This window comes from Apodemus sylvaticus, chromosome 4, assembly GCF_947179515.1.
Source record: "Apodemus sylvaticus chromosome 4, mApoSyl1.1, whole genome shotgun sequence".
NCBI lineage: Eukaryota > Metazoa > Chordata > Mammalia > Rodentia > Muridae > Apodemus > Apodemus sylvaticus.
The window spans coordinates 48,568,577-48,640,665 of NC_067475.1; the positions used below are offsets into that span (position 1 = coordinate 48,568,577).

The 72,089-nt window shown below is 38.6% G+C and overlaps 1 protein-coding gene and 1 pseudogene across 1 annotated transcript; both read left to right on the top strand.

The window, feature by feature from the left end:
• The first annotated feature begins 15,071 nt into the window (after positions 1–15,071).
• Positions 15,072–36,612, top strand: LOC127683565 (mesencephalic astrocyte-derived neurotrophic factor-like). Its single transcript, XM_052180909.1, has 3 exons — positions 15,072–15,175; positions 21,440–21,492; positions 36,224–36,612. Exons 1-3 carry the CDS (start codon positions 15,072–15,074, stop codon positions 36,610–36,612), a joined length of 546 nt encoding a protein of 181 aa, XP_052036869.1.
• Positions 36,613–36,877: 265 nt separating this feature from the next.
• On the top strand, positions 36,878–38,288 carry LOC127682115 (nuclear migration protein nudC-like; annotated as a pseudogene).
• Positions 38,289–72,089: the final 33,801 nt, after the last annotated feature.

Consider the following 72,089-nt stretch of genomic DNA (forward strand, 5'->3'; position numbering starts at 1 on the left):
CATTGTGTCCCTGTTTAGTTTCTGTTTTCCTGATCAGTCCATTGAGGAAAGTGCAGTGTTGAAGTCACCCACAATTATTGTGTTAGGTGCAATGTGTGCTTTGAGTTTTAATAAAGTTTCTTTTATGAAAGAGGGTGCCCTTGCATTTGGAGCATAGATGTTTAGGATTGACAGTTCTTCTTGTTGTATTTTTCTTTTGACCACCAAGAAGTGTCCCTCAGAGTCTCTTTTGATGACGTTGGGTTGAAAGTCAATTTTATCTGATATTAAAATGGCTACTCCAGCTTGTTTCTTGAGACCATTTGCTTGTAAAATTGACTTCCAGCCTTTTACTCTAACGTAGTGTTTGTGTTTGACCCTGAGGTGTGTTTCCTGTAAGCAGCAAAATGTAGGGTCCTGTTTAAGTATCCAGTCAGTTAGTCTGTGTCTTTTTATTGGGGCATTAAGTCCATTGATGTTAAGAGATATTAAGGAATAGTGATTCTTACTTCCTATCATTTTTGATGTTATATTTTAAATTTGATTGCTTAACTTCTTTTGGGTTTGATGAAAGGTTACTATCTTGCTTTTTCCAGGGTGAAGTTTCCCTCCTTGTATTGGTGTTGTCCTCCTATTATCCTTTGTAGGGCTGGGTTTGTGGATAGATATTGGGTAAACTTGGTTTTGTCATGAAATATATTAGTTTCTCCATCTATGGTGATTGAGAGTTTTGCTGGATATAGTAGTTTTAGTTGGCATTTGTATTTCTTAGAGTCTGCATGAGATCTGCCCAGGACCTTCTAGCCTTCATAGTCTCAGGTGAAAAGTCTGCTGTGATTCTGATAGGTCTTCCTTTATATGTTACTTGGCCTTTTTTCTCTTACTGCCTTTAATATTCTTTCTTTCTTTAGAACATTTGGTGTTTTGATTATTATGTGACGGGAAGTATTTATTTTCTGGTCCAGTCTGTTTGGAGTTTTGTAGGCTTCTTGTATATTCATGGGCATCTCTCTCTTTAGGTTAGGGAAGTTTTCTTCCACAATTTTATTGAAGATATTTGCTGGCCCTTTAAGTTGTAAATCTTCACTCTCATCTATGCCTATAATCCTTAGGTTTGGTCTTCTCATTGTGTCCTGGATTTCCTGGATATTTTGGGTTACAAGCTTTTTGCATTTTGCATTTTCTTTAACTGTTGAGTCCATGGTTTCTATGGAATCTTCAGCATCTGAGATTCTTTCTTCTATCTCTTATATTCTGTTGTTGATATTTGCATCTCTGTCCCCTGATTTCTTCCCAAGGCTTTCTATCTCCAAAGTTGTCTCCCTTTGAGTTTTCTTAGTTGTTTCTACTTCTGATTTTAGATCCTGCATGGTTTTGCTTAGCTCCTTTACTTGCTTGTTTGTGCTTTCCTGTAATTCTTTAAGAGATTTTTGTGTTTCCTCTTTCAAGACCTCAGCCTGTTGACCAAAGTTCTCCTGTATTTCTTTTAGTGTTTTTTGTGTTTCCTCCTTGTTGGCTTTTGTATTCTCCTGTATTTCTTTCAATAATTTTTGTGTTTCCCTTGCAAGGGCTTCTAACTTTTGATCCATTTTCTCCTGAATTTCTTTAAGTATGTCCTTCATGTGTTCCTGTACCAGCATCATGACAAGTGATTTTAAATCCAAATCTTGTTTTACTGGTGTGATGTGGTATCCAGGACATGCTGGTAGAGGAGAATTGGGTTCAGATATTGCCATATTGCCTTGATTGCTGTTAGTGACGTTCCTGTGTTTGCCTTTTGCCATCTAGTTCTCACTGGTGTTACATGGTCTTGTCAGTGCTGTACTCACCAGTGCAAGCTGCCCCTTCCCCGTTGGCCTCTGGTGCACAGCTTACCCCCTGCACTGCCTGTAGACAGGGTGCTGCTGCTCAGGCTGTTCAGATCCCGAAGCAGGCACCCGAAGGCTCCTGCTGGGGCCCGCTGGATTCACTGGAGCACACTGACTTCTCCCAGCTGGCCGCCCGGAAGCCCCGCTAGCCTCTTGCAGGACCTGGAGATCAATTCATGAAATTCTTAGACAAATGGATGGAGCTGGAAAACATCATACTATGTGAGGTAACCCAGTCTCAAAAGATTAATCATGGTATGCATTCCCTAATAAGTGGATATTATCACAGAAAATTGGAATACACAAAACATAATCCACACATCAAATGATGTACAAGAAGAACGGAGGAATGGCCTGGTTATGGAAAGACTCAGTGTAGCAGTATAGGGCAAAAACAGAACAGGGAAGTGGGAAGGGGTGGATGGGAGAACAGGGGGAGGGAAGAGGGTTTATTGGACTTTTGGGGAGTGGGGGGCCAGAAAAGGGCAAATCATTTGAAATGTAAATAAAAAATATATCGACTAAAAAAAAAAAAAGATCTAGGGGTTTCCTCTCCCACTGAAGTCTAATAAGGCAGCCCAGATAGTAGAACATATTTCATGTATAGGTAACAACTTTGGGGATTCTTCCTCCCATTCTTCCATAAGAGTCACCAAACTCGATCCACTATTTGGAAGATGTGGCTGGCTGTTTTTGTCTGAGCCATGTGCTGGGTGCACCCTCTCAGAGGTCAACATGCTCCTGTCTATAAGCATAACAGAATATCATTAATAATGTCAGGGATTGGTACTTCCTATGGGTCACAAGTTCAGATTGTTATTGGATAGCCATTCCTTCAATCTCTGCTCCCTTTCCTGTTCCTAAATTTTTTGTAAATAGGATAAATTTGGGGTTGAAAGTTTTGTGGACTTGTTGATGTCTCTATTGCTCCACTGGGCTTCCTTTCTGGCTAAAGGAGGTATCCACTTCAGGTTCTACATCCCCAATATTGAGAATCACAAATAAGGTCACTCCCACTGATTCTTGCAGACCTCCCTTATCACAGGTCTCTGCGTTATCCTGGAGATCACATATACAGATAAGTTAAAAATCAACAAAATTAAATTACCAAATACTGTGTAATTGTACAGTCCAGTTTCAAACTCTGAAGGATAACACTGAACACAGTGGGCTGTGCCCTCCCAGATTAGGTAAACAGCCCTGAAGACATGCCCAGAGATCAATCTGATGGAGAAAATTCCTCAATTTAGATTTTTCTCTTTTAAGGTTACTCTATTTGTATCAAGTTGACATTCTCAGCTAATATAATAGTTAGTGATCTTAAACTATGAAAAAATATCAACTTAAAATGGAATAAGGGTTTATGCAAAATAAAATAGGATGCTCTCTAATTATGGTAGAAAATATGGGGAATATTTGTGATGTTAGTCTTGGCATTGAGTTTGTGGATATTATAAAATTCTCAGGAAACACATATCAAATTAAATGAATGGTAATATACAGAATTAAAAAGGTTCTCACCAGGCAGTTGCAGCGCCAGCCTGTAATCCCAGCACTCTGGAAGGCAGAGGAAGCCAGATTTTTGAGTTTGAGGACAGCCTGGTCTACAGAGTGAGTTCCAGGACAGCCAGGGCTATACAGAGAAACCCTGTCTCGAAAAAAACAAAAAATCCAAAAAACAAAACAAAACAACAACAACAAAAAAAGGTTCTGATCCCTAACTCAAAAAACCCAACCCACCTGAAGATATACCTTATAAACAAGGATAAATAATTTACATTACATTTAAATATTGTCTATAAGGCATCAGTATTTTAAATATATAGATACCCTCTTATCCCTACATTGTGCAGAACTAACTTAAGTAAAACATGCAGAAGTACTTAATTGACATTTCAGGAGACAGAGGTGTAGTCACCAAAATACACACACAACACACACACACACACACAAACTATATATATATATATATATATGCCTTAAATAGATGTTACTCATATTTCTGTATGACCATATTACCACATTACCATATGGATAAACTAAGAACATCCTGTTAAAAGAAATAAGCCAATGAGCTAAGTACAACAGTGTATGAATATACTCACATGCTCTTAGATTAAATAGTTCAGATGAAAGATATTCTTCAAGATGATATACTGCTCAGATTTACTCAAAACCATTATTTTATCATTCATTGATGTCATAAACTTACTCTTAGAAATCATTTTAGTATCATGCATCTTACTAAAGGTTATTATTAGTTCTGTTTAATGAGTAAACCCTAAAGGGGAATCTAGAGCCATAGTTTTATGTGAATCTCCCTAACCTCTATTTGTCAAAAGTTAGAAACATTACCAGAAGATATGTACCAATATTTTTCTGATTAAACTAGTGCTGAAGGTATTCATTACCACCATTCTAAGATAAAGGACAACAATTCAAGCTTTAAAATTAAAAATGAAAAATATATTTACTATTATTTTCTTATATCATAATTGACAGTATGGGATTCAAAATTTTTCATGAGCAGACAGTGAAAACTTGTATAAATCCTAAAAATATTTTGAATATTAAAATTTGGAGCATTTAACAATGAATCACATTTAATGCACCAGTAATAAAAGTAGAACAATAATTTTAGTAACAATAATGTTTTGCTAGAAAAACAAAATAGAAATGTTTAGCAAATTATGTTAAAAACATTTTGAAACTATCAAAGGGTTACGTGGATTAGTGAATTCTTATGCTAGTTATTGTATTTTGATATCTGTATGTCTAGAGACCAGGAAAAAAGAATAGCTTTTCTCTTCCAGGTCTTATAGAAATATAACTTATTTAAAACCTATTCAACAAAAAAATTTCAAGTATCATGCTATAATTAGACCGTAAACAGGTAAGTAACATGTATTTTCAATTATAATTAGGGATTTCTTCAATTTTCTTTGTAAATTGGTATCATATTTAACTATTTACAAACAATTATTTTAAAATAATACACACTTTCCTAAGCAGTGCAAATAATTATGCATCTATAATATGCTTCCAAATTATGCATACATTTCGCAATCATAGCTAAATTTTTATGATTATAAGTGACAGATGTCTGTAGCTTGCAATCCTTTTAACATGACATTTTCAATTATTATAGCTATATTGATGAAAGAAGATGAAGGCACTCTCAGATGCCAAAGCCCATTATTTCAACTTTATATACAGCTGTCAAGTCCTAATAATTCCAAAGGGAGACAACTGTTCTAGAATAAAAATCCATAGGGAAGGTCCTCTTGGCGATGCAAAAGTGTGATCTTGTGAATGTAAATGATAAAAAGATGAGTCTAGATCTGGATTTTCACTTTTATTTCTCCTTGAAAATCATTTTTTAAACTTAAAGTTGAAGTAATAAGTCGGACCAGGTTGCTTAACAAAGCCTATTAATCTATTTGTCCAAAATTTCTTTTTTTTTAAGTTAATTGATTTATTTGTTTTACACTCCAGATTTTATTCCCCCTATCCCAGGTCGACCCTCAGACTGTTCCACATCCCATACCTCCTCCCCATCCCCTTTATCCACAAGGATGTTCCCACCCCACCTCAACTGACCTCTAAACTCCCTGGGCCTCCAGTCTCTTGAGGGTTAGGTGCATCTTCTCTGACTAACCCAGACCCATTATTCCTCTTCTTTATGTGTGTTGAGGGCCTCATATCAGCTGGTGTTTGCTGCCTGATGGATGGTCCAGTGTTTGAGAGATCTCGGGGATCCAGTTGAGACTGCTGGTCTCCTACAGGCTCACCTTCCTCCTAAGCTTCTTTCAGCCTTCCCTAGTTCAACAACAGGACTCAGCAGCTTCTTTCTGTTCATTGATGGGTGCAAATAAGCTCATTTGATTTTTTCATCTGCTTGTTTGATTTTTCAGAGGGCAGTCATGATAGGTCCATTTTGTGAGTGCTCCATAGCCTTGGTAGTTGTGTCAGGCCTTAGGACTTCCCCTTGAGCTGGATCCCACTTTGGACCTGTGACTGGACCTCCTTTCATCAAACTTCTCTCCATTTCCATCCCTGTAGTTCTCTCAGACAGGAACAATTTTGGGTCAGTTTTGACTGTGGTATGACAACTCCCTCCTTCATTTGATGACCTATCTTCCTCCCGAAAGTGGACTCTATAAGTTCCCTCTCCCTACTGTCAAGCATTTCATCTAAGAATTCTCTTTGGGTTCTGAGAATCTCTCACCTCCCAAGTCTATGATGCATTCTGGAGGATTCCATCAACCTCCTACTCCCAAGGTTGCCTGATTCTATTCTTTCTGCTAGCCTTCAGAGCTTTAGTACTTTTCCCTCACCCAATACCAGATCAGGTTTCCCCTTCCCCTACCCTCAGTCCACTTTCTTTCCCAGGTCCTTCATTCCCTCCCTCCCTCCCCACTTGTGATTTCTTTCTTCTCCCTCCCAAGTGAGAATGAGGTATCCTCACTTGGGCCCTTCAGCTTGATGACCTTTTTTAGTTCTTTGGACTGTATCTTGGGTATTATGTAATTTTTTTGGCTAATATCCACCAATTAGTGAGTACATACCATGCACTTCATTTTGTGTCTGAGTTACTTCACTCTACTTCCATCCATTTGCCTGCAAAACTCAGGATGTCCTCAATCTTAATAGCTGAGTAGTATTCCATTGTGTAAATGAACCATTTTTTCTGTATCCATTCTTCTGTCATAGGAAGACAAACATATACAATGGAAAAAAGAAAGCATCTTCAAGAAATGGTGTTGGTCTACCTAGCTGTCTGTATGTATAAAAATAAAAATAAACCCTTATTTGTCCCCTTGAACAAACCTAAAATCCAAGTGGATCAAGGTCCTCAACAGAGAACCAGATACATTGAATCAAGTAGAAGAGAAAGTGGGAAAGATCCTTGACCTCATGGTTCCTAAAGAGAACTCCAATGTTGCAGTCTCTAAGATCAAGAATTGATAAATTAGACCTCTTAAAATTGAAAAACTCTGTAAGGCAAAGGACATAGTCAATAAGACAAATCAGCAACCTACAGATTGGGAAAAAAATCTTCACTAACACCACATCCAATAGAGGGCTAATATCGAAAATATATAAAGAACTCAAGATGTTAACTACCAAGAAACCAAACAACCCAATCAAAAAATGGGATATAGAACTAAACTGAGAGTTCACAACAAAGGAATATCAAATGGATGAGAAGCATTCTTTGAACTAAAGAAATGTTCAAAGTCCTTAGTGATCAGAGAAATGCAAATCAAAAGGACCCTGAGATCCAACCATACACCAATCAGAATAGCTATGATCAAAACCTCAGGTGACAACACATTGACAAGGATGTAGAGAAAGAGAAGCACTCCTTCATTGATGGTGGGATTGCAAACTGGTACAATCACTCTAGAAACGAATCTAGAGGTTCCTCAGAAAAATTGGAAGGTTATGATTTTTAAAGAACATCTTTGTTAAATCCCTGATATTTCTCAGAATTCCCTTTATTACTAGCCCAATTCTGGCTTACTTGAGATCTTCAGAAAGCACTCCCATTAAAAATTATGATTAAAATTGTCAAACATACTTTAATCTGTATTCTGTGTTTCTAAAATCAGATTTGTTCTTAGACAATATCACACACACATACAGCACATACTGACCAGGTCTTATCCTCTCCTGCCCCCTCTACATCCCTCTTCCTTGCAGATCTTTCTTCCTTATTCATAAGTACAATCATTTTGTTTTGTTAATCATTTTGTTAACTAGGCCTATCTATGTGACTCTGCGTTAAATGCTATCTTTTGTTGCCTTGTGGGCTGAGCATTGTATAAACCATTACAATAATTTTCCTCTCCCAATAAATTATCAAAAGTTCAGTGGTAAAGAAGAGTGACTTTTTATGTGCCTCTTGTTTTTGACTTGGGGAAATTATTTCGATGGGTAGAAGAATGTTGAGAATGAAATTTTATAATCCTTCACAACAATAATTGCTAAGTCTTGGAAGGGGTTGAGTGACTATCTTAGTTGTGGCTAAGTTTGTATCCATAACTTATCAGCATCTTGGGAAGCTGTGAGTTAGTTCTTTTAAACAGTTTTTTTGTAAGGAAAACATTATCTGGTTAGTATTTGGAGTAGCTTTTAGGTATTTGCATCCAGATATTCAGAAGACAGTTGCATACAATATGAATTTATTACAACAAGTATAATAAGTTACTTCCTGAACCCATGAAATCCCAAGACTGGATTTTTCCTAAGCATACAATACCAGGAATAAGTCCTCTAACATCTTCCCCATGGAGTGGGCCTCAAATCCAAACAAAAGAAACTTGGTCATCACCACAATAGTCAAGTTTCTATTATATAGGTCTTGTCTAATAGGTCTGGTTCTAGTTCATAAAATTCATCCTGGATAAGATTCAAGATATGTGATTTTTTTGTTACCTAACAATAACTGCAGAACCCTCAAGTGGTTTGAATTCTAGCCAGTAAGGAGAAAGTTCCTACTTCAATTCTAGCCTGCATACCCCATACCTTTCTACCAGGATACACATTATCTTGTGCAATATGGTTTTACTTACTGGTCTTGTGGACAACCAAGAGAACTATCAGGAGCCTTAATCATTTTGGGGCCAATGATATCTCCTTGATGGTATGTTCCCTCTGTGAATGTGAAGTTTATTCAGTAACCACTGCTTCTAGGAAAAAAAAATCCTGTCATGCAGGACACCTCTTTTATACCCCTCTTTAATATTTATTGTTCAGATGACAAGACAAAATATCTCCATTGATTATTTATACTCCATTTGTCTTACTTCTCCCCACCATACCCCGTACCTTCTTCTTTCCAATCTTCCCTATGAGCTTGAGCTTTTCAACCCAAAATATTCATTATCTGTCATTTCTTATTTAGTTATATTTAAGTAAGTACATCTTAAAGAGAAATAAGATTTGCTTTATTACCAAATAAATTAAAATATTCACTAAATTTAAAAAAGTAACTACAGTAAGTATAAAATAATGTAGAATTAATGTTGGAAAACCAGTAATTATTTTAAAATATTGACATCATCTTTCTGATTTTTCTCTCTCAAACTTGCTCAATAGTTTCCTTTCACATATTTGTATGTAGTCATAGTATCTCTAATTATTGACTTATCAACAATCAGCTAAGCCAATGCTTCCATCTCCAGTCTTGATCTTTCTTATAAAATATATTTTGGCATATAATTTCCAGAAAATAAAATATGTGACAAATTTGCATGTAGGCTACATTTTGGTGTGGATTTTTAGAGTTCATGGTCGTTTTTCCTGCTGTCATTTACCTCTTGTGGTGGCTGAGCTTCATGCCTATAATTCTTGTAATTAGGAGGCCAGAACAAAGACATCCGTGACTTTAAGATTATCAGGATTACATTGGAAATTGAAGGACTGATTTCTTTATAGAGTAAAGCCAAGTCTCAAAAACAGACATGCAGACAAATAAACACATCTCCCAAACAAACACCATATCATTAGTATAGCCATTTAGTAATGAACATCATCATTACTTGTGGAAATTGGCTTATATTTATAATCCCAGATATCCATTCTTTCTCCCTGTCTAGATGAGTACTAGTTCTCATCTAGACAAGTTCTTTCAACTTTTCTCTGTATATTACTTTGCATTTCTATAAATGGTATTATAACAAGATACTATTTCAGTATGAAATAGTCTGGCGTTCATCAGTGACAATGAGGTATTAGAGATCTGAGGGAGTCTATGTGTCTCTTTCTGTCTCTGTCTACATCTCTCTCTGTCTCTGTCTCTCTCTCTCTCTCTCTCTCTCTCTCTCTCACACACACACACACACACACACACACACAAACACACATATACACTCATACATGCAAAGAAATTTATGGAATAAACAGTTGTAGACAGAGGAATACTGAATACTTTAAAACAGTGTATTTTCATTTCAAAAATTAGTAAACTAACAAATATGTGAACATGAGTAATTCACAAGTAGGAATCCTACCTTTTTGGTTCAGATAGACCAATACTTGGAAGAAGATGAAAGATCTGCTCTCAATGAATGCTATTCATAATAGATTTGATCTTTATTATTCAACTCTGTTGGAGTGAGATGGAGTATTATTCAACTCTATTGGAGTAAGTAAATACTGTCACAGCATTACATAATGAAAAAATTAATTAAGAACCCAGAAAATTGAACCATGTGCCTCAAGTGTTTATATTGCGGCATCATTGATTATATTAAAACATTTGTTTCAGCTGCCACTCTTTTATAACTGCTTCCTCCAGTAATCAGAAGATGGTCCTAATAAGTAACCAGGAGGCAGCACTAATGTTGTGGCCTACATAGCACCTTGACCCAAATGTAAAATTGTCACAAGTAGGTCTTTGGTGGGAAAAATCTGATCCTCTCAATCCTGGCCAAAGTGACTTTCTAACCAAAAGATTCCAGTAAGTTCTTCTGTTGACCAGATTTTAAAAAATAAATAGCCATTTTTCTTACCACTAGACAGCATTAGTGGCACATTCCTGACAAAAGCATGGAGAGGAAAACATAGGCCCAGAAGTCTCCTAAATGTTGGCTTCATTATTAGCTTATGTTATCTGAATTTAGTCGCTTCTACTGCTTTACACTAGAGAGATCTCTGTACCCAGGACTGCATGGTCGGCTGCCATGCAGAACTAAATAAAATAAGAACTTGGTGTGAAGAGGTTGGCAGTTTTGGGCGGTGCCACTGCACATGAATGAGTTGATAACATTTCTATAACTAATCCTGTCATAGTAGACTTGTTTGAATAGCTCTTTGTTCTGTTTTACTCTTCTTATTGTCTTCAAAAGAGCCAAATACTGGTCACAACAAGGAGACTAGACACATTCTTTTTTTTTTTAATTTTTTTTATTCGATATAATTTATTTACATTTCAAATGATTTCCCCTTTTCTAGCCCCCCCACTCCCCGAAAGTCCCTTAAGCCCCCTTCTCTTCCCCTGTCCTCCCACCCACCCCTTCCCACTTCCCCGTTCTGGTTTTGCCGAATACTGTTTCACTGAGTCTTTCCAGAACCAGGGGCCACTCCTCCTTTCTACTTGTACCTCATTTGATGTGTGGATTATGTTTTGGGTATTCCAGTTTTCTAGGTTAATATCCACTTATTAGTGAGTGCATACCATGATTCACCTTTTGAGTCTGGGTTACCTCACTTAGTATGATATTCTCTAGCTCCATCCATTTGCCTAAGAATTTCATGAATTCATTGTTTCTAATGGCTGAATAGTACTCCATTGTGTAGATATACCACATTTTTTGCATCCACTCTTCTGTTGAGGGATACCTGGGTTCTTAGTAGAACATGTATCCTTATTACATGGTGGGGAGTCTTCTGGGTATATGCCCAGGAGTGGTATAGCAGGATCTTCTGGAAGTGAGGTGCCCAGTTTTCGGAGGAACCGCCAGACTGCTTTCCAGAGTGGTTGTACCAATTTGCAACCCCACCAGCAGTGGAGGAGTGTTCCTCTTTCTCCTCACCCTCTCCAACACCTGCTGTCTCCTGAATTTTTAATCTTAGCCATTCTGACTGGTGTAAGATGAAATCTTAGGGTTGTTTTGATTTGCATTTCCCTAATGACTAATGAAGTTGAGCATTTTTTAAGATGCTTCTCCGCCATCCGAAGTTCTTCAGGTGAGAATTCTTTGTTTAACTCTGTACCCCATTTTTTAATAGGGTTGTTTGGTTTTCTGGAGTCTAACTTCTTGAGTTCTTTATATATATTGGATATTAGCCCTCTATCTGATGTAGGATTGGTGAAGATCTTTTCCCAATTTGTTGGTTGCCGATTTGTCCTCTTGATGGTGTCCTTTGCCTTACAGAAACTTTGTAATTTTATGAGATCCCATTTGTCAATTCTTGCTCTTAGAGCATACGCTATTGGTGTTCTGTTCAGAAACTTTCTCCCTGTACCGATGTCCTCAAGGGTCTTCCCCAGTTTCTTTTCTATTAGCTTCAGAGTGTCTGGCTTTATGTGGAGGTCCTTGATCCATTTGGATTTGAGCTTAGTACAAGGAGACAAGGATGGATCAATTCGCATTCTTCTGCATGCTGACCTCCAGTTGAACCAGCACCATTTGTTGAAAAGGCTATCTTTTTTCCATTGGATGTTTTCAGCCTCTTTGTCGAGGATCAAGTGGCCATAGGTGTGTGGGTTCATTTCTAGATCTTCAATCCTGTTCCATTGATCCTCCTGTCTGTCACTGTACCAATACCATGCAGTTTTTAACACTATTGCTCTGTAGTATTGCTTGAGGTCAGGGATACTGATTCCCCCAGATTTTCTTTTGTTGCTGAGAATAGTTTTAGCTATCCTGGGTTTTTTGTTGTTCCAGGTGAATTTGATAATTGCTCTTTCTAACTCTGTGAAGAATTGAGTTGGGATTTTGATGGGTATTGCATTGAATCTGTATAGTGCTTTAGGCAAAATGGCCATTTTAACTATATTGATTCTACCGATCCATGAGCATGGGAGGTTTTCCCATTTTTTGAGGTCTTCTTCCATTTCCTTCTTCAGAGTCTTGAAGTTCTTGTCATACAGATCTTTCACATGTTTGGTAAGAGTCACCCCAAGATACTTTATACTGTTTGTGGCTATTGTGAAGGGGGTCATTTCCCTAATTTCTTTCTCAGCCTGCTTATCCTTTGAGTATAGGAAGGCCACTGATTTGCTTGAGTTGATTTTATAACCTGCCACTTTGCTGAAGTTGTTTATCAGCTGTAGGAGCTCTCTAGTGGAGTTCTTTGGGTCACTTAGGTAGACGATCATGTCGTCTGCAAATAATGATAGTTTGACTTCTTCCTTTTCAATTTGTATCCCTTTGACCTCCTTATGTTGTCGAATTGCCCGAGCTAGTACCTCAAGTACAATATTGAAAAGATAAGGAGAAAGGGGGCAGCCTTGTCTGGTCCCTGATTTCAGTGGGATTGCTTCAAGTTTCTCTCCATTTAGTTTGATGCTGGCTACCGGTTTGCTGTATATTGCTTTTACTATGTTTAGGTATGGGCCTTGAATTCCTGTTCGACTAGACACATTCTTGAGTAGGAGTGTCAGAGGTTGGTGAGATTTCTAACCTGAGAGTTTTATCCACCACTTCTTTTGACCACATTTAAAACATGAGGTCTTGAAGGATGTTTAAGGAAGGGAGGTCTGATCATGCAGCTGCTTCTGAGCTATGCTTGTTTTATAAGTATCTCCAATAAACTCACTGGCCCATCAAACTAGATCTGAATTGTACTATTTCTTTGCTATGCCAGTGGGTTATGTTGAGTCAACAGATGTACCTTTGCATCACCTCAGGAAAATTCACACATAACAATTACATTTTATGATAAATAGAATGTTTTCTAGTCAAACTCACCTTACATATATGTTATATTGAAAGAAAATACATTATGGTCTGGAGCAAAAGATCACTCTAAAACATGAGAAGAGTAATGAGAAAGTTATGAAATTCCTCACACACAAGTAACCATTCTATTCTTTCTTAGAGAGAATACTGTTTCTCAACAACACTGAAAAAATGACACCAACAATGTACATTTTCATAAAAGTCACCTAATGTGAGGTTTTGGTTAAGTTTCATCAAGCTAATAGTTTATAAAATTCCTAAAATGCAATATGTTTTTCACATATTGTATATTTGCTCCATAGGCTGGATTCTTATCCTGTTATTGTTGGATTGTTTTTCTGAGTAACCTCTTATAGAAAGTTCGCAGGTTAGCCATTCAGTCAGTACTCTCTAAAGAAAAGTGGCTTGACTCTTTGAGTGGTATTAGATAGTGAACTTAATGTCATTATGACTTATAAAGGAAAAGAAAAAATAAAACACTTCGATTCTGCCTGAGAGAAATGAACCCATACAGAGGTCAAAAAAGATTCCCACTCACTTACTTTGGACTGCACAGGTTTTCTTCATGTCTCTCTCAAAATTCTTTTTATTTTTCAGTTTGACGGGAAGGGAAATTATTGACTTTTATTATCTTTCCTTTTGATGGTTACCTGACTCACTGGAAATCAATATCTGTTAAGCTGTGGGTCTGCACTGATTATTTCCTTCTCTGAGATCTGTCTTTCTTTCTGCTAAACTTGTACACAACTAGTTTTCAGGAGAGTCAGTAATTTGCTGGCATGAGTCACTGAAAGACATTCCCAGCTTTGCGTGTTCTAATGAGCACAGTGGTTTATTCTCAGCATCTGTGTCTGGTGGCAATAACAAGCCCAGCTTCTCTGATGGGCACAGAGGAGTGCGCAGTGATAGGTATGGTGAGCTGCACATTTAAAATAAATTGTTCTGTTTGTATCGAATAAGGCTGAAATACTCATAATAGACTTTCATTCTTTCTTATTTTATTTTATTGAAGGTGTAATTAAAGATTTCTGTAAGACAGAAATAAGAAAAAGACAGAAATTTAAAAATATATGTATATGTATGTACATACATGGGGCAATGAATAGGGAAGTATTACATGTTTGAATATATTAGGTGCATTTCCCAAATGATTTCCACAAGACTTTTCAGTTCATGGAAACAGTATGGAAATTACTCTTCCACATTTGTATACACCTGGTATTAGACAGGCTCATAGCTCTTTTGCTAATTGAACAAGAAAGATACAGAAAATAAGTAGCAAGTAGAAGCACGTTTCATGAGGAAGGAGCTGTCATTTGTCAATCCTTTCAGACAGATGGCCCACAAGTACTGGAAAAGACAAAAGGAAAGGAGATGCAAAACAAGTGTCCTCATGGACAAGTCATTGCTACCAGCATGCTAAGCACAGAGATGTTATGACTGCAATGCCATCATAAATTCAAGAGCCGACAGGTTTGCCTGTATTGTTTTGTTATGATTTTAAATGGTTCAATAGAACTCAAACTGCCATTCTGTAGCTTTGTAACAAAAGTCCACAGCCCATCTGGAGTGAGGTCTGAACTCAGTCACACTTAGAAAAGGCTCAAAAGCCATGCCTGTAGGTGGGGGCCGCATGCCATGTAATTACTACAGTCACTTCCTGGATATCCACCTTCAAACAGACATATGTCTCTCTGTGACTTAATTGGAAAATTCCCTCTTACATGACTTTTATAACTTGTCGTCCTCTACGTGAGGGGAATGTATTCAAATAATGAGGTAGAGATTATGAAAATTTGTCAAAATAGAGATGACTGTGAATGCTGAAGAGTGCTCAGAAGAGGGCTTGAGGTTTCAAAGCCGGTTTAAATGTCAACAGTTTGAGCCCAACCAAGGAGGTTTGGATGAGATCAAGTAAGGGAAGCACTTAATACAACTATCTGTGGCACAGAATTGTTAACAGAGCTAGAAATGGCACAGTTCAAGTTGCAGCTGGTGGAATCCAAATGCCAGATCCTGGATTTGGAACACATTGAGGCGTTAGGCATACAGCCAGCAAGACCCAATTGAAGGGCACATTGAGAGACATAAAAATGAGTAACTGGCCTTCAAGAAATAGAGACTTTCTAAATCCAGCTGACAGCTGCAGACAGCTGCAGTTAACTACCTTTCTCTGCCCCTCCCCCCCAATCAGAATATGAATTCTAGGCTACAGCATACCTAGGTGAGGTCTGTAGGTCTTGGGTAGAGATACTAGCAAGGGTTCTGCCTCAGGCAGCAACAAGGTAAACCTCTTGTCAATGTGGCTACCAACAGGGTGCCAGAAAAGTTCATGATGTGAATAAACACCTTATCTCTCCATAAGATGTAACCTTGACCTCTTCCAAGGTCAAGTTAGAAGTCAGCACTTCACCCAGCATTATAGCTAAGTTTATATGACCAGCATTTAAAAGGTCTTCAAGTGTGTTAGAAAGGAGATTGGAATTCATATCTTTAAATACAGACAGAAAGCCTGTGATCAACATGGAGAAACACATAATATGAGCAGGGAGGGTTTTGAAGTCTTAGCTAAGACTGACCAGGTATGTTTAATTAATCCAGTCTAAGCAATATTGCCTATTCTAGCTATCTGAAGTTACTTGGAAGCTAATACCAAAAATTACAAGATTAAAAGAACATAGAAGTTCTCGGAAATGTAAAAGAAGTCTAACTAAAACATATGCTCGGCATTCAGCCTAACTGAAACAATGTCAAGCTGGTTTAAATATGAGGCAAACATAGTCAGGAAAGCAAAAGCATGTTTACATAGCTATTTTTTTCTTCCTGGCTGTTTACGCATCCTTTCATCAGTTGCTTCCATGTTTCATTGTGAATACACTGTTCATTCAGTTCTTATAGGTACTAAATTCTGTGCCAAATAAACACATATGTGAAACAATAGTAATCTTATAGAACTCCTCTTACACATATATACAAATGTGTGGGACTAACTTAAAATCTCATGGAAAAAATGAGGTTGTGAGTTGGAAGAGTGAATTTATTTTCTTAAACCAGTCATGGTGTCACATGCTCTAATTCTAGTATTTGCAAAGCAGTCTCAGTAGCTTCCAGGGCTCAATATTAACCGTACAAGAGACCCTTTCTCAAGATTCTTCAACTTATTTTCTAAGAAATGCCATAAGTATGTAATACTGCTGGTGTATTATCCTTACCTCTTTCTCACTGCCAGACCGAGCCACCTTTAATTGTGACCCTGCGATAGCATAGACTTATTGGGAACAGAAACTTTAGCTGATATATTGCCTAGATCAGATTGACCTGCCTGCATCTTTTAAGCATTGATTGATTCAGGAGAGCCAGCTGTATATGAAAGCTAGCTAATCATGAGCTGATCTGAAAGACAGAAAATGACTGAGCAGCGAACGTCCCTCTTTGATTTCTGCTTCAAGCCAAGCTTGGGTGTTTGCCTTGATTTCCATCAGTGATGGACTGTGACCTGCAAATGTAAGCCAAGTAAATTCTTTTTTTCTCTATTTCTTTTTGTCAGAATGTTTATCAGAGCAACAAAAAGGAAATCAGAACACTGCCTGAAATATTGTTATAATATTCTTTATGGAAAAATTATATTTTTTTTCTTATCAGAAAATAGCTCCGTGTCAGCTTGGTACCAAGGAGAATGTTTACATTCTCAGAGCATTGCCAGGTCAGTGGTGTATTACTTAGTTCAACACAACAAACACAATTTGACTTTTTAGGGGTTTTTGTACAATTAAAAGAATACAAACTAAAAGAATTATGTTCTATTGTTTCAATCAATTGCTTAGGTTTTTTTTTTTTACTTATTGCTTGTTTTTAAAAATAACTACAATGATTCTGTTATTTAATCAGAATAAAAACAAATTTCTTAGAAATACATCAATTCACAGATCACATGAAACTCAAGAAGAAGGAAGATCAAAGTATGGATGCTTCAGTCCTACGTAAAAGGGAAAACATTCAAGGGAGGAAATACAAGGACAAAGTGTGGAGCAGAGACTGAAAGAAAAGCCATCCAGAGGCTACCCCACTCAGGGATCCATTCCATATACAGTCACCAAACCCAGACACTATTTTAGATGCTATGTAGTAGCTTCACATTCTACATGTGTGTTTGAGGGCATGCCCATGAGGGGTCTAGAATAAATGGTTCATCTTTAAATCTTTCAAATGAAAGCAACTCTTTCAGGATTATGTTGGAAAGGGCATATGTATTACTGATATAGCTGTCTCCTGAGAGGCTCTGCCAGTACCTGACAAATACAGGACCCCCATCCCCAGAGCTCCCAGGGACTAAGCCAGCAACCAAAGAGCACACATGATGGAAGGATCCATGGTTCCAGATGCATATGTGGCAGAGGATGGCCTTGTCAGACATCAATGGAATGAGAGACCCTTGGTCTTGTGAAGGCATGATGCCTCAGTGTAGGGGAATGCCAGGGTGGAGATGTGGGTATGGGTGGGTGGTGGTGTAAGCTTCCTCATAGAAACAAGGGAAAGGAGGAAGGGATAGGAGCTTTCGGGGGGGAGGGGGAAACCCGGAAATGGATAACATTTGAAATGTAAATAGATAAAATATCCAATAAAAAAGAAATACATCAGAAAAATATATTTTATTAATGACCACAAGCAAGAATCATGTATAGACTCTTGTAAGACAATACCACAAAAGCATGGAACATAGAAAGGTGTCATGTAACAGAGGCAGACTGTATCTCTAAAGTGTTCAGACACGAGGGAAGTAGATCCAGACAGGTCAGGGTGTGGTGCAAGTGGGGAGAAACCTCACTTATGGAGAAGTACTCCCAAAGAAGCATAGTGAGAAAGAGAGAAATTAGAGAAACAGAATCACAGTGGTATCAAGAACACATAGAAAGTGACAAAAATTGGGAATAAAATGACTTTCAAGGATGCACTAGCTGTGGTTTTAGAAAAGAAGATAAGAGCTAAAATTCACAAAATGCCAGTAGGAGAGCTTCAAAATTAGGCCAGCTTGGAAAGATACTTATGTGGCAAAATATGTGTGTTCACGTGACCAGTTCAGTCTTGAAATGGTATGCGAAAGACACAGAGATTTGAAAGACGATTTTCCGGCTCAAACTCTCTTGGTGTCACCAGGAGACACAATTACTAAGACTTGTAAAATAAAACGGCTTTCACATTCTACATGTGTGTTTGGTGGCATGCCCGCGAGGGGTCTAGAATAAATGGTTTATCTTAAAATCTTTCAAATCAATGCAACTTTTTCAGGATTATATTGGAAAGGGCATTTGAATGTTTTAAAAATTTCCAATGGTAATGTTCATGTTTTCTCAGCTTTTTCTTCTTCAAGGGGGGTTGCTTAACATATATAGCTAAATTCAGAAGAGTAAGTGCTTTAACATTTATATATGACATGTACAAAAATGAAATTTATTTTTGTGCATAGTGATATTTTATCACAGAGTAATTTCACTTAGTCTGACAGAAACAAAGCATGCAATATGCTCTCCATTTAGATTCATAGTACGTCTGAGCAGCACCGTAATATTTGAAAAATAATAAAGTATCATGAAGAAAATGTATTCATCATCTGGGTTTAAAGAAACTCAAAATTCCCTATACCATGAAACTTTTCTTCTATTTCTCCATTGTGAATAGAATATAAAGCAATTTACATTTTCAAAATTGATTCCAAACAATGTGAAGTTACATATTTTTTCAGGTTAAAAGGGAAATAGTGGTTATAGAACAGATTGATTACAGAAATTGCTGAAAATGACAAAGCATTATTAGGAAAAGAAATACTGTGAATAGTAGAAAGGAATAAATTAAAGATACACTGGGGTCTATGTGAGCATGATGATGTGAGTCATAATGTACTTTAATGGTGTTAAAATCTTAGTCCTTTAGTGTTAATATACATTACAAGTAGAAAAAAAAATCACCACAGGCAACACTAAAGCAGATAGTCTTTCTCTGTACCTGAATTTGTAAATGTGGAAATGTTGGAAGAGAGCAGGGAAGAAATAACTTAATTTTAAAGCAGTTTCAGTTTGCAAACCCTATGGAAATGTTGTGTTTAAGTCTTGCTTTAGATAAATACTATAGTCCATGTTCCTATATGTTGTTATTACCTGAGGGGGATTGCAACCCCATAGGAAGAACAGTAGTGTCAACTAACCTGACCTCCCAGAGCTCTCAGGGACTTAACAACCAACCAAAGTATACACATGGAGGAACTCATGTCTTTAGCTATGTATGTAGTAGAGAATTGCCTTATCTGGCATCAGTGGGAGGTGAAGCCATTGGTCCTGGGGAGGCTTGATGCCCCAGTGTAAGGGAATGCTAAGCAGTGAAGCAGAAATGGGTGGGTGAAGGAGCACCCTGATAGAGACAAAGGGGAGAGCAGATGGAATGTGGGGATTTGGAGGGGAAAACTGGGAGGGAGGATGACATTTCAAATTTAAATAAATAAAATAACCATATATATATATGTATATATATATATATGTTAAAATATTAGTTTTAGATAGTGAAAAAGGAGCAAGAAAGAAAGAGTCTTTGTATTTAGACAAAAATGTGGCAATGTAATTGCTTGACTGGATGCTGCTTATATTCTTATAATAAATACTGGTTCCTCAAGATGAGGTTGCAGATCCTCATATACTCAAGGTGATGCCATTTGAATCTTCTCTCCAATTTAACTGGTCGATAAATGGCTAGAGCCTGTAATTGGGCAGCGGAGGGAGAAAAGTGGGACTGGAGGTTCAAGTGACTATGTTGTAGGTAGAGAAAGGGAAGGAAGAGAAGAAGACAAAGGAGGAAGAAGCAGTCACAAACCAGAATTCTATGGACAGGAGAAACAGCGAGTAGCAGGAAACCTATATCTGGGGGATGAATTAGTATAGCCCCAGATCTTCCCAATCTGGGCTGATGGCTTGTAAATAGTATACCTGGATTCTGTATTCATAGTACCAAAAGCTCTGGTTTAGTGAACATGGGGACATTCTTCGAGGCAGCACCACAGCAGGGCTTCCCATTCCAGGACCTATTCTGATCCAGACAAAGCTCTTGTTGGTTTTCTCCATACCAGTACTATCTGTGCTGGTACTATGAGCTCTGATTCCAGGTCTCTTACGTTGATTTAGCTAGGCTGCTGAGTCACCTCCATCTCTCATTCCATCTTTAAATCTTTCAGCATCTCCTTTCAATGAACATCCTCTTTATTAGATCACTCTAAAGCTCCTTTTCTCATTTCTCCTGTGCATACAGACTGTTTCACAACTTAACCAAAATTCAGTACAAAATAAATAATTGCATTCAAGTATTGTTTAAAAATTAATAAGTAAACTTTCTTAAGACTGCAGTATTCTGAAAGGACAAGCTTCTGTAAGAGCTTGTGTTTGAGACAGCTCATGATTTACCGATGCTTATTGTGTGTGTGTGTGTGTGTGTGTGTGTGTGTGTGTAAATTCTGCTTTTAAATAGATCTATATCTATATCTATATCTATATCTATATCTATATCTATATCTATATCTATATCTATATCTATATCTATCTATCTATATATATATATATACTGCTGTTGGTCAACAATTTAAGCTTATATTTTTACCTTTTTTACCTTTTATTGACCTTTATTTACCTTTCTTTGCACCCCAATCCCACTCATCTTCCAATTCCTTTGTACCCACCCTCAGCCATTGCAATCTTCCTCCACAAATGAAAAAAGAAAAGTCTCCTGGAAGTTGTACTGTATCAGTGTGTCCTACAGTATACGCTTTAATACCCACTACTTTGCTCACAATGAGTCTTTCATCTGGTTTGAGACCGATGGCTTCTTCTACTCTATCAATACTAGATCCTCACTATGACTCATCTCTCCTATTCTGTTGCTGCCCTGTGTCCTGGACACCTTGTGGCTTTGTATCTATGTGACACACCTGTTCACATACTCCAGCCATTCATAGATGGGATAGATGTTGGTGTGGATCAACTCAAAGACCTGGATCTGTGCCTGCATTATAGGTGAGCAGATCAGTCTACCAGCTCTCCTGCACCTACAGAATTCAGAACTGTCAGGCACTGCTCAGGCTTGCTCATCCAATTTTGCCTCAAGCAATGGGTAGATCCTGATCTCCTTCTCTTACACCCTCAGGGTTGGCTCATCTGTGCCCATGCCAACAGGACCAGCTGAATTGTTCTGTCCAGGTGAGGTTCAGGACCTGCTCTCCACTTTTATGACCTCAGGTCCACCTTTCTCAGTGGTTGTAGGTAGAAAGATAGATGAGTGGATAAGACCTGCTTTCCCATGGTCATGTCCTCAGGCCATCCAACCTTAACCCTAGTAACCAGGGCAAACACTACAGTGCTTCCTGGAATAGGTGCCAGGTACTTCTACAACTACTGCAGCTGGCAAGTTATGTGGGCATTTGTCCTGCTCTCAGGCGTTTGGGGCCAGCTTTCCCATGATTCCCAGGTGAAGGGAAAATATGGTTCTTGGCAACAACACAATTCAGCACCTCAACATTGCCTTACACAGCATCTCTGTGTATGCACATTAGGCTGTTCTTCACCATCCTTGAGTCGCAATTTCCTCCTCTCTTAATTTTGCGCACATCCTTCTGGTCTTTGTCTTCCATCCCTCTACTACTTACTTGATCATCTTAGTGGTGCCTGGCACCTCTGCATGTCTGGAGTTGTCTCAGGAGTACCATGCCACACCTGTGCCATGTGGCACTGAGCAGGAGTAATCTCAGTTGTTGTCTGCCCACTACAGGCTCTGTAGAATCAGAGAGATCAATAATTCTTTAATCTAAATCAGTTTACAGGTATACCACATTCAGTAGATTTTCACCGTTACTCCCTTTTCCCCCAAATTTGTAGGGACAAGAGCTTCCAACAAAATATATATATATATTTTTTTTAAAAAGCTAGGCTAGACATGTTTCATTCAAGTTACCTGAACCTCTTTCTTCTATTTAGACATTATAAATTCTGGAACGGGAGTCAATTAGTTAAGACCAAAGGCCATACTTTTCAACTATTTTAGTTTATTATGGTTCTCTGTATTTTATACCAATGCTCATATTTATTTCTTTGGTTCGAGAGCCAGATACACATACACAAACACACATACAAGTATATATACCTCCCAAATGCAAAAACACACACACTAGAGAACACAAATAACAAAATTTAAAACAAGAAAAATCACTAGTATAATAAAATCTCCTGAAAATATTTTTGAAAAGTTTATTTTCTTTATAAAAGTACTATATGAAAAGTATTGCTATTTATCTTTTTTCCCTTTTTTTATTCGATATATTTTTTATTTACATTTCAAATGATTTCCCCTTTTCTAGCCCCCCACTCCCCGAAAGTCCCATAAGCCCCCTTCACTCCCCCTGTTCTCCCACCCACCCTTTCCACTTCCCAGTTCTGGTTTTGCTGAATACTGCTTCACTGAGTCTTTCCAGAACAAGGGGTCACTCCTCCTTTGTTCTTGTACCTCATTTGATGTGTGGATTATGTTTTGGGCATTCCAGTTTTCTAGGTTAATATCCACTTATTAGTGAGTGCATACCATGATTCACCTTTTGAGTCGGGGTTACCTCACTAACAATGATGTTCTCTAGCTCCATCCATTTGCCTAAGAATTTCATGAATTCGTTGTTTCTTTTTTTTTCTTTTTTTATTCGATATATTTTTTATTTACATTTCAAATGATTTCCCCTTTTCTAGCCCCCCACTCACCAAAAGTCCCATAAGCCCCCTTCTGTCCCCCTGTCCTCCCACCCACCCCTTCCCACTTCCCCATTCTGGTTTTGCCAAATACTGCTTCACTTAGTCTTTCCAGAACAAGGGGCCACTCCTCCTTTCTTCTTGTACCTCATTTGATCTGTGGATTATGTTTTGCATATTCCAGTTTTCAAGGTTAATATCCACTTATTAGTGAGTGCATACCATGATTCACCTTTTGAGTATGGGTTACCTCACTTAGTATGATGTTCTCTAGCTCCATCCATTTGCCTAAGAATTTCATGAATTCATTGTTTCTAATGGCTGAATAGTACTCCATTGTGTAGATATACCACATTTTTTGCATCCACTCTTCTGTTGAGGGATACCTGGGTTCTTTCCAGCATTTGGCAATTATAAATAGGTCTGCTATGAACATAGTAGAGCATGTATCCTTATTACATGGTGGGGAATCCTCTGGGTATATGCCCAGGAGTGGTATAGCAGGATCTTCTGGAAGTGAGGTGCCCAGTTTTCAGAGGAACCTCCAGACTGATTTCCAGAGTGGTTGTACCAATTTGCAACCCCACCAGCAATGGAGGAGTGTTCCTCTTTCTCCACAACCTCTCCAACACCTGCTGTCTCCTGAATTTTTAATCTTAGCCATTCTGACTGGTGTAAGGTGAAATCTCAGAGTTGTTTTGATTTGCATTTCCCTAATGACTAATGAAGTTGAGCATTTTTTAAGATGCTTCTCCGCCATCCGAAGTTCTTCAGGTGAGAATTCTTTGTTTAACTCTGTACCCCATTTTTTAATAGGGTTGTTTGGTTTTCTGGAGTCTAACTTCTTGAGTTTTTTATATATATTGGATATTAGCCCTCTATCTGATGTAGGATTGGTGAAGATCTTTTCCCAAATTGTTGGTTGCCGATTTGTCCTCTTGATGGTGTCCTTTGCCTTACAGAAACTTTGTAATTTTATGAGGTCCCATTTGTCAATTCTTGATCTTAGAGCATATGCTATTGGTGTTCTGTTCAGAAACTTTCTCCCTGTACCGATGTCCTCAAGGGTCTTCCCCAGTTTCTTTTCTATTAGCTTCAGAGTGTCTGGCTTTATGTGGAGGTCCTTGATCCATTTGGATTTGAGCTTAGTACAAGGAGACAAGGATGGATCAATTCACATTCTTCTGCATGCTGTCCTCCAGTTGAACCAGCACCATTTGTTGAAAAGGCTATCTTTTTTCTATTGGATGTTTTCAGCCTATTTGTCAAGGATCAATTGGCAATAGGTGTGTGGGTTCATTTCTGGATCTTCAATCCTGTTCCATTGATCCTCCTGCCTGTCACTGTACCAATACCATGCAGTTTTTAACACTATTGCTCTGTAGTATTGCTTGAGGTCAGGGATACTGATTCCCCCAGACTTTCTTTTGTTGCTGAGAATAGTTTTAGCTATCCTGGGTTTTTTGTTATTCCAGATGAATTTGATAATTGCTCTTTCTAACTCTGTGAAGAATTGAGTTGGGATTTTGATGGGTATTGCATTGAATCTGTATATTGCATTTGTCAAAATGGCCATTTTAACTATATTGATTCTACAAATCCATGAGCATGGGAGGTTTTCCCATTTTTGAGGTCTTCTTCCATTTCCTTCTTCAGAGTCTTGAAGGTCTTGTCATACAGATCTTTCACAAGTTTGGTAAGAGTCACCCCAAGATACTTTATACTGTTTGTGGTTATTGTGAAGGGGGTCATTTCCTTAATTTCTTTCTCAGCCTGCTTATCCTTTGAGTATAGGAAGGCCACTGATTTGCTTGTGTTGATTTTATAACATGCCACTTTGCTGAAGTTGTTTATCAGCTGTAGGAGTTCTCTAGTGGAGTTTTTTGGGTCACTTATGTAGACTATCATGTCATCTGCAAATAATGATAGTTTGAATTCTTCCTTTCCAATTTGTATCCCTTTGACCTCCTTATGTTGTCTAATTGCCTGAGCTAGTACCTCAAGTACAATATTGAAAAGATAAGGAGAAAGGGGGCCGCCCTGTCTAGTCCATGATTTTAGTGGGATTGCTTCAAGTTTCTCTCCATTTAGATTGATGCTGGCTACCGGTTTGCTGTATATTGCTTTTACTATGTTTAGGTATGGGCCTTGAATTCTTGTTCTGTCCAAGACTTTAAGCATGAAAGGATGCTGAATTTTGTCAAATGCTTTTTCAGCATCCAATGAAATGACCATGTGGTTTTTTTCTTTGAGTTTGTTGATATTTGCATCTATGTCCCCTGATTTCTTCCCAAGGTTTTCTATCTGCAAAGTTGTCTCCCTTTGAGTTTTCTTAGTTGTTTCTACTTCTGATTTTAGATCCTGGATGGTTTTGCTTAGCTCCTTCACTTGCTTGTTTGTGCTTTCCTGTAATTCTTTAAAAGATTTTCGTGTTTCCTCTTTCATGACCTCAGCCTGTTGACCAAAGTTCTCCTCTATTTCTTTAAGTGTGTTTTGTGTTTCCTCATTATTGGCTTTTGTATTCTCCTGGATTTCTTTCAATGATTTTTGTATTTCCCTTGCAAGGGCTTCTAACTTTTGATCCATTTTCTCCTCAATTTCTTTAAGTATGTCCTTCATGTGTTCCTGTACCAGCATCATGACCAGTGATTTTAAATCCAAATCTTGTTTTACTGGTGTCATGGGGAATCCAGGACATGCTGGTAAAGGAGAATTGGGTTCAGATGTTGCCATATTGCCTTGATTTCTGTTAGTGATGTTCCTGCGTTTGCCTTTTGCCATCTAGTTCTCACTGGTGTTTGTTGGTCTTGTCAATGCTGGACTCACCATTGCAAGCTGCCCCTTCCCAGTTGGCCTCTGGTGTACAGCTTACCTCCTGCACTGCCTGGAGACAGGGTGCTGTTGTCCAGGCTGTTCAGATCCTGAAGCAGACACCTGAAGGCTCCTGCTGGGGCCTGCTGGATTCACTGGAGCACACCGACTTCTCCCTGCTGGCCACCCTGAAGCCCCTCTTGCCTCTTGCAGGACCTGGAGATGTGGTGTTGCCGCCCAGGCTGATCTGGATCTGGAAGCGAAGAGATCTGAGGGCTCCAGCCAGAGGCCTCAGAACTGGAACCTATGCTCCATGCCACAGGAGCAAGCTGTGCTGTGAGCTCCCAGACTGCCTCTGGGTGCACACCAAGTCTCCCGCACTTCCTGGAGACCGAGTGCTGTGGCCCAGGCTGTTCCGATCCCAAAGCACGCACCTGAAGGCTCCTGCTGAGGCCCGCTGGATTCACCAGAGCACACCGACTTCTCCCCACTGGCCGCCTGGAAGCCCCTCTTGCCTCTTGCAGGACCTGGAGATGTGGTGTTGCCACCCTGGCTGATCTGGATCCAGAAGAGGAGAGATCTGAGGGCTCCCGCCAGAGGCCTCAGGACTGGAACCTAAGCTCCTTGCCACAGGAGCAAGCTGTGCTGTGAGCTCCCAGACTGCCTCTGGGTGCACACCAGGTCTCCCGCACTTCCTGGAGACTGAGTGCTGTGGCCCAGGCTGTTCAGATCCCAAAGCAGGCACCTGAAGGCTCCTGCTGGGGCCCGCTGGATTCACCAGAGCACACCGACTTCTCCCCGCTGGCTGCCCGGAAGCCCCCTATTGCTATTTATCTTATTAGTGAGAAAAATCAGAAATTTTTACAACAAAATAAATACATGTAATAACACATAAATAGAAATATACATAATCAGAATTATACTTTTAAACTTAAAATAAGTGCATCTGCACCAAAAAACCCTAATTATGTTTCATGAAATATTTGAAACCTTTTAGGAAACTTCCTTTTTAATCTGTTCTTCTACTCTTGACCATGAATTTCTAATATTGCTCTAGATATCCCAAAGTTTTCCATTCAGTAGATTTATTCTGATGCAGATCAGTGAGAGTTCTATCCTTCCATATACACATTCTTAAGTCTACACTTCTAGAGGTTCACAGTAGTGTACAATTGCTAAGTACCTCAAATGTGCTATAATCTGAGATATACTACATGAAATAATTTATATATGACAAAAAAACAAGGTAAAGAACTATTTGACTACACAATATCTACAGAGTACATACATAGTCCATTTTCTTAAGTCTTTTCTAAATTTGCTGATGTTCAAGTCCTGTTGTGTATTTCATACTAGATGTCCACACCTGTGAATTGTGTAGGTGGTACCATTATCACTGATCATAAACCTTTACAAACATCACATTCATATTAAATTAAGAATCTTAAATTGCCTGTATTCCTGGATACCTTCTGATACCAGGAATGGCAAGGTAGGACACTAAGCCCCAAGCCCTTGCCTATTAGGTTCCCTTGGAATGTACCCAAAAGTGACAAACTACTCTGGATCCCCTGTGCTTTGTTTTCTAATCCAAAATTCTTCCTGAAATACTGGAGCCCTGCCTGGACCAGAGTCTACCAGGTGAGAACCCTCTTTCCCAATTCCCTTCCTTCCTGGTACTCTGCGGTAGGCTCTGCAACACTGAGCTGCTGCCTATCCCCTGAGCTCCATTTTCCAGAGCACATCTCCGCCTGCACTCCTGGAGGCCACCTGGTACCTGTAACAGCCAAGTAGGATCCTGCCTCAGGACCATTGCCTGCCAGGTCACCTTATGTCAAATTCAGCAGCAGCAAAATGCACTCCATCCCCTACACTCCATTTTCTAGATCAAAACCCTGCCTGTATTCCCAGAAGCCTGTATGCAAAAGGAACAAATGGCCCACAATCCTGCCTGCATTTCTAGAGACCTGCGGGGACCAGAGACAACCAGATGGCTAAAGGCCAGCATAAGAAGATTCAGGGCAAGGTGGCACCCCCAGAACCCAGGAGTCCTACTATAGCAAGCCCTGGATATCCTAATACAACTGAAACACAAGAAAATCACCATAAATCCAATCTTAGGAAGAGGATAGTGGCCTTTCAAGGGGAAATTAATAAATCCCTCAAAGAAATGAAAATCAAACATGAAAAATATGAAAAAATCTATAAAAGAACTGAAAATGAAAATAGAGATACTAAAAGAAACACAAATTGAGGGAATCCTGGTATGATGGTTTGTATATGCTTGTTCCAGGGAGTGGCACTATTTAGGAGGTAGCCCAGTTGGAGTAGGTGGTATTACTGTGGGCATGGGCTTTAAGACCTCTTCTAGCTGCCTGAAAGCCAGTCTTCTAGGAGCCTTCAGATGAAGATGCAGAACTCTCTGTTCCTCCTGCACAAAGAGTTCAGATGAAGATGCACAACTCTCTGTTCTGCCTGCCTGGATGCCTGGATGCCTGGATGCCTGGATGCCTGGATGCCTGGATGCCTGGATGCCTGGATGCCTGGATGCCTGGATGCCTGGATGCCTGGATGCCTGGATGCCTGGATGCCTGGATGCCTGGATGCCTGGATGCCTGGGTGCCTGGATGCCTGGATGCCTGGATGCCTGGATGCCTGGATGCCTGGATGCCTGGATGCTACTATGTTCCTGCCTTGATGATACTAGACTGAAATTCTGAACCTGTAAGACAGCCCCAATTAAATGTCATCCTTATAAGAGTTACCATAGCCATGGAGTCTCTTTTTAATAGTAACACCCTAACTAAGACACCTGGAGATACAAACCTACGTAAGTACATAATAATAATAATGAAGAAGAAGAAGAAAGATTCTCAGATGTAGAAGATACAATAGAAGAAATTAATACATCAGGCAAAGAAAATGTTAAATCTAAAAAGGTATTGATACAAAATATCCAGGAAATCTGGGACATCATAAAAAGATCAAACCTAAGAATAATAGGAATTGAAGAAGATTCCCAGTCCTAAAGCCCAGAAAATATTTTCAAGAAAATCATAGCTGGTTCTTTGAGAAAATCAACAAGATAGATAAACCTTTAGCCAGACTGACCAAAGGGCACAGAGAAAGTATCCAAATTAACAAACTTAGAAATGAAAAGGGAGATATAACAATGGAAACGGAAACTGAGGAAATCCAAAAAATCATCAGATCCTACTACAGGAGCCTATACTCAACACAACTGGAGAATCTGGAGGAAATGGACAATTTCCTTGACAGATACCAAATACCAAAATTAAATCAGGACCAAATAGATCATCTAAACAGTCCCATAACACCTAAAGAAATAGAAGGAGTCATAGAAAGTCTTCCAACCAAAAAAAGCACAGGACCAGATGGCTTCAGTGCAGAATTCTACCAGACCTTCAAAGAAGAGTTAACACCAATACTCTTCAAACTATTCCACAAAATAGAAACAGAAGGAACACTACCCAATTCCTTCTATGAAGCCACAATTACGCTGATGCCAAAACCACACAAAGATCCAACAAAGAAAGAGAACTTCAGACCAATTTCCCTTATGAACATCGATGCAAAAATACTCAATAAAATTCTTGCCAACCGAATCCAAGAACACATCAAAATGATCATCCACCATGATCAAGTAGGCTTTATCCCAGGAATGCAGGGTTGGTTCAATATACGGAAATCCATCAATGCAATCCACTACATAAACAAACTCAAAGAAAAAAAAAACATGGTCATTTCATTGGATGCTGAAAAAGCATTTGACAAAATTTAGCATCCTTTCATGCTTAAAGTCTTGGAAAGAACAGGAATTCAAGGCCCATACCTAAACATAGTAAAAGCAATATACAGCAAACCGGTAGCCAGCATCAAACTAAATGGAGAGAAACTTGAAGCAATACCACTAAAATCAGGGACTAGACAGGGCTGCCCCCTCTCTCCTTATCTTTTCAATATTGTACTTGAAGTACTAGCTCGGGCAATTCGACAACATAAGGAGGTCAAAGGGATACAAATTGGAAAGGAAGAAGTCAAACTATCATTATTTGCAGATGACATGAGTGTCTACCAAAGTGACCCAAAAAACTCCACTAGAGAACTCCTGCAGCTGATAAACAACTTCAGCAAAGTGGCATGTTATAAAATCAACACAAGCAAATCAGTGGCCTTCCTATACTCAAAGGATAAGCAGGCTGAGAAAGAAATTAGGGAAATGACCCCCTTCACAATAGCCACAAACAGTATAAAGTATCTTGGGGTGACTCTTACCAACCATGGGAAAGATCTGTATGACAAGAACTTCAAGACCCTGAAGAAGGAAATGGAAGAAGACCTCAAAAAATGGGAAATCCTCCCATGCTCGTGGATCAGCAGGACCAATATAGTTAAAATGGCCATTTTGCCAAAAGCAATATACAGATTCAATGCAATACCCATCAAAATCCCAACTCATTTCTTCACAGAGTTAGAAAGAGTAATTAACAAATTCATCTGGAATAACAAAAAACCCAGGATAGCTAAAACTATTCTCAGCAAGAAAAGAAATTCTGGGGGAATCAGTATCCCTGACCTCAAGCAATACTACAGAGCAATAGTGTTAAAAATTGCATGGTATTAGTACAGTGACAGGCAGGCAGATCAATGGAACAGGATTGAAGATCCAGAAATGAACCCATACACCTATGGCCACTTGATCCTCGACAAAGGGGCTTAAAACATCCAATGGAAAAAAGATAGCCTTTTCAACAAATGGTGCTGGTTCAACTGGAGGTCAGCATGCAGAAGAATGCGAATTGATCCATCCTTGTCTCCTTGTACTAAGCTCAAATCCAAATGGATCAAGGACCTCCACATAAAGCCAGACACTCTGAAGCTAATAGGAAAGAAAGTGGGGAAGACCCTTGAGGACATCGGTACAGGGAGAAAGTTTCTGAACAGAACACCAATAGCGTATGCTCTAAGATCAAAAATTGACAAATGGGACCTCATAAAATTACAGTTTCTGTACGGCAAAGGACACCATCAAAAGGACAAATCGGCAACCAACAAATTTGGAAAAGATCTTCACCAATACATCAGATAGAGGGCTAATATCCAATATATATAAAGAACTCAAGAAGTTAGACTCCAGAAAACCAAACAACCCTATTAAAAAATGGGGTACAGAGTTAAACAAAGAATTCTCACCTGAAGAATTTCGGATGGCAGAGAAGCATCTTAAAAAATGCTCAACTTCATTAGTCATTAGGGAAATGCAAATCAAAACAACCCTGAGATTTCATCTTACACCAGTCAGAATGGCTAAGATTAAAAATTCAGGAGACAGCAGGTGTTAGAGAGGGTGTGGAGAAAGAGGAACACTCCTCCACTGCTGGTGGGGTTGCAAATTGGTACAACCACTCTGGAAAGCAATCTGGCGGTTCCTCCGAAAACTGGGCACCTCACTTCCAAAAGATCCTGCTATACCACTCCTGGGCATATACCCAGAGGATTCCCCACCATGTAATAAGGATACATGCTCTACTATGTTCATAGCAGCCCTATTTATAATTGCCAGATGCTGGAAAGAACCCAGGTATCCCTCAACAGAAGAGTGGATGCAAAAAATGTGGTATATCTACACAATGGAGTACTATTCAGCCATTAGAAACAATGAATTCATGAAATTCTTAGGCAAATGGATGGAGCTAGAGAACATCATACTAAGTGAGGTAACCCAGACTCAAAAGGTGAATCATGGTATGCACTCACTAATAAGTGGATATTAACCTAGAAAACTGGAATACCAAAAACATAACCCACACATCAAATGAGGTACAAGAAGAAAGGAGGAGTGGTTCCTTGTTCTGGAAAGACTCAGTGAAGCAGTATTCGGCAAAACCAGAACGGGGAAGTGGGAAGGGGTGGGTGGGAGGACAGGAGAAGAGAAAGGGGCTTATGGGACTTTTGGGGAGTGGGGGGTCTATAAAAGGGGAAATCATTTGAAATGTAAATAAAAAAAATTTAAAAAAAAGATAAAGTTTCCTCAACCTAGTAAAAAAGATGCCTATAAACTTACATAAACCTTATAGAACAGCCAATAGATGAACCAGAAAATAACGTCCTCCCATCACATAATAATTAAAACACTAAATATATAGAACAAACAAAAAACTGTAAGGGAAAAGGACAAGTAACTTACAAAGACAGACCTATAAGACTTACATTGGTCTTTTCTACAGAGACTCTAGAAGCCAGAAGCCTGGAAAGCTGCTCTCCAGTCTCTAAGAGACTACAGATGCAAACCCAGACTAGTACATACAGCAAAACTTTCAATCTCCATAGATGGAGCAAACAAGATATTCTGTGGCAAAACCAAATTTAAAAAATATTTATCTGCAAGTTCAGTCCAGCAGAAGATAATAGAGGGAAAACTTCAACTCAAGGAAGTTGAGTACATCCAAGAAAACACAAGAAATAAATAATCTCACACCAGCAAAACCAAAATAATGGAAAGACACTACCTCTACCACCACCAAAATAACAGTAATTATCAATCCTTGTTCATTAATTTTTCTCAACATCAATGGACACAATTACATAATAAAAAGACACAGGTGAACAGAATGGATGTGAAACAGGATTTCTATTTCTGTTGCATACAAGAAATATATCTCAGCATCAAAGATAGACATTACCTCATAGAAATGTGTGAAAAAAGAATTTTTCTAAGCAAATGGATCCAAGATGCAAGCAATAACAGGCATTTCTAATATATAACAATATAGACTTTCACCCAAATTTAAACAAATTGGAAGGGTAAAGATACTTTTTATTCACCGAAGAAAAAATCCACTAAAGATGATATCTCAATTCTGAATAGCTATGCCCCAAATGTAAGGGTACACACATTCATAAAAATATTAAAGTTTAAATTATATATCAAATCCCACACATTAATAGTGGGAGACTTCAAAACCTCACTCTCACCAATGCACAAGTCATCCTGACAGAAACTAATCAGAGAATGAAACTAATAATCCTATGACTATAGTCCTAATGGACCTAATAGGTATCCATGGAATATTTCATCCCCAAACAAAAGAAATACATTCTTCTCAGCACCTCACAAAGCTCTCTCCAAAACTAACCACATACTTGGTCATAAAACAAAATGAAAGAAAATTGAATTAATCCCCTGTATTTTATCAGACCACCGTGGATTACAGCTAGACATCAAGGACAATAGAAACAAGAGAAAGTCAACAAAATCATGGGAACTGAACAACTCTCTACTCAATGATTACTGGGACAAGGAAGAAATAAAGATAAAAATTAAATAGCTTCTAGCATTCAATGAAAATGAAGGCATTATTTACTCAAACTTATGGGACACAGTGAAAGTGCTGAGAGGAAAGTTCATAGCAGTATGTGGGTTTGTAAAGAAATTGGAGAGATCTCATGCTAATTACTTAAGATCTACTGGAAAGCTCTAGAACAAAAAGGCAAACATACACAAGAAGAGTAGATAACAGGAAATAATCAAACTTGGGGCTAAAATCAATAGATTAGAAACAAAAATAACAATAGAAAGAATCAACAAAACTAAGAGTTGATTCTTTGAGAAAATCAACAAGATGAACACACCTTACCAAACTAAAAGGTAGGGAGAGAAATCTAAATTAACAAAATTAGAAATGAACAGGGAACATAACAATAGACACTGAAGAAATTCAACGGTCTTGCTTCAAAAAAAAAAAAACATATTTCATGAAACTGGAAAAATCTAAAGGAAATGGGTGGTTTTCTTGATAGATACCACTTACCAAAGTTAAATTAAGAACAGGTAAACAATTTAAATTGACTTATAACCCCAGAGGAAATAAAGTCTCACAACTCCCCCACAGCCCTCCCCCAACTGCCCCCCCCAAATAGCCCAGGGCCTAATGCCTTTAGCACAGAACTGACTTACAAAGAACACTTTATACCAATACTCTTCAAACTATTTCACAGAATAAGAATACCCAAATCAGGCTTGGGCCCACTCAGCTCATAGAGACAGGGGTCATGTTATAATAAATCTAATTAGCCTTCTGTTTCCCAGCCAGAGAACTGGCTTCTCAAAAATCATGCGACAAGTGGTCCACTAATCTGGCTGATACACTTGGAAGACCTCTACACTGATGAAGCACTTCCTCTCTTATCCTTTTATCTCCAGTCTTCCCTGACTCTAGTTACATAAGCTAGCCCAGCTATTTCAATAAATGAGGTGTCCTCCAAAACAGTCGTCCAGGTCATTCATAGCCACTGTACATACTGCTACCTGAGAACTCACCTCATCCTGCAGCTAGTCTGTTTAACTACCATTATAAACTCTTTTGTTTATTTCTTATCAGCAAAAGGCAAATATATGTAGAAAATGTATGTAAGAAAGCTCAGCATAAAAGCTGTAAATTATGCTTTGTTTAATTAAAACTTATTAGAAGTTTCTCTAGCTCCCCCCCCATCTTATATCTTATCTCCTGTTCCCTTACAGTCTTTCTCACAATCAACAATAAAACTCATTATTTTTAAGGTCCAACTGGGAAATTTTTAATATAGGCTTATCTACACATGTTAATGTGAAAACTTTTCTTTCTGAATCACTACAATAAAATCAGTACAGGTAAGCAACAACATTTTAAAGTAAGGCTATGACAAAGTTTAAATGTTTAAGGGACTATGTAAGAGTCAGTTGAACAATTTTGGAAATATAAATACAAAAGTTAAAAGAGTAGTAATAACAATTCTGTTGTTTTTAAAATATAGATTAATTTAATAATAATTAAATTATTATTATTATTATCATTATTATTATTATTATTATTATTAATTGAGAATATAATGGTGACCTTAACTATGCTTTAGATCTAGTGTTGTTAGGGCTGATCTAAAAAGGTGTGTGAAGTCAAATTTGAATTCATTCTATCCTGTGTTCTACACCTCTTCATTTTCTTAAAATATATGAAGACATTGTTTCAGTTTTCAATAAAATAAATACAAGTGGCTATAAATCATCCACTTTAAAGCTCTTAATTCCTAAAAAAGTGAAAAATAGGATCTTAGTAAATTACAGGTAAAAGTGAATAGAAAACTGATTGTAAAATATAAAATAGTATAGACTTCTTGTGTTTGAAGGTTTGCTTCAGACTAAGAATATGTAGTAATACTGATTATTTTTTTCTCAAGGCATGGCAACTCCATAACTCTTTCTCTGCTCTCCTTACTTTCTACTTTTACAACAGTGTAGGAGAAGAAGAAGGAAAACACAGGCTGCATTGATATTCTGTAGAGTGCACAACTGGTATGTTTAGAGAGAAAATATTTACCTTATTTGCTGAAATTGTAAAAGTAGAAGCAAAGGTTATGCTGAGATTTCATATTGCTTCATAGTTTTATATCAGTTAAAGATATATAAACTATCACACATAGTTATATCAGAGTATAAAATCTCATGAATTATTAATAATTAAGTGTAAGATTGGTGTAGGGTTCTGTAATATGCAGGGAAGAGTGTCAAAAACAAAACCAATATAAAAATTAGACAAACAGAAGCAACAAAATATAAAGTCTAAATAGTAGTCATTGTTATTCAGTTTCTTTTCATTTTTGGAACAAATGAATCTACAGATCATAGCTAGACCTTATAAAATTCATTTTAAGGTGCAGATAAACATAAGAAATTGAATTATACTAAGGACACAAAAATATGAGCTGTGAAGTTTGTTTATTATTGATTTAAAGAGAAATTTACGTGTTCCTATAAATCCCAGTAAAGAAATACAAAACCAATAAAATCTCAAATTTCTGATCATGTGAATATGATACATTTTTAATTTGTATTGGCTGCTATAACAGTCAAACTTAGGACTCAAATTTGCTTCATAATGTCACTATTTAATTCAGATATCCACAGGTGAATTAAGACATAGGTTCTAGGATGTAAGAACTCTTGCTAGCAGTGAATCCTGAGCTCAGTGTAATAGTGTCTTCTCTACGAAGGTGAAATAAATAAAGTGAGTGTTGCATTAATCTTCACAGAAAGTTCAGTTATCTTCAAAGGATAAAAATGATATCCTTTGAAAAAAGAAATAAAAAGGATAAAAAATCATCAACATCATTAATAAAAAAAAGTAATTCTACCACATTAGAAAAGGCATATTATTCAGAGCTGAGAATTTCAGCTGATTTCCAGTTTGGACCTAAAACTTTAAGTAACAGTATCCTCCTTTCGTAGCCTATAAAATCAATGTATGCTGATAATGATATTTTATCATATATATATATATATATATATATATATATATATATATATAATGAAATATATATATATATATTTCAGCCACTATTGAAGAAGAACTTATAATGTTCTGCTGTGAAGCAAGAGGCAAAGAGAATCGATTGTGCTACTACACTGATGCCACAGATGCTGCTGCGACCAAGATCTCCAATGAGGTATCAAAACCCCTGGCCCACCATATCCCTGTGGGAAAGATCTGTGAGAAGCTGAAGAACAAAGACAGCCAGATCTGCGAGCTGAGGTACTACAAGCAGATTGACCTGAGCACAGTGGACCGGAAGAAGCTCCGGGTGAAAGAGCTGAAGAAGATCCGGGACGACTCGAGGGAGACGTGCAAAGGCTGTGCAGAAAAGTCTGACTGGATCCAGAGGATAAATGAACTGATGCCTAAATATGCCCCCAAGGCAGCCAGCACACGAACTGATCAGTAGTCTGCCCAATACCTGCTGCACCTGAGGGGAAAAACAGTTCATTTGTCTCTTCCCCAAACAACCATTTTGTAATTTATTTTCTAAGCCGGCTCCTGACAATGAGACAAAGCCGGAGCTTTCCTATTGATGATGTTGGCTCTGCAGTTGCCACCTCACCCCCATCCCCAAGTGGGGAGAAATTTACTTCCTTTTGCTGGTTTACTCTAGGACTTCAAAGTTTGACTGGGATTTTTTATTAAAGAAAAAGTTGTCTTTGGAAAAAAAAACTTTTTTTTTTATTGGAGGAGAAGAGGGGATGGCAGAGAACCTTATCACACAGACTTTTTTTTTTTTAAATATTTTTATTTTCTATATTCTTTGTTTACATTCCAAATGATTTCTCCTTTCCCGGATCCCCCCTCCCCATTTGTCCCATAAACCTTCTTCTCTCCATCCCTTCTCCAATCACCTCCCTCCTTTTTCTCTGTCCTTATATTCCCTTCCAATGCTAGATCAATCCTTTCCAGGATCAGGACCCTCTCCATACTTCTTCATGGGAGTCATTTGTTATGCAATTTGTGCCTTGGGTATTCAGGGCTTCTGGGCTAATTAATATCCACTTATCAGAGATTGCATTCCATGTGTATTCTTTTGTGATTGGGTTACCTCACTTAGGATGATATTTTCCAGATCATACCATTTGCCTAAACATTTTTTGAATTCATTGTTTCTAATTGCTGAGTAGTATTCCATTGTGTAAATATACATTTTCTGTATCCATTCCTCCTTTGAGGGGCATCTGGGTTCGTTCCAGCTTCTGGCTATTATAAATAAGGCTGCTATGAACATAATGGAGCATGTGTCTTTATTGCATGCCAGGGAATCCTTTGGGTATATGCCCATTAACCACCACAACCAGCTGGCACAGAAGGCCCGGAGAAAGAAGCAAGCTAGGCAGGAGACTGAGCATCGGGAGAAGGCAGAGCGGGCTGCCAGGCTGGCCAAGGAGGCCAAGGCAGAGACCCCTCAGATCAAGGAGCAGAGAGACTGCCGCTGGAGATTGACCAGAAGGACACAGAGAATCAGGACTCGCTCAAGAATGGCAGTCCCGACTTGCTGGGGAAGCAGGATGCTGAGGAAGAAGAAGACGAGGAAGATGAGAAGGACAAAGGAAAGCTGAAACCCAACCTAAGCGATGGGGCGGACCCGCCCAGCTACTGCTGGACCCAGACCCTGTCAGAACTGGATCTGGCGGTGCCCTTCAGAGTCAGCTTCAGGCTGAAGGGAAAGGATGTGGTGGTGGAAGTCCGGCGGCGGCATCTCCGGGTGGGCTTCAAAGGGCAGCCACCAGTGATTGATGGAGAACTCTACAATGAAGTAAAGGTAGAGGAGAGTTCGTGGCTCATCGAGGATGGCAAGGTGGTGACAGTGCATCTGGAGAAGATCAATAAGATACAATGGTGGAACCGCTTGGTTACCAGTGATCCCAAAATCAACACCAAGAAGATTAACCCTGAGAACTCCAAGCTGTCAGACCTGGACAGAGAGACTCGCAGCATGGTGGAAAAGATGACGTATGACCAAAGCAGAAGTCCATTGGCTTGCCTACCTCTGATGAGCAGAAGAAACAGGAAATCCTGAAGAAGTTAATGTATCAGCACCCAGAGATGGACTTCTTCAAGGCCAAATTCAACTAGCTCCTTCTTGACATCTTGCAATTGAGCTCCTAGCCTCTCAACTTCTTCCTGGGACCTGGGAGCCTTAAGGCTGGGGCAGGCATGGGGCTGCCCAGGTGTGTGACCTCCAAGGATTCGCTGGAGAAGGGCTGGATCTTAGGGGGTATTGTCCTTGCCAGTTGTCCTGTTACACATTAAAACTATTTGCCCCCTTCAAAAAAAGTCTATATAAATACATATAAAATAATTTGGTTTGTTAATAATAAGTGAAGGTTGAACTATGAATACAACAGTTTTCATGCCATCTTGCTTCCATGTTTCAAATTTGTGCTTTTAAATAAACAATAAATGATTTTTGTTTTTATGATAACTTCTTTCTGGTCACATCTATGACTATTTCTTCGTATCAGATACCTTGACAACACTTACTATTCTAAACACTGCACGCTCCGTGCCATTTCCTCCCAAACTTTTTATCTGAAATGTATATCTTAGAAGGAAAGGGTGCATTTGGCATTGTAGTAAAAAACAAACACAAGAAGACTCTATACTTAAAACACTTTTAGAATTTGGGAGCCTCCTGTTGAAATATCATGTTATAAAATATGGATGATCAAAGAAATAGAAGATATCAATGGGAGAGGATGGGAACAGGAGACGTTGGAGCAAGGACACCTGGGTAGGCCTGGAGGGAAGAAAGAGTGAAAGAGTAAGAGAAAAGTGATGTGACCTGTTTTAATATATTATATAGATAGTATGTAAATAATATATGTGATCCTGCCTTGCCTTTTCCACTTCCCACCTCTCTCCCTCCCAGGTCCCTCCCTCCCTCTGCCTTTCATGATTATTTTGTTCCACTTTCTAGGTAGGACTGATGCATCCACACTTTGGTCTTCCTTCTTCTTTAGCTTCATATTGTCTCTGAGTTACATCATAGGTACTCCAAGCTTCTTGCCTAATATCCATTTATCATTGAGTTTATACCATGTGTATTCTTTTGTGACTGGGTTACCTTACTCAGGGTGATATTTACTCATTCCATCCATTTGCCTACAAATTTCATGAAGTCATTGATTTTAATAGCTGAATAGTACTCCATTGGGTAAAGTTACCACATTTTCTGTATTCATTCCTCTTTTAGGTTGTTTCCAGCTTCTGGCTATTACAAACAAGGCTGCTATGAACATAGTAGAGCATGTGTTCTTGCTGTATGTTGGGGCATCTTTTGGAAATATGCCCAGGACTATGTCCAATTTTCTGAGGAACCACCAGACTAATTTCCAGAATTGTACCAGCTTGTAATTCCATCAGTAATGGAGGAGTGTTTCTCTTTTTCCACATCCTTGCCAAATCTGATGTCACCTGAGTTTTTGATCTTAGCCATTTTGACTGATGTGAAGTGGAATGGGGGACAGGATCAGTTATGGGAGGAGACAGAGGAGAAGTACAGAGGGTCAGGATACTGAATGGAAGGGTGTGGTAGGGGAGGGGAACTGAGGGTAGTCACTAGAAAGTCCCAGATGCAGGAAAACGAGAGGATCCCAGGACCCTACAGGGATGACCTTAACTAAAATACCCAGCAAAGGGAAGAGAGAACCTGCAGAGACCATATCAGGAGGTTAGGCACAGCTCCTATTTGAGGGATGGGGCCATGCACTTATTTCAAAAATATTAACCCAGAATTGCTCCTGTATGAAGGAAATTCAGGGACAAAGAGTGGAGCAGAGACTGAATGAAAAGCCATTTAGAGACTGCCCCACCTGGGGATCCATCCCATCCTCAGACACCAAATCCAGATACTATTGCTGATGTCAAGAAGTGTTTGTTGACAGGAGCCTGTTAGCTGTTCCCTGAGAGGGACTGCCAGAGCCTGACCAACACAGAAGAGGGATCTCACAGACAACCATAGGACCCAGCCCAGAGACCCCAGTGGAGGATTTAGGGGAAGGACTGAAGGAGCTGAAGGGATTTGCAACCCCGCAGGAAAAACATCAACATCAACCAAGCAGACACTCCACAGCTCCCAAGGATTAAACCAACAACCAAAAAGTATATATGGAGGGACCCATGGATTCAGGTTTGTGTGTAGCAGAGGATTGCCTTCTTTGGCATCAATGGGAGGGGAGGTTCTTGGTCCTGTGGAGGCTCAATGTTCCAGTATAGGGGAATGCTAGGGAAGTGAGGTGGGAGTGGGTGGGTGGGTGAGGGAGCCCCCTCATAGAAACAGGGAGAGGGAATGGGATAGAGGGTTAGTGGAGGAGAAACCAGGAAGGGGTTTAACATTTAAAATGTAAATAAGTAAAACAACCAATTTTAACCCAAGGAGGTGGAGTGGGAGGTTGTGTGTGTTTGTGTGTGTGTTTGTGTGTGTGTGTGTGTGTGTGGTTTATGGTATGGCTGAGTTACTTAGTATTCTTTCTCAAATCCCAACAGTGAAATCATGGTTTATTCCTGAATATTTTCCTTTTTTGCGGGATCCTTTTCCTCCTGCTGGGTTGCCCATTAAGCCTTGATGTGATGGTGTATATAACTGGTCGTATTGTAGTTTGTTATGCTGTGTTTAGTTGATTTGCCCACAAGATCTGTTCTTTTCTGAGAGGAGGCACAGGGAATGATGAATCTGGGGGAGAGGGGAGGTTGGTGGTGTCTGGAGGGAAGGGAAGAGAAACTGCTGTCTGGATGTAATATTTGAGAGAACAAAAGAAAGAAAACACACACACACACAAACACACACAAGCACATGCACACGCACAGGCACACACACATGCACACACACATACACCTAATACCAACAACCTTTTGACCAGAAGCACAATATCAAATAAGATATTTATTGTCTCAAAGCTTTATAGGCTTGAGTTCAAAGCACTCAAAGAATCTGACTTCTTTGGAGACTATGGATGATGGATTCTGTTGCAAGCATTTTTGTTAATGAGACCAAGAACTGTGATCATGGAGATTATGATAGCTAGGGTGAAACCTACTATTATTATTCTGCAAAGTGTGCATAATATCAAAATGAGTCCCAATGACACAGTCCTGCACACATACAATGATGCTTCACTCAGGTCATATCAGAGAAGTTTCTTCTTTCAGAATGTGGTATTTAACACAGAGATACAAACTATGAAATGTGCAGAGCCCTTGAAGCACTCAATCTTAAAGGAGATGTATATTATCTCCGATCCTCAAGACCCAGGTGTCTGTGCAGAAAAAGCAGAACGATCATAATAACCAGAACATGGGAATGATTCCAAGAGAATAGACTTTTCCAGACACAGCATGATTTTTATATCTATGAACTAGCAGATAATATGACATCATGTCTAATATCAGGTTTGTAAGGCCTGAACAAAGTCAAACCATATAGAATCACAGCATGGAGATGGGTGAGCAGAAATTCCCATTGGAGATATTGGAAAACCTTAAAGTCTAAACAACATGCTCAGAAAAAATAAACATGCAATCTGATGCAGTTTTCATTTTGTCATAAATTTTCTTTTATAAATTTATCCTAGTTTTTCACAATGGTAAACAATTGAAAAAAAAGGATTTATATTAGGCAAAATGACTGAGGAATGAATATTGTATTTTTTTTTTTTGCAGGTAGTATGCATTCTCAAAACTAAAGTAAATCTTCCTTGAAGAAAATATATTGGACCATGGTAGCCTTCAGGAGTAGTAATTTATACTTGGAAATTTATGGCTTTCTTACTGACTATATTATTTCATGAAAAAATCCATACCTATAGTAAGAGCTTTATATTATCTCTAGTTTAAGAATTATAAAGAAGAGAAAAACATCAATACATTGTGGTATCAACCAGGATCTGTGTGAATATATTCTTATTAACTGTATGCTTTATTAGGTCCATTAATAATTTCATTGCATAAAATTGTGGTGTAATTTTTGACAATTTAAAAACAGGTAATATTCTAGAAATAATTTTATCAAGAATTGTTATTTAAATAATACTCCTTCCCCTTCAGGAACTAAGTCATTCATTATCTTATTTACCTTAATAATAGGACATAGCATCAGAAACAAGATATAAGCAAAACAAAACAAAAACAAATCCAAAGGGGTTTCTTTTTTTTTAAAAAAATGCTTATTTGTTTATTTTATGTATATGAGTACACTATAGCTGTCTTCAGAAACATCAGAAGAGGGCATTGGATCCCATTACAGATGGTTGTGAACCACCATGTAATTGCTGGTAATTGAACTCAGGACTTCTGTGACAGAGTCAGTGCTCTAAATCACGTAGCCATCTCTTCAACCCACAGAGGGGTTTTCTTTTTTCGTTTTTCTTTGTTTTTTTAAGCTTTTTTTTTTTTTACTATTTTTTAATTCGATATATTTTTATTTACATTTCAAATGATTTCCCTTTTTCTAGCCCCCACTCCCTGAAAGTCCCATAAGCCCCCTTCCCTTCCCCTGTTCTCCCACCCACCCCTTCCCACTTTCCTGTCCAGAAGGGTTTTCTATCCTAGGTTTTGAGAAAGCCAAGATTTTAAAATAAGAAATAAAAAAAAATCATGGAATAGACATCTTTGCAAAGTAATGAACAAATATAAATATTTTTTCTGCATTCTTCTCTTTCCTACCATCTAAGTTTAGACAAGGAGATGATTATTTCAAGTCTGGGGTGAGTGGTCTTTTTGAAGATCAAAGAATACAGGTTTAGATGCTGGGTAATTACAAATGAGAATTTTCCTGTGCTTTGGCATCTATGCCTTTCCAATTGTAAATAAAAGTAATGAACATGAGTTTGAGTTTGAAGAACTATGACTCTTAAGTCATGCACATATTTTGAATCAGCAACTTTGAAAAGCTGTCTTGTTATACAGAACATCTTCCATAACGTCTATTGACTTAATGCCTTGAATGTAACTATAACTGTCATATTTCAAGGTTTTCTTCCAGGACACATGAGAAAATATGTAATACCCATGATAAGCAGTGAGAGTCATCTCACAGTTATTACAAAGTCGGTGTTAATGATTTGAATACTAGTTCATGAAAAAAAGTGTAAACCTTTAGAAAATATCAAACATATATTACTGAGAAATGAGGTGCTCATTAAATTTGAAATTTCCAATGGAATATCTTACGTGTGCAAGGGGAATTTCTTGCAAAATAACTTTTGTTTCTGGAAAGTAGATTGTAAATTAAAACAAAGTCTGAGAATACAAAAAATAATAGAATATATTCTTAATATTCACATGGCCTTGTGATAATATCCTTGCACTAAGCCATACCAAAAAAAGCCAATATTCATATCAAATAATTTTCATGGCACTGCCATAGAAGATGGCATAGGAAATTTATCATAATCCTGCGAATATTTATTGAAGGAACTTTTAAAAATACAAATCTCTGTATACATTCCAAGCTTCTCCATTTAAATGTGCTCATTTGTGTTATCTTATTTCTTGAGATGCTCCTACAGCATATGTGCCATTTTCTTCTTGGTTTACATGATAAACTGATTATGGAGGTCATTTTCCAATGGGAGCTGGACTAAGAATTAGTTTCTGTCATTATGGCTATTTGCACTCATTTGTTGTCCACAAGGATACATATTGCTGCCATTTCTTGTCCTTTTATACTTGGTACCACACTCTCAGGAGTTTATTTTTCCAAGAATCATATACCATGACTGAGGCCAAAACACTGAACCAAAAATTAAAGTCAGAGCACAGTCCCATTCTACTCTGGTTGTTAGTGTGTATCAGAAGGTCTGAGCCCATTGTTACTAGAGCTGTGTGGGTCAGAGACTGGGTCCTGCAAGTTTAATCAGCCTAAGTCCAGCTACAAGTTCTAAGTTCATCAAACAAACAAGTAAAAGACAAAATAAACAAAAAAGGATATTTGTTCAACATTTGTTGGCATTGGGAAGAGGAACAATGAAGGTCAGTTGCCCTTTAAATGCAGTTTTGAAGAAACAGGGAAACAAAGGAACAAACAGGGACTAGATATAAATAGCTGACATACGTAAGCAGCTTGGGACAAAGTGTAATTTCACCATAGCCACTGTCTCAGTTCCAGTCTGTAAGGCAAGATGGTTTGAAAAACCAGCGTAGTATGGAAACTAGGAAACAAGTTCTCCCTCTGGTTGGTACCACATTTCAGGATTTGTTCCCCCAGTACAAGTTTTCTGAGAATTATGATTCTGTGGGGTTCATTGTCTCAATGTTATTGTCCTTGCCAGTATAGTTACATAGCTGTAAGTTCTTATCTGATATCCAACTTGGCCAGCTGCCAGGGTCCCCATGTGCTGCTTATTTGTGTGGAAAAGTGACTCTAAAACCATCCTACTTCTGTGTATTTCTATTCACTAATTTCCTAAATGATTCCATTAAAATTGAGACCAGATTTTAGGTTCAGTTTTTTTCTAAAATTATACATTTTGTGAGATAAGAATACAAATTTAAGGATAGATGTTTTAGCTCTTTCTCATTAGGGAAACTGAGCATTTATTTGTACAGAAGGGAAACAAATAGGGGTTAGATGTCTTGTCATGGTTTCTGAAGTGACTCAGCATTTCATACTTTGGGGACATGGTTAGACACTGGCAAGAACTGCTTAACTGAGGTGGAATTGAAAGAATCATATCAGAATCATCTCCTAAATCATTGCAACCATTGTGTGACCTTCCTCATTTGTTGCCTCATTTATTTTTTCTCACAAGCAATAATAAGCTTCAATTAAAACAATAGGAATTTTTAAAGTCTTTCAAAAGTTTAGTCTATACTTTTATTTAAGCATGAACATAGATACACAGTTGTCTTTAAATATACAAAATTATTTTTTTCATGAAAATTACAGAATTCCTCATATCTGTTATAAATAGATCTTAGTGATATTTATTGTCCAGGAAATACTATGCCTGAACCTCAGCAGTAACACATATACTGACACTGTTGATATAATAATAACTTATTACAGTTTTAGAATTTTAGATTAAAAGTTTTATGTGTATGTAATTAAAATTTTGTAAGCAAATTTCATTTCTAATATATATTTAGAAAATAAAAGAAAGAAAGAGCTTGATTTACATCTTAAACACTCCACAAAAATACATTTGCAGCCAGTGAAATTGACTTGGGCAGAAGGCAAAAGACCTAATCTGATTTAGCTATTTCAGCATCTTCAGATCTAAGGCAATGACAGATCATGACAAAACAATCAGTCCAAAGCTTGGATGACTTTGTAGCATTGAAGACAGCCAGGACCTTTTTAGTACGAAGCATTTATAAAGCAGTAGTGTCACCCAGGTCCTCTTGCATGCCATGAATCTAGGAAAACAGCCAGGAGACAATACATCCTCAAATAGAAAATTATTCTGCTGACTTGTGTCACTCCTCCAGGGGAGAAGATACAAGGAAAGATACTGTGTGTGCTCTGTGTTAGAAGAGAATGCACAGAGAAAAAATTAAGATGTTTTGGTTAATGATTAAATTCACCTGCAGCAGTCAAATCTGGTTTCATCAGTCATTAAAGAGCAGCAGACACGAGAATATGTTTCAGTTTGGTTTTCTTGGGGCTTCAGAGTTATATTACAACAAGTGGAATAAATCATCAAGGTGAATGCTAATTAGAAGAGGGGGGACTATAGCTAGTATGATTCCCTTTTGTCACTGCTGAAACATTTGTGAAGGCTGATTTTCTTGTGAGTCAGTGTAACTGATACAAACATAAATTTAGTTCTATTTCTTTCTGTTTACTTATACCCATTATTGACAAAAGTTTATATGTGTCCATGTGGAGTGTGTGTGTGTGTGTGTGTGCCCGCGTATGTGCATGTGGTATATATACTTGGCTTTTCACATATTGCTAGGCATCCCTGGTATAGGGATTCCTGAATTAAACAGGTGACCCACCCAGCTGCCGGAGCAGTCAAGACGAAGACCTCCAAGAGAAGCTAGACAACTTCCACCGGAACTCAGCCTGGAGTCTGGGGGGAAGGGTTTGCCCAAACTGTTAAAAGGTCCGGCGCCATTAAAGTTTACGGCTTTGATCAGTGAACATTGACTTAGCCGTACGTTCTTTTCGCCGCTCTTCCCTATGACCCCAAAATTCTCTCAACAGGTAACCCAGTTCACATGTAGCCGCTGGCGGCTACATAGTGGCGCCTGAACGTGGGAAGACCTGGCACGAGAGAATTTCTTGAGGTAGCCCTATCCAGCGAAGCTTCGCAGAAAAAGGTGAAAATTAATGGTGTCCGCACGGTAAGCAACATAGAGGGCAAAACTAGCGCTAGTGAATTCGTGTCTATGGTTGTGAGTGCAGGAATGGATACAGTTTTTCAAGCATACTGCGTGGACCCAGCGCAGGACTGCTTGGGTTGATAAGATAGGGAAATAATGGGGAAGGAATTTGGTAGGCATTTGCCCAAAGCTCGTAAGAGCTGATTTCGGCGAAAAGAAAGGGGTTTTTAAAAATAGGCATATGTCCACAGCTTCTAAGAGCTGTTTAAAGAGGAAAATGGATGCAATTGCTTAACAAGCACGCTTAACTTTCTGTGTATCTTTCCGTGTTTGTCCCGGTGCACCGACTGTCTATGTGTATGTTTATGTCCTCTCTGTGTCTTTGTGTGAATGACTGTTTCATGTTAAAAAGAAAAAATTGGTAAAGATTACATCTGCTGGTAACCTTTTGAGCTAGCCACAGTTTGTGTGGGGATTGATTCAAAGCCACGCTGCAGCAGCGTAGCTCACTCACCCAAGACAGAGACATGGCTGGGGAAAAAGCCGCTCTTAAAGCCCAGAAACCTCAAGATTTGGGAAGACCTTGGTTTGGCTTGTGAAATTCATGTAGTCGCTTTATACATGTTTCTAATTGGTTTTAATGATATAAGGCTTTACATTTCTTGACTAAAGAGTTATAAATTAATTGGTTATTATGTAAAAGGTATAGTGTTATTAAGAAAAGGTTAGTTTAAAACTGGTGATTCAGTGTTAGAGCTATCTTAACTAACTACACGTGGCCTAACGCCACTCATGCTTTGTTCTTGTTTATAATTGGATTTAAAGGTATATTTTGCATGTCTTGACTATAGAGTATTGGCTTAAGTCACTGCACATGATTTAAAAGGTATAATGTTATTAACAAAAGTTAGGTTAAGGCTGGTAGTTTAGGGTAGTCGCCATTTTGAACACGTGGCATGATGGTTAAGGCTGGTAGTTTAGGGTAGTCGCCATTTTGAACACGTGGCATGACGATTAAGGCTGGTAGTTTAGGGTAGTCGCCATTTTGAACACCACGTGGCATGACGCAATCCAGGAAATACAGGCCTTTGGGACGCTCCTAAATTGGCATGGTGTTTCATGTGAATCTTGGCCTGGAGATTAGACTTAATGAAGATTAAGATTTAAAATATTGTCTCTTTAATAAGTTACACTGTTATACACTTGAACATAAGAACTGACAGACAAACCTTGTGCTGTAAATATGTGTTTGCCATTGATTTTAAAGAAAATAGATTGTTTAAAATTGAGATTTGCTTCCAAAATTACAATTGTGCTCTAATATTGCAAGAAAACATTGAGTTACAATAAAAATCAGTGTGTCATTGGCTACAGTTTTCAGTTTGCAGGCTCGTAATTAACATTTTGTAATTAAGATAATTTTGAGAGTGATACAGCTATGGGTTTTAGAGGCCCATTGCCTCTTTTCCACAAGTTTATAGGCTACAATGGTAGGAGCAAAATTTAACCCTCCAAGATTAAAAAAGAGATCTCAGTGAAAATGTATTTGATATCAAGTAGGTTCCTTTGACCACGGAATTACAGGCTTCTTTTGTTTAATCCTCAAAATGTCCTTACAGGACAGATAGTTTGGGTCTGGTCTTAGATAAAAGGCTCAGATTAGAAGATATTTACATTTGAAGAATCTCATACAATGTCCTTGCCAAGGACTCAAGGTGGATCCTAGGGCAGATAAAAAAAAAAAAAAAATTTACATTTGAGTTAATGCAAAGCTTAGAGTTGCCTCAGGGGAAGCTAGTGAGGAAGTTTTGAGAAATTGTTTCTGCCTTACAGGCCCCACCTAGGGAGTGTTTGGCTTAAAAAAAAAAAAAAAAAAAAAAAAAAAGTTTTTGACTTATCCAGGTGTGGGTTAAAATGCAGTTCAAATCTATGAAAGGTCAAGGAGGCTATAAAAGCATTAACATTTGGCCTGTCTACTCCCTACAAAATTATTGTAAATTTAAAGGGTTGGTTTTTTACTTTACATTCTGATAATTATAAAAACATTTGCTTCTAATTTTAAAGAAACAACAAAGCAATTTCATTAGAAAGTTTTTGCCTCAAGGAATGGCTAACAGCCTTATGTCCTGTGAGAAAAAAAATGTTTGTCTCTCTTTCAATACTAGAAGTTAAGATCTTAAAATTTTCAGTGTATAATGTTCATAGAATGTTTGTTACAGGCCCTTGCTCCTATAGACTTTTAGAATTTTTAGGTAAATGGCTTTCAAAGGTTGTTAGGATATATTAATTGGCTTTATCTTATATTTACCTCATTTTAAGCTTGCCACAAAAGGTCTTAAACCTCTGTTTTCAAGGTAGGAAACGTTTGTTCCTTGCTTCAAGCAACAATCAAATTTATTATTAATGGTTGATCTATTACATGGCAAGCATTTTTAGGCAAAATTAATAACTGTTATCCAAAAGATAATTTATACTATCAGATCACATGTTTATTCCTTTAAGTTTCTCCCTGCTTCAACACAGATACCTGAATTGGGTGCTATAGCAGCTATTTTTAAGATGTTAAAGGTCAAGCTTTTAATAATAGTAGATATACATAGCTCATGGTTTATAATTGCTTAAAATTGGTCCATTTTTAATACTGCTAATTCTTAATTTCTACAGTTTATACAAATGTGATTCAAATTTCTAAGAACAAAGGATATATTCTCTAAATGACTGTCCTTTAGGTATTTGAAATAATTTTATATTTTGTGCACATCAAATTATAAAGATTTGTTCTTGATGTCCTCAATTTCTACCTCTACCACGTAATGGTGTTAATCCTAGAGGACTTAGTTATTACAGATAAATGATATTCATATTTCTAATTTAAAAGATTAAAAAATATGTACATGTGACTAATGATTCATTTTTAGGCTGTCTAGTTGCAACTGCTCTAACAGAAAAAGCAACTATATTTTATATAATTACATAGTTATTGCCTATGTTATGGTTTATACTTTGTGTTCCAACTTAAATTAATAAAACAATATCTTCTTGGAAGAAAGAAGAGAGGGGAAATTGTGTCCCTGTGCATATAATTTAAATTATGCTTACATGTTTTTAAGAAAATTTTAAAATTTTAAAATTGGATGCCAAGAAACTCCTTGCTAAATGTATATGACATCTTGTAATTAGACATATTGATGTCTAGGTGAAATGAAGGAATTCACTTACTAACATATGCCATGATCCTGATTTAATATTGGGGGAGAAGGCATGTCCTCTGTTTTTTCCACAGAATGCTGCAGAAGATATGCTGACTGTGCTTGCTGAATGCCCAGACCATGGTAACATAAGAGTTATATTGGATATATGTTCTTGACTTACCTCAATTGTTAAATGTCCCAGGTTAGATAAATTGCCTAGCTTCAAGCTTTTAGACTTTGTGGGACAGAACATGGAGACTGTTATGCTAGCTTAGGAAAAATTAATTAGAAGAGTTAAAATGACTCTTCTCCTTATTGTGCTCAGCTGACTCAACCATAGACTGGTCTAGAAATAATTCCAATTTTGAAGATTCCAATTTTGAAGATGGCTAACAATCTTCAGCCAGCTGTGTTAATTTAACATATAGTCTCCACTTTTCCTGAGAAGTAACAGCATATCTCTTGATTCACAAGGCTACCTCTCCCATCTCAGAGGCCAAGCCTTGGGTCCTTAAAGTTGTTAATTTACAACTGAATTGGATACTTCTGGGACAAGTTAATCCTATTCCACCTTTAACTCTTGACCTTGTCTGTTAAGCAGACTGGCTGTCTCCACCCAGGCTCACCTGGATGGAGAGATTACATGTCTGTTAAAGACACTTGCAGACCCCCCTGGCTTCAAAACTTACACAAGTGGATCTCCAAAGAGGGAGCCACATAGAACTCAGATCTATGTGTGTTTGTTTATGAACAAACATGGGTACCAGCGAGACGTGCGAGGCAAAGCACTGCATGGGGAGGTGAATTTCTGCTTCTGAGTCCCCAGGAAGTACACCTAATTGCATAGGGGTTAACGTCGAGAGGCTGTCCTTAAAATAATAAGGGAGCCTATTACCCCTCCTCTGAAAAAGACGTTATACAATATTTAAGAGGAATTACGGTCAATGCTTCCCCTCCTGGTTAAGGCCCGCCTTCTTATGAAGGATATTTATCCACTTGTTTTCTACCTCCTCTTGTTCAAATTAATAAAAAAAGGGAGGACATGTACAGAGCCATATTGGGGCAGTCTTGCACTTGGTCAGAGTTTGACTTTGGTCAAGGTTAACTTCTCCCAGTTAGCCAGGATCCTGCTCCACCTAGGGTGGAGTGCACGTAGTAAAGGTTAAGTTCATTGTTCTTCCTGGTATAGGGATTCCTGAATTAAACAGGTGACCCACCCAGCTGCCGGAGCAGTCAAGACGAAGACCTCCAAGAGAAGCTAGACAACTTCCACCGGAACTCAGCCTGGAGTCTGGGGGGAAGGGTTTGCCCAAACTGTTAAAAGGTCCGGCGCCATTAAAGTTTACGGCTTTGATCAGTGAACATTGACTTAGCCGTACGTTCTTTTCGCTTCTCTTCCCTATGACCCCAAAATTCTCTCAACAGGTAACCCGGTTTACATGTAGCTGCTGGCGGCTACATATATTACAATAAAAATAAATATTTTTATGAAGTAACCTGGCATTAGAACTTTTTCTGGTTGTTTGCAGTTGTTTATTCAACTTGACTTTAGAAAATATTTTTCCTCTTAGATATATAAGCACAGCTCCGCACTGCCATCTTCGCTCCCAGTCGGACAGGACAAGTGGCTCCAGGTTCTGAGATATCCCGAGTTTAAGATCTCTTGGGACTCAGACCACCAGCCTGCTACCTATGCCCAGGACTTGGGCAGATCAGAGGTTCATCTGTGTGCCAAACAGGCATGGGTCCTGTGCCCTGCTGGGTGGTCAGCATTGGAGGGGATCCCCGCCACCATCTTCTCTCCCTGAAGGAGCAGATGGGCAGCACTAGGTTCACAGAGACAACCCGAGCATAACATTGCTTGGGGCAGGACATACCAGGGGTCCAACAGCACCCAAGAAGAGGGCAGCACATAAGCAATCTGTGCCAGGGGAAATCCAGTCAGTCAGTGGTGCAGAAATACCCTTACAGGCTCACAAGAGGCTCAAGCACCAGTCAGTGACAACAGGACCAACTAACACCAGAGATAACCAGGTGGTAAAAGGCAAACGTAAGAATATTAATAACAGAAATCAAGGCAATCTGGAAGCATCTGAACCCAACTCTCCAACAACAGGAAGTCCTGGCTATGCCAACACACCAGAAAAACAAGATCTGGGTTTAAAATCACTGTTCATGATGCTGTTAGAGGAAAACAAGAAGGACATAAAAGGATCATAAAAGGAGAAAATGGCCTTACAAGGGAAACACAAAAAGCATTTAAAGAAATTCAGGAGAATATGGGTCAAAAGATAGAAGCCAGTAAGGAGGAAATGCAAAAAAATCACTTAAAGAAATACAGGAGAGCTTGGGTCAACAGGGAGAAGTCATAAAAAAGGAAACACAAAAATCTATTAAATAATTACAGGAAAACACAAACAAGCAAGGGAAAGAACTGAGCAAAAATATCCAGTATCTAAAATCAGAAGTAGAAACAACTAAGAAATCTCAAAGGGAAGTAACTTTGGAGATGGAAAACCTTGGAAAGAAGTCAGGGACCATAGATACAAATATCAACAACAGAATACAAGAAATAGAGGAAAGAATCTCAGATGCCAAAGATACCATGGAAACCATGGACTCAACAGTCAAAGAAAATGCAAACTGCAAAAAGCTTGTAACCCAAAACATCCAGGAAATCCAGGACACAATGAGAAGACCAAAACTAAGGATTATAGTTATAGGTGAGAGTGAAGATTTACAATTTAAAGTGCCAGCAATTATCTTCAACAAAATTATGAAAGAAATCTTCTCTAACCTAAAAAGAGAGGTGCCCATGAATATACAAAAAGCCTACAGAATTCCAAACAGACTGGACTAGAACAGAAATACCTCCTGTCACATAATAATCAAAACCCCAAATGTACTAAACAAAGAAAAAATATTAAAGGTAGTAAGAGAAAAAGGCCAAGTAACATATGAAGTAGGACTTATCAGAATTACACCATACTTCTCACCAGAGACCATAAAAGCTAGAAGATCCTGGGCAGATCTCACGCAGACTCTAAGAGAACACAAATCCAGCCAAGACTACTATACCCAGCAAAACTCTCAATAACCATAGATGGAGAAACCAAGTTATTCCATGAAAAAAACAAATTTATGCAATATCTTTCCACAAACTCAGCCCTACAAAGGATAATAGGGGGAAAACACCAATACAAGGAGGGAAACTACACCCTGAAAAAAGCAAGATAGTAACCTTCTTTTATCAAACTCAAAAGAAGATAACCAATCAAATATAAAAATAACATCAAAAATGACAGGAAGTAATAATCACTATTCCTTAATATCTCTTAACATCAATGGACTCAATCCCCCAATAAAAAAACATAGACTAACAGACTGGATACATAAACAGGACCCTACATTTTGCCACATACAGGAAACACACTTCAGTGTCAAAGACAAATACTACCTTAGAGTAAAAGGCTGGAAGACAATTTCACAAGCAAATGGTCTCAGGAAACAAACTATAGTACCCATTCTAATATAAGATAAAATTGACTTTCATCCTAAAGTATTCAAAAGAGACACAGAAGTGGATTGGTGGATTTTTCTTTTGACTAACAAAAAGAACTCTCAATTCTGAACATTGCAATTATGCTCCAAATGCAAGGGCACCCTCATTCATAAAAGAAACTTTACTAAAGCGCAAAGCACACATTGAACCTAACACAATAATTGGGGGTGACTTCAACACTCCACTCTCCTCAATGGACAGATTAGGAAAACAGACACTAAACAGGGACACAGTGAAATAATTGAAGCTTTTGACCAATTGGATTTAACAGACATATAGATAACATTTCATCCTAAAGCAACAGAATATAACTTTTTCTCAGCACCTCATGGTATCTTCTCCAAAATTGATCATGTAATTGGTCATAAGACAGACCTCAACACATATAAGAAGATCAAACTAATCCCATGCCTTCTATCAGATCACTATGGAGTAAAAGTGGTCTTCAATAGAAACAAAAACAACAGAAAACCCACATACACATGGAAACTGAACAATACTCTACTCAGTGATACCTTGGTCAAGGAAAAAATAAAGAAAGAAAAGACATTTTAGAATTTAATGAAAATGAAGGCACAGCATACCCAAATCTATGGGACTCAATGAAAGCAGTGCTAAGAGGAAAACTTATACCCCTGAGTGCCTCCAAAAAGAAACTTGAGAGAGCATACACTAGCAGCTTAACAGCACAACTGAAAGCCCTGGAACAAAAAGAAGCCAATTCGCCCAGGAGGAGTCAAAGACAGGAAATCCTCAAACTCAGGGCTGAAATCAATCAAGTAGAAACAAAGAGAAGCATATAAAGAATCAACAAAACAAGGAGCAGGTTGTACTTGTGTGTCAACTTGACACAGGCTGGAGTTATCACAAAGAAAGGAGCTTTAATTGGGGAAGTGCCTCCATGAGATCCAGCTGTGAGGCATTTTCTCAATTAGTGATCAAGTGGGGAGGGCCCCTTGTGGGTGGTACCACCTTTGGGCTGGTGCTCTTGGGTTCTATAAAAGAGCAGGCTGAGCAAGCCAGGGGAAGCAAGCCAGTAAGGATCATCCCTCCATGGCCTCTGCATCAGCTCCTGCTTCCTGACCTGCTTGAGTTCCAGTCCTGACTTCCTTTAGTGATGAACTGCCACGTGGTTTATTGAGCAGTAAGCTCAATAAACCCTTTCCTCCCCACCTTGCTTCTTGGTCATGATGTTTGTGCAGGTATAGAAACCCTGACTAAGACAAATTGGTACCAGAGTAGTGGGGTATTCCTGTGACAACCTGACCATGTTTTGGGGAGTTCTGTGGCAGGACTTTGGAACTTTGAGGTAGAAAAGCCATTAGAATATTCAGAGCTCGGTGGAAAGTTCTGTAGGAGCTTGGAGACAATGTTGAGAATAGTGCAAAAGATGGAGGCCTGGCTTGTGAAATTTCTGAGGGAAGATTAAAGACTCTTCAAAAGGACAAAATAGCAACCTACAAATTGGGAAAAGATCTTCAGCAACCCTACATCTGACAGAGGGCTAATATCCAATATATACAAAGAAATCAAAAAGTTAGACCCCAGAGAACCAAAAAACCCTATTAAAAATGGGGTACAGAGCTAAACAAAGATTTTTTACCTGAAGAACTTCGGATGGCTGAGAAGCACCTTAAGAAATGTTCAACATCATTAGTCATTAGCGAAATGCAAATCAAAACAACACTGAGATTTCACCTCACACTAGTCAGAATGGCTACAGTTAAAAACTCAGGAGACAGCAGGTGTTGGAGAAGATGTGGAGAAAAAGGAACACTCCTCCACTGCTGGTGGGGTTGCAAGTTGGTACAACCACTCTGGAAATCATTCTGGTGGTTCCTCAGAAAACTGGGCATGACACATCCAGATGATACTGCTATACCTCTCCAGGCCATATACCCAGAGGATTCCTGGGCATGCAATAAGGACACATGCTCCACTATGTTCATAGCAGTCTTATTTATAATAGCCAGAATCTGGAAAGAACCTAGATGTCCCTCAATGGAGGAAAGAAAACAGAAAATATGGTATATTTACTACTCAGCAATTAAAAACAATGAATTCATGAAATTTTTAGGCAAATGGTTGGAACTGACAAATATCATCCTAAGTGAGGTAATACAATCACAAATATTACACATGAAATACAATCACTGATAAGTGGATATTAATTAGCCCAGAAGCTCTGAATATTCAAGACACAATTAGCATATAAAATGATTCCCAAAAAGAAGGAAGAGAAGACTTTGGTCCTGGAAAGGCTTGATCCAGCATTGTAGGGGAGTACCAGGACAGAGTAATGGGAGGGGGGTGATTGGTGAATGGGTGAAGAGAACAGGGCTTATGGGACATATGGGGAGGCGGCAACTGGGATATGGGAAAGCATTTGGAATATAAACAAAGAATATAGAAAATAAAAAATAAAAAATAAAAAAAGAAATATAAACACAAATGCCTGAAAATCAAACCAGCAGAGCTCCTGCTTTAATTTTAGATAATTAATAGAGATTCCCTTTGACTTCCTACAAGTCCTAATCATTCTTTTATAATGTAATAATAAAATGTTCACTCCAGCTATTTTAAGCAATGCTATAATTAATTTCTATCAGTAGAACATGCAGTTATGTTAAATTTATTTTAAAAGATTAAGAAAATGAAAATAAATCCTTCCTCCAAAATATTTTCTCAGTTCCTCCATATAATTCCTCATCCTTCATTTCAAATGTTAGGGTTTTTTTTCCTTATTTTTTTATTTCATTCGATATATTTTTTATTTACATTTCAAATGATTTCACCTTTTCTGGTCCTCCACTCTCCAAAAGCCCCCTTCCCTCCCCCTATTATCCCACCTACCCCTTCCCACTTCCCTGTTCTGGTTTTGCCTTATATTACTACACTGAGTCTTTCCAGAATCAGGGGCCACTCCTCTGTTCTTCTTGTACCTCATTTGATATATGAATTATGTTTTGGGTATTGCAGTTTTCCAGGCTAATATTCACTTATTAGTGAGTGCATACTCTGATTGATCTTTTGAGACTGGGTTACCTGACTTAGTATGATATTCTCCAGCTCCATTGATTTGCCTAAGAATTTCATGAATTCATTCTTTCTAATGGCTGAATAGTACTCCATTGTGTATATATACCACATTTTTTTTGCATCCATTCTTCTGTTGAGGAATACCTGGGCTCTTTCCAGCTTCTGGCTAAATAGGGCTGCTATGAACATAGTGGAGCATATATCCTTATTACATGCTGGGGAATCTTCTGGGTATATGCCCAGGAGTGGTATAGCAGGATTTTTCAGAAGTGAGGTGCCCAGTTTTATGAGGAACCGCCAGACTGATCTCCAGAGTGGTTGTACCAATTTGCAACCCCACCAGCAGTGGAGGAGTGTTCCTCGTTTTCCACATCCTTGCCAACACCTGCTGTCTCCTGAGTTTTTAATCTTAGCCATTCTGACTGGTATAAGGTGAAATCTCAGGGTTGTTTTGATTTTCATTTCCCTGATGACTAATGAAGTTGAGCAATGTTTCAGATGTTTCTCCACCATCCGAAGTTCTTCAGGTGAGAATTCTTTGTTTAAATCTGTACCCCATTTTTTAATAGGGTTATTTGATTTTCTGGAGTCTAACTTCTTGAGTTCTTTGTATGTATTGGATATTAGCCCTCTATCTGATGTAGGGTTGGTGAAGCTCTTTTCCCAATTTGTTTGTTGCTGATTTGTCCTTTTGATGGTATCCTTTGCTTTATAGAAACTTTGTAATTTTATGAGGTCCCATTTGTCAATTCTTGATCTTAGAGTATACACTATTGGTGTTCTGTTCAGGAACTTTCCCCCTGTACTGATGTCCTCAAGGGTCTTCCCCAGTTTCTTTTCTATTAGCTTCAGAGTGTCTGGCTTTATGTGGAGGTCCTTGATCCATTTGGAGTTGAGCTTAGTACAAGGAGACATGGATGGATCAATTCGCATTCTTCTGCATGCTGACCTCCAGTTGAACCAGCACCATTTGTTGAAAAGGCTATCTTTTTCCATTGGATGTTTTCAGCCCCTTTGTTGAGGATCAAGTGGCCATTGGTGTGTGGGTTTATTTCTGGATCTTCAATCCTGTTCCATTGATCCACCTGCCTGTCACTGTACCAGTACCATACTGTTTTTAACACTATTGCTCGGTACTATTGCTTGAGATCAGGGATTCTGATTCCCCCCGAATTTTTCTGTTGTTGAGAATAGTTTTAGCTATCCTGGGTTTTTTTGTTATTCCGGATGAATTTGAGAATTACTCTTTCTAACTCTATGAAGAATTCAGTTGGGATTTTGATGGGAATTGTGTTGAATTTGTATATTGCTTTTGGCAAAATGGCCATTTTAACTATATTAATCCTGCCGATCCATGAGCATGGGAGGTATTTCCATTTTTTGAGGTCTTCTTCCATTTCCTTCTTCAGAGTTTTGAAGTTCTTGTCATACAGATCTTTCAATTATTTGGTAAGAGTCACCCCAAGGTACTTTATACTGTTTGTGGCTATTGTGAAGGGTGTCAGGTCCCTAATTTCTTTCTCAGTCTGCTTATCCTTTGAGTATAGGATGGCTACTGATTTGCTTGAGTTGATTTTATAACCAGCCACTTTGCTGAAGTTGTTTATCAGCTGTAGGAGTTCTCTAGTGGAGTTTTTTGGGTCACTTAGGTATACTATCATATCATCTGCAAAAAATGATAGTTTGACTTCTTCTTTTCCAATTTGTATCCCTTTGACCTCCTTATGTTGTCTAATTCCCTGAGCTAGTACCTCAAGTACAATATTGAGAAGATAAGTAGAAAGGGGGCAGCCCTGTGTAGTAGCTGATTTTAGTGGGATTGCTTCAAGTTTCTCTCCATTTAGTTTGATGCTGGCTACTAGTTTGCTGTATATTGCTTTTACTATGTTTACGTATGGGCCTTGAATTCCTGTTCTTTCCAAGACTTTAAGCATGAAAGGATGCTGAATTTTGTCAAATGCTTTTTCAGCATCCAATGAAATGACCATGTGATTTTTTTTTGAGTTTGTTTATTTCGTGGATTGCATTGATGGATTTCCATATACTGAACCAACTCTGCATCCCTGGAATAAAGCCTACTTGATCATGGTGGGTGATCGTTTTGATATGTACTTGGATTCTGTTGGCAAGAATTTTATTGAGTATTTTTGCATCGGTGTTCATAAGGGAAATTGATCTGAAGTTCTCTTTGTTGGATCTTAGTGTGGTTTTGGTGTCAGTGTAATTGTGGCTTCATAGAAGGAACTGGGTAGTGTTCTATTTTGTGAATAGTTTGAAGAGTATTGGTGTTAGTTCTTCTTTGAAGGTCTGATAAAATTCTGCACTGAAGCCATCTGCTCCTGTGCTTTTTTTGGTTGGAAGACTTTCTATGACCCCTTCTATTTCTTTAGGGGTTATGGGACTGTTTAGATGATCTATTTGATCCTGATTTAATTTTGGTATTTGGTATCTGTCTAGGAAATTGTCCATTTCCTCCAGCTTCTCCAGGTGTGTCAAATATAGGCTTTTGTAGTAGGATCTGATGATATTTTTTTGAATTTCCTTAGTTTCTCTTGTTATATCTCCCTTTTCATTTCTAATTTTGTTAATTTGGATACTTTCTCTCTGCCCTTTGGTCAGTCTGGCTAAGGGTCTATCTATCTTGTTGATTTTCTCAAAAAAAAAAAAAAAAAAAAAAAAAAAAACAGCTCCTTGATTCATACGGTTCTCTTTGTTTCCACTTGACTGATTTCAGCCCTGAGTTTGATGATTTCCTATCTTCTACTCCTCCTGGGTGAATTGGCCTCTTTTTGTTTCAGGGCTTTCAGGTGTGTTTTTAAGCTGCTAGTGTATGCACTCTCCATTTTCTTTTTGGAGGCACTCAGGGCTATGAGTTTTCCTCTTAGCACTGCTTTCATTGTGTCCCAAAGATTTGGGTATGTTGTGCCTTCATTTTTATGAAGTCTCTGATTTCTTTCTTTATTTCTTCTTTGGCCAAGGTGTCATTGAGTAGATTATTGTTCAGCCTCCATGTGTATGTGGGCTTTCTGTTGTTTTTGTTGCCATTGAAGACCACTCTTACTCCATAGTGATCCGATAGGAGGCATGGGATTAGTTCGATCTTTTTATATTTGTTGAGGACTGTCTTGTGACCAATTATATGATCAGTTTTGGAGAAGGTACCATGAGGTGCTGAGAAAAAGGTATATTCTTTTGTTTTAGGGTGTAATGTTCTATAAATAACAGTCAAGTCCAATTGGTCCAAAGCTTCAATTAGTTTTATTGTGTCCCTGTTTAGTTTCTCTTTTCCTGATCGGTCCATTGAGGAGAGTGGAATGTTGAAGTCACCCACAATTATTGTGTTAGGTGCAATGTGTGATTTGAATTTTAGTAAAGTTTCTTTTATGAATGATGGTGCCCTTACATTTAGCGCATAGATATTCAGAATTGAAAGTTCTTCTTGGTGTTTTTTTTTTTTTTTCCTTTGACCAGCAAGAAGTGTCCTTCTGTATATCTTTTGATGACTTTAGGTAGAAAGTCAATTTTATCTGATATTAGAATGGCTACTCTGGCTGGTTTTTTGGGACCATTGGCTTGTAAAATTATCTTCCAGCCTTTTACTCTAAGGTAGTTTTTGTCTTCGACATTGAGGTTTGTTTCCTGTATGCAGCAAAATGTAGGGTATTGTTTCCTTATCCAGTCTGTTAGTCTTTGTCTTTTTATTGGGGAGTTGAGTCCATTGATGTTAAGAGATATTAAGGAATAGTGATTATTACTTCCTGTCATTTTTGATGTTATTTTTATATTTGAGTGGTTATCTTCTTTTGGGTTTGATGAAAGAAGGTAACTATCTTGCTTTTTCCTGGGTGTCTTTTCCCTCCTTGTATTGGAGTTTCCTCCTATTATTTTTTGTAGAGCTGGGTTTGTAGAAAGATATTGTGTAAATTTGGTTTTGTCATGGAATATCTTGGTTTCTCCATCTATTGTGATTGAGAGTTTTGCTGGGTATAGTAGTCTTGGCTGACATTTGTGTTCTCTTAGAGTCTGCATGAGATCTGCCCAGGATCTTCCAACTTTCATGGTCTCTGGTGAGAAGTCTGGTGTGATTCTGATAGGTCTTCCTTTATATGTTACTTGGCCTTTTTCTCTTGCTGCATTTAATATTCTTTCTTTGTTTAGTACATGTGGGGTTTTGATTATTATGTAACGAGGGATATTTCTGCTCAGGTCCAGTCTGTTTGGAGTTCTGTAGGCTTCTTGTATATTCATGGGCATTTCTCTCTTTAAGTTGGGAAATTTTTCTTCCATAATTTTGTTGAAGATATTTGCTGGCCCTTTCAGTTGTAAATCTTCACTCTCATCTATACCTATAATCCTTAGGTTTGGCCTTCTCATTGTGTCCTGGATTTCCTGGATGTTCTGGGATACAAGCTTTTTGCATTTTGCATTTTCTTTGATTGTTGAGTCAATGGTTTCTATGGTATCTTCTACATCTGAGATTCTTTCTTCCATCTCTTGTATTCTGTTGTTGATATTTGCATGTATGGCCCCTGATTTCTTCTCAAGGTTTTCTATCTCCAAAGTTGTCTCCCTTTGAGATTTCTTAGTTGTTACTACTTCTGATTTTAGATCCTGGATGGTTTTGCTTAGCTCCTTCACTTGCTTGTTTGTGTTTTCCTATAATTCTTTAAGAGATTTTTGTGTTTCCTCTTTCATGACTGCTGCTGTTTGACTCACTATCTCCTACATATTTTTAAGTTGTTTTTTTTTTTTTTTGTGCATGTGTTTCTTCTTTATTGGCTTCTATCTCTTGAGCCTTATTCTCCTGAATTTCTTTAAGTGATTTTTGTGTTTCCATTATATGGGTTTCTAGCTTATTCATGTTCCCCTGTATTTCTTTAAGAGATTCATTTATGTCCTTTTTGTGTTCTAGCAGCATCATGAACAGTGATTTTAAATCCAAATCTTGTTTTTCTGGTGTGTTTGTGTAGTCAGGACTTGCTGATGTTGGAGAGTTTGGTTCAGATGCTGCCATAATGCCTAGATTTCTGTTAGTAGTGTTCCTGTGTTTGCCCTTTGTCATCTTGTTATTACTGGCGTTAGTTGGTCTTGTCTCTGGCTGGTATTTATGCCTCCTGTGAGGCTATAGGGCTATTTCTGCAACATTGGATGTCTGGGTTTCCCCTGTTACAGATTGCTGATGTGTTGTCCTCCTCTTGGGTGCCCTTGCAGTCCTAGTGTGCCTTGCCCCAGGTTGTCTGTGTGAACCAGGCAGTGCCAGTTTGCTCCTTCAGTGAGTACTGATGGTCTATGTTGTGGGACCTTTTCTGAGTTCTGATCACTCTGCTGGGCAGCTGATCTCCCAACTGGGTTGGTGCACACAAGGCTAGCCTACCTGCTGAGGCCCTGAGTCTAGGCAAAAACCTGGCAGGCTAAGGCCTGAGCAAAGTTCCCCTCGGGCTATGACTGTTAATTGGTTCTATCAGGTGGCCAGGATGGCAGAGTGTGTGCTTGCTCCCTGAGAGTGCTGGGAGAGTCTGCTAGGCTAACAACCTCCTGGTCGGTTTGGCACACAGATGGCCCACAGAGCAGCCCAGGGCCTGGGGTCAGTACAAGGCCTGTCCTTCTTAGACCCCCGCTATGTTAGCCTCAGGCTATGCCTATTAGCCAGCTTTGCCTGCTAGAACTCTCTGGTGTCCCATACTCAAAATGGTGGGCGCGCCCTGGGCCGGGCAAACAACCTTCTGGCAGTGTTTGCACACTGATGCCCCCCCTCAACAGCCCTGAGCCTGGGTGCAGGCCAACACCTGTCAGGCTTAGACACTTGCAATGGCGATGTTGGCCTTGGGTTATATTTTCGTACCTCAGTCTGTCTGATTTCTCTGGAGCCCCAGATCCAAGATGGCGGAGAGACTCTCGTAACTGACTGGCAGGGGCCAGAGTTCTGATGTAGCTTCTGTGGGGTGAAAGGTGCTGTAAATCTGCCACCACTTGCAGCCCGGCTGGCCAGCGAAGGTCAGTGGTAGCAGGCGCAAGGCCTGCCTGGACCCTGTCACCTTGGTTCCACTGCTGATGGCCCTTCTGCTGCCGCAGCCCCAAATGTTAGTTTATAGTGCTCCATTTAATATCAGCCCTTTAATTTTTTTTCTCTGACAAGGTTCATACTATAGTCCTTCAATGTCTCCATAAGAAATTTCACAATGCAAAAGAATCTAATATGGCTGCCATGTTTTCTAGAAGTCATCTTTAATACCCCTTCAGACTTGTTCACTGTCTTCTCCTTGGTTTATTCTAGTCAATGTCTGCGTGTACATTCAAACACCAAGGATTAATCAATTTTTGTTAGTCTATAAGGTATTCTGATTTCCACAATCAGGAAATATATACATATCTATATATGTTTGATTGCATTATTTGTTTGAGCATGTGTGTATAGTATCAGAAAGTGTAAGACCCCCAAAACCGAGGGTGCCCCAGCACCCCACACCCGGGAAGGCGACACCCAAATCACTCGCGAGAAATGGTCTCGATGCAATTGCATGAGGATTTCTTTATTCCAGAATTCTGGGTTCCATAGCCGTGCACCACGCAGGGTCAGAGGACTATGGACCATGAGTGCCGAATTGAGACAGCTTTTATAAGTTTACGACAGAGCCCGCAAATCACAAACCAATCATTTCTTAGCATGGAGAGCCCGCGAAATGGGAGTCAATCGATTTGTACCACTCCATAGTTTTTAGGCCAATCAGTTTAAATTATCAGAGCCCGCGCTCAGTGAACCAATTAGTTTTCTATAATGTCTACAGCTGCGTGAACTCCTGCTTGGGGCAATGGCATAAGTTTACAGAAGGAAGATAAGCTTAGCCCATTTCCAGTTACCCTATGGGGCCAGGATCACCTATTCAAGGCCTTTCTGCTAGGTCTAAACAAAGGGTGGGCTCTGGAATGTGACCTTTTACCTAGTTTCTAACAAAGCGAGATAGCATTTTAAACTACTGATTTCTTGGGGTCATTAGAGTTAGGCTGTTTTATTTTCCATCCCTTCAAAAGGAATAATTTTTCCTCTACAATCAGAAACTATATAAAATACATACATATATGTACATATGTATATATGATGTGTGTGTGTGCACATGTACACAGATCCATGTATTTCTGGAGATTTTACAAAATTTTCTACCATATCAGGTAACCACTTACTAGGCACGAACTGCATAAACATAATTATTAAAGTATTTGATATTAGCTTGGGCTTTGAAGTATGAAGAGAATATAATTATGCTTTAAGGAATTATTGATTCTGCAGTCATGGAATCAATGAAGAGGTGGAGCTGACATACTTGTCATATTTAGAATATTGAGAAATGTGTCTTGATATGTTCTAATGAGAGAGTCAATAAATGATGTAAACTATTTTGAAAAAAATTACTTGCCTATCATACAAACTATTCAATCACACAAAAAATGTCTTAATGGATACTTTATGTTTCTTGGTTTGTAAAAAATATTGAAAATGAAGTTATTGAAATGAAGCTATATAAAATAATTTGTTAATATTCTAGGACTTTTGTCAGTAATTTAAGTAAACAATCATATTAAGTACTTACAACTGAAAGTTTTTTTTTTTTATTTAACATGAAGCATAATAGAAAGTGCAACACCTGGCACTGATAAGCTTCTATCCTACATGGCCATTTGCCGATTAAATGAATGCCTTCTTTTTAGTGTAAAAATCTCTACTGATTCGCATAGCTAATGGTTTAAAACACTGTACACACATACACAAATAATATTCCTAATAATGATAAAACCAAATCCTGAAATCCTGATGGAGAATATTATTAAATGGGAGTACAGAAAATATCCATAAAATTGGTGTGATTGAAGTTCAGTGAGTAAGAAAAGGGACAGAGGATGAAAACAGGGTTACAAATATCCTGTGGGGCCTTGATCCTTTAAGCTTTGGTTATAAACCTAGCAAATTTTATATAAGTTAATAAATAGAAGGAAAAGATTCTTAAGACCTTTGGTAATGAGGAGATGTTAAAATTGAGGTGATTACTATCTTTGGAAAGTATTCTTTAAAATAATGAGAAAAATTGTGTGTGTGTGTGTGTGTGTGTGTGTGTGTAGACAGAGATACATATAGGTAGATAAGCAAAGATGTAATAAAATGTAGCAAGAAAAATAGATGTCAAAAGGAAGATGGCTGCAGCAAAAAATAGCAGAATATGTAACTCTTGAGTTCAGTTTGTTCTAACAAAATAGAGAATTGCTGACACCGTCAAGAGGACAGATCGGCAACCAACAAATTGGGAAAAGATCTTCACCAATCCTACATCAGATAGAGGGCTAATATCCAATATATATAAAGAACTCAAGAAGTTAGACTCCAGAAAACCGAACAACCCTATTAAAAAATGGGGTACAGAGTTAAACAAAGAATTCTCACCTGAAGAACTTCGGATGGCGGAGAAGCATCTTAAAAAATGCTCCACTTCATTAGTCATTAGGGAAATGCAAATCAAAACAACCCTAAGATTTCATCTTACACCAGTCAGAATGGCTAAGATTAAAAATTCAGGAGACAGCAGGTGTTGGAGAGGGTGCGGAGAAAGAGGAACACTCCTCCACTGCTGGTGGGGTTGCAAATTGGTACAACCACTCTGGAAAGCAGTCTGGCGGTTCCTCCGAAAACTGGGCACCTCACTTCCAGAAGATCCTGCTATACCACTCCTGGGCATATACCCAGAGGATTCCCCACCATGTAATAAGGATACATGCTCTACTATGTTCATAGCAGCCCTATTTATAATTGCCAGATGCTGGAAAGAACCCAGGTATCCCTCAACAGAAGAGTGGATACAAAAAATGTGGTATATCTACACAATGGAGTACTATTCAGCCATTAGAAACAATGAATTCATGAAATTCTTAGGCAAATGGATGGAGCTAGAGAACATCATACTAAGTGAGGTAACCCAGACTCAAAAGGTGAATCATGGTATGCACTCACTAATAAGTGGTTATTAACCTAGAAAACTGGAATACCCAAAACATAATCCACACATCAAATGAGATACAAGAAGAAAGCAGGAGTGGTCCCTGGTTCTGGAAAGACTCAGTGAAACAGTATTTGGCAAAACCAGAACGGGGAACTGGGAAGGGGTGGGAGGGAGGACAGGGGAAGAGAAGGGGGCTTACGGGACTTTCGGGGAGTGGGGGGGGGCTAGAAAAGGGGAAATCATTTGAAATGTAAATAAATTATATCAAATAAAAAAAAAAAAAAAAAAAAAAAAAGAATGAAACTAAAGTCAAGTGGATCTTATTTTTCTGTTGCTCTGATATTTAAAGTAAAGGTTTATTAGATGAAGAGTAAGGATGGGGTAAATATAAAAAAGTGGAGGGAAATTTCTGGGTGGATATAACTAACTAAATAAAAGGATATGTGTCAATTGGACAAGTATGAAGCATGGACTTTATAAGAAATGGAGATGCTAACTCTGGAGAAATCAGAAGATGGACAGAATATAGTTGTAAAGATGTTTACTGTATTTGGAACCATGTGTCAATTTTCTAGTTAGTAGTTTATCTCCTTATTCACTAGAAAGGAAGTCTAACGAATATGCCAATGACAGAAATAAAAAGGAAATAGAGAATGAAATTGTTTTGGATTGTCATTAGGACCTTATGAGGAGAGTATAGACATAGCTTAGTTTCCTGGTTGCCCCATGAAAAACATATTCTAACAACAGATAGTAAATGTATTTATCAATATTATGTCCTGTCAGGCAGGGGTGGCACACGCCTGTAATCCCAGCACTCTGGAAGGCAGAGGCAGGCAGATTTCTGAGTTTGAGGCCAGCCTCGTCTACAGAGTGAGTTCCAGGACAGCCAGGGCTGTACAGAGAAACCCTGTCTCGAAAAAAAACCAAATCCAAAAAACAAATATATATATATATATATATATATATATATATATTCTGTCTTATAATATCAAGAAATAAGCCTAGTAAGTAAAAAAAAAAGGTGAGAATGAAAATGCTGTAAAATGCATATGTTTTAATGAAGTATCTGTTCATAGAGATTTCAAAAATACCAACAAGGAGGGAAAAGTTTAACATGCCTCCTACTTCAGGAGGTATTGGCAAATGATAGGTGCTAGGAGGGAGGGAGGGAGAGAGAGAGAGAGAGAGAGAGAGAGAGAGAGAGAGAGTCAGAGAGAGACAGAAAGACAGAGAAAGAGACAGAAACACAGAGGCAGAGAGAGACAGAGAGAGACAGAGAGAACAGTGGAGCAGAATTGAAGACCCAGAAATAAAACCCCACACTGACAAACACATGATCTTTAACAAGGAAGCCAAAAATATACAACAGAAAAAAGAAGGCATCTTTAATAAATGGTGTTGGTCTAACTGGTTGTCTGTATGTAGAAAAATTAAATTAGATCCCTATTTGTCACCTTCCACAAAGCTGAAGTCCATGTGGATCAAAAACCACAGCATAAAACCAGATACTCTGAATCTAATAGAAGAGAAAGTGGGAAAGAACCTGAACTCATTGGTATGGGGGAAATTTCCTAAACAGAACTCCAATTGCTCTCACTCTAAGATCAAGAATTGGGAAGTGGGACCTCATGAAACTAGAAAGCTTCTGTAAGGCAAAGGACATAGTCAATAAGACAAACCAGCAACCTAAAGATTGGGGAAAAATTTCACTAACCCAACACATCCTATAGAAGGCTAATATCCAAAATAAAGAAGGAACTCAAGAAGCTAGCCACCAAGAAACCAAAGAACCCAATCAAAAATGGGGTATAGAACTAAACTGAGAATTCACAACAGAGGAATCTTGCATGGCTGAGAAGCACCTAAAGAAATGTTCAAAGTCTTTAGTGATCAGAGAAAGACAAATTAAAACATACTGAGATTTTACCTTACACCAATCAGAATGGATAAAATCAAAACATCAGGTGACAACACATGCTAGAAAGGATGTGGAGAAAGAGGAACACTCCTCCATTGCTGGTGAGATTGCAAACTGGGACAACCACTCTGGAAATCAATCTGGAGGTTCCTCAGAAAATTGGAAATAGGTCTACCTGGAGACCCAGCAATAGCACTGATGCATCAGTCCCACTTGGGAGGGAGAAGAAAGCAACCACAAGGGGGAGGGAGGGAGGGAGAGAAGGAGGAAGGAGGGATGTGGAAGGAAAGGGGCTGGGGGCTGGAGGGGAACAAGATGTGATATCCGGTGGGGGGAAAAGACTTAATCCCTGAAGGCCAGAGAAAGAATGGAAACAGGCAATCTCAGGAGGTAGAAGGTTTTGGTGGGAGGTGGGGAGGGGACCCTCCAGAATGTACCAGAGACCTGGGAGGTGAGAGATTCTCAGAACTCAAAGGGAGGTGTTATGGATTGCCATGGGCTTGTGTATTGATGCTAATTCCACTCCTGGGAGGGGCTGCAGATGAGGAGTTGCTTTGTGAACCTTCTCCCCACCTTAACTTCTCAAATAAAGGCTTGAGCCAATGACTAGGAAGGAGGAAGGAGGAGGAGCTGAGGATTTGTGGGGGAGAAAAGGATCTATGGGAAGGGGGAAAGGGTAGTAGCTATGGAGGATAGACAGAGAGGCTGGAGAGAAGCTCCTGCCCTGGAAAACTGCAAGTTATATGGGATAATATAGATGGGAATAAAGTAATGTAGTGGTAGATCTGCCCAATCTAGGCTTATAGGTTTTATTGTTACTGATTGAGTTGAGATTTCTTTTACTGGGTAATTGGGTTGGAAAAATATTGCAACAGGGAGGGACCTTAGATGAAATGCCCTACATCAGGGAGAGAGAACTTGTAGAGCCCACGTCCAACAGAAAGGCAGAGCATCAAATGAGGGAGGGGTTTGATATCCCACAGTTAAAACTCTGACACATAATTGTTCCTATCTGAAAGAACTGCAGGGATAGATATAGCAAGAAGCCTGAGAGGAAAAATGGTCCTGTAAAAGGCCAAAGAGGGACCCAGTTCAAGGGGAAGCCCTAAGACCTGACACTATTACTGAGGCTATGGAGTGCTCACAAAAAGGGACCTAACATGACTGTCCTCCAAAAGACACAACAAGAAGCTAAAAGAGTCAGAGGCAGAAATTTGTACCAATCTGCTGGCCCCTGTGGTTGAATTAGGGAAAAGCTAGAACAAGCTGAGGAGGAGGGTGACCCTGTAGGAACCAGCAATCTCAACTAACCTGGACCTCCAAGATCTCTCAGACACTGGAGCACCAACCAGGCAGCATATACCAACTGATATGAGCCCCCTAGCACATATATAGCAAAGGACTGCATGCTGGGTCTGGGTTCAATTAGAGAAGATGCACCTAACCCTCAAGAGACTGAAGGCCCCAGGGAGTTTAGGGTCTGTTGTGGTGGGGGGTAGGGGGTCGGTTTGGGGGAGTGGAAATAGCCTCTTGGAGACAGTGCATGGAGGAGGTATGGGATGTGGAAGAGTTGGAGAGTGTACTGGGAGGGGAATTAAATCTAGACTGTACAATCAATCAATCAATCAATAAATAGATAAAAGATTAAATTCAAAAAAGAAAACATATAATGATCATTTGCACTGTCATAGAATACACAGTTGCTTGGCAGTTGAAGTAGGAATGTGAGAAATCACACCTCAAACATTTACAGGAAGCAGAGAAGGAACAGGAAGTGGTGCAAAGCTGCAAACCTAAATAGCATGGTCTTAATGATGTAGTTCCTCTAGTAAAGCTGCACCTGCTAAAGAGTCTATAAACTCACTAACTAGCAGCTGGTGATTAAGTGCTCAGATGTATGAGCCTATGGTTATGAACGCCATCAAACACTTCCGCCATGGGACTGTGCGTCATTAAAGCCAAGAAACCTTCCATACAGCCAGTTATGGGCTACAGCTCTGAAACTGTACTAGGATGAAGTACAGTTCATCTTAGTACACTAACTCAGATGTTTGACATAATAGTAAACCTAATACAGTCTCTTTGCAAGCATTCAACTCAAGAATATCTACCATATCAGGAACGTTATCATCTTCAGGAGTTCCAGTTCAAAAATTTCCTCTTGCCATAAAGTTTTGAGAAGTGTTTCCATGCAGAGGAGCATAGAGCAACCACAGATGATAACTCCAATCTTCAAGTGCAGTGAGATAAACTAGTAATTGATAACATGAAGATTAAAAGTGGTTACTGTTAGCATTTCTTCTAGGCTCTGCCCAACAGTTACCTAGCAACAGCCAGGTATGAAACTGGCTTGCTATAAAAGGACTATTTCGCCTTTGTCTCTCTCTGGCCTCCCCCTCTATCTCTCCCTGTCCTCCCATCCTCTCTCCCCATGTGTTCTCGGCCAGTCTCTTGCCTTCTTTCTTCTCTCTTGTTCTGTCCCTCTCTGTCCCTTTTTTCCCCTCTCCCTATTCTCATGTCCCCAATATACTTTATTTTATACTAGAGCCATAGTATGGATGGTACAATGGGGGTAGGGAGGGTGCCTAGCATGGACCTGTTAAGGCATCCCCCTCCTCCCTGCACCATACTGCCACATTATAAAAACATATCAGTTACTTTTTAGATATCTTTTATTCAGTTATACCTCTTTGGGTCTATAAAAGTGAGACCTTTCTGTTCTTGCAATTTTTTTTTCAATGCCTGCAGTGTGATACACATTTGACTTTAAAGCCTATTGAGTAATAACACCATTTCCTTTTCTATTTCTTATGTAGAGATTATTCTTTGGTCGGGAGAATATTTAATTGCTAATTATATTTTCCTAGCAGCATGGATATTGAAAGCATGGGCAATCGTGACAGTGAGCCATGATCAAATTTTTCCAGCAATGAGAAGTGACCCTGAGGTCTTAGGTTACTGCAACCACAACAATAGAAAGGAATACAAATGTAGGTAAATTGCTCACAGAAGGAGAGCTGAAGCCTTCAAGAGTACAGCAGTTCTCTGGCTACTGTGTCAAAATTATTTAGTGTTATTAGCTTCAGCTTTGATTGTATGGCTTAGCATGGTTCAAAATGCAGACCTGTGCATCTAGAAATAATAAGTGAGAAGGATTTTCTTACATAAAGAATTATGTAATTATAACCACAATCCAAGTGATGTCAAAAGCCAAAACATGAGTGATTGGTAAATGAATTGCACAGACAACTTTTTCACTAAATTCAGGAAAAAAAATGAGAGGTCACAAATAAAATGAGTTTGAATGGTCTTTAAAATTAATATGTATGTGGCATTTTGTAACATTCCAAAAGAGATCATGTCTCAACAAGCATTCAAGTAGCACCTAGGTGGAGTTATACTCCCCGGAAGGACTCAATACATCCCAATCATCATACTATCAAAAGGTGAGAGACAACTCATCTAATCCAGCCCTGAGGCATCCTTAAACAATCCTTGACAGAGGCAAGGCTGTCTGAGTTTGAAAGTCTTCCTCAAGAAAATTTTATATAATGATTTCTGTTTAAAAACTTCCCTTGTTTTTAAACAAATTACCATTTGCTTCTAGTATATCTGTAAGCAACCACATCATAATGGTTCATGCAAAATATCATTTAATTATTTGTTAGCTCTACATATTGTATTTATGTAAAACCTTTATCCATTCATCTATCTTTGCATTTATTCAATGTATCTTGATGAAATGAATATTGTATTATTTGTTATTACACTGAAAATCACCCCAAACACAGAAGCTGAAAATAGCTCCTTATTAGTTCATACGCAGTGTTTTTAGTGGGTCAGTTAATGATTCTGACTCATCCTTAATAAGACAACTAGAATGATGTATTATGTAGGACTGCAAGTACTTCCAGTGATGAGGACAGTTTAGGTTTCTTTGCTTAATGGACAGTTAGGAGACCTCACAGTATCTCCCTCCTGAGTTTACTTATGTGGGTCTTTCCATGTGTTTATCTCATTCAGAGTTTTCTTCCAGAAGATTACAATAGAAAGGAAACAAGAGAATCCTCAAACCAAAAGATTTCCTGTTTTACATAGTATAGACTCAGAGATGGAAGTCTATTATCTTTACTGTATTCTACTTTGGAAAATAATAAGGAAGTCCAATCTATGTTCAAGGGCAGACATCATGGGAGGCCACATTACTGTATGTCTTGGTCTGTGACCTACCTATTTATACCTGTTTCTCTACTCAACACTCCCCTCCTAGAAAATGTTTAGTTAAATGACAATGTATTTGGAGGCAAAGATCTAAGTCCCTAATCTTCTTTACTATACTTATTGATTGCAAAAGGGCACAGTAAAGAAACTGACAACATGGTTTCTCTGGTATGGGTAAGGTTTTTTTCTTAATTATTATTATTGTAGATATGAATGAGAGAGAAAACATTGAGAGGCACCTGGAAGAATCCAGACCAGAAAGAAAGATGAGCAGACACTGTCAGCACCAGGGAAGCAGGAGTTTATGAAGGAGATAGTGAGATACCAAGAGATAGAGCATAAACATCGCAAGACAAGTAGATAGCAAGACATAGTGAGTGAAGGAATCGTAAAGAACATGGATTATAAGGAGAGGAGACTGTGAGGGACGGGATGGACACATGACTGGTCTGTTGGCTTTGAAACTCATAACAAAGACTTGTGAACTGGGACTGTGGAAGTCTGGAAGACTGAAAGGACTTTCCTATGCAAGGACAGTTACATGTCAATGGAGTCCTAAGTCTCTTCTGTCAGACTTATGGAATGACTCCTTTTGGGTGATGGTAACTAATTTCAGAAATTCCTGTGGGATGCTGGCTTTTATCTCATCTCCAGAAATCCTGTTGTCTAGTTTGACCTCATTTTTGGATG

What these genes read in the sequence shown, in the direction of transcription:
- LOC127683565 (XM_052180909.1), top strand. Translation starts at nt 15,072, where the DNA reads ATGACTGTGAATGCTGAAGAGTGCTCAGAAGAGGGCTTGAGGTTTCAA. An exon ending in GGAGGTTTGGATGAGATCAA is followed by an intron (nt 15,176 to 21,439) that starts GTAAGGGAAGCA and finishes TTACACCCTCAG; the next exon opens with GGTTGGCTCATCTGTGCCCA. An exon ending in AGCTGAATTGTTCTGTCCAG is followed by an intron (nt 21,493 to 36,223) that starts GTGAGGTTCAGG and finishes TATATATTTCAG; the next exon opens with CCACTATTGAAGAAGAACTT.